This window comes from Lotus japonicus, chromosome 5 (assembly GCF_012489685.1).
Source record: "Lotus japonicus ecotype B-129 chromosome 5, LjGifu_v1.2".
NCBI classification, from domain to species: Eukaryota; Viridiplantae; Streptophyta; class Magnoliopsida; order Fabales; family Fabaceae; genus Lotus; species Lotus japonicus.
In genome coordinates, this window is record NC_080045.1 from 54,579,261 (window position 1) to 54,650,125 (window position 70,865).

The window sequence follows — 70,865 nt, forward strand, 5'->3', positions numbered from 1 at the left end:
TGGTACGCTTCCTGGATAGAGGTGTTGGTGAGGAGCAGGGCATCATCAGCAAAGAACAAGTGAGTTATAGCAGGTGCTGTAGGGGCTAATTTTAGGCCAGTGAGTTTCTGCTCCCTTTGTGCATCTAGGAGCATGTTTGATAGGACATCCATAGCAAGTACAAAGAGGTAGGGGGATAGGGGATCCCCCTGCCTTAGTCCTCGTTGGGGGAGCAGTTTCTGGCTTATGAATCCGTTGATTTTGTATCTGTAGGAAGTCCCCGTTACTAGAGTCATGATCAGGGTAACCCATCGAGCATTGAATCCGTAAGCTAAGAGGGATTTTTCCAGAAAATTCCAGTCCAGCCTATCGTAGGCTTTACTCATATCTAGTTTGATAGCTAGATGATCTCAGTGCTCCTTCTTCTTGCTTTTCAGGGCATGGAAAACTCCATGGGCAACCACGATGTTGTCCTGGATTAACCTTCCTCCAATGAAGGCGCTCTGGTTCTGAGAGATGATGCTGTCCAGGTCTCCTTTCAATCTTTGCACCATAATCTTGCTGATAACTTTGTAGACAAAGTTACAGCAACTAATTGGGCGATACTGAGTCACACAGTCAGGGATAGGAACCTTTGCCACCAATGTTACCAAGGTCTCATTCAAGTCAGGAGGCAACATACAGTTAGTAAAGAAAAGTTTAATAGCAGCACATACCTCGGGTTTTATAGTTTCCCAGTTGTTTTGGAAGAAGAGGCCATTAAGCCCATCAGGCCCAGGGGTTTTAAGGCTCCTTAGGTTTTGCATCGCCCTTGTAATCTCTTCCTCACTTACTTCTTCACAAAGTTTTGAATTGAGTTCATCAGTTACTACTAACTTGGGGACTGTCGCCAAACACTCGTCTAGATGAGAGGTGGGAGTGGATGCAAAGATCCCTTGGAAGTGTTCTGTAACAGCTTGCATGACCTCTTGTTGCCCTTCTACCCAATGTCCAGCCTCATTCTTGAGTCTCCACATACGGTTTCTCTCTCTTCTCTGTATAGTGATCAAATGGAGCTCCACATAACAAACATGTTCTTAGTATGGTCTGGTTGGTTTTGGAACTAGGAAGGAATCAAAGCCCAACAGATTTAACAGTCAATGAAGTAAAGAGCCCAGCCCATAAAGACAAGGCCTGTTCCTCAATAGAGTTTGAAATGTCCCACAAAGTCACAAACTTTGTCTTGTTTTGTCGAGGCAAAACCCACAGTTGCTGACATCCGTTGGATGATGGAGAAAAAACCAGATCTAGCAACCAGTTAGGAGCGCGGTTCAGTTCAATTTTGAAAACAAACAAACATACACTCAGCTCCACACACCACACTCACACTGTGTAGTAAATCGACCGTTGAGGAGAAGAAGAAGAAGAAACAATGAGAATGAGACGCCATGGATGGCAACGTCCTCTTCACCCTTTACAGTATGTGGGCATTGCAATCTACACTTTCCTCGTGGTTTGTTTCTACACTTTCCTCGGACTCTTCCTCGGAAACCGAACCGCCGAGATAACACTCACCCTCGTATTCTCCTTCGTGGTAATAAATAATCTACACTCTACTACATAACTTTGATTTTTCTATTCTTCATAACTTTCTTGTTGTTGATTTTGACTTCAATGTTCTGCACAGGCAATTTCTGTTATGTTTCTGTTTGTGAGGTGCACTGCGATTGATCCAACAGACAGAACTAGCTTCAGGAAGAAGAAGAAGAAAGGAAAAACCAATGCGGTTTTGAAGCTGAACTATGGGTTTGTTCTGGGTCAGATTGTGATTAGGTTTTTCAGGAGGGTGGAGAGGAAGCTGCTTAGGACGTTTATTAAGAGGAAGTATCTTGATCCCTTGAACACAAGCTCCCAGATTGAGCCTCTGCTGCCTTTCCCACTAGTTATGAAAGATGATGATCATGCTCTTGTCCCTAATCTTAATGAGGATGATATCTCATTTTGCCCACTTTGTGATTTCGAGGTTCGAATAGTTGGAATGATTGATCTATTGAGTTGAAATCAGTTTATACTACTTATATTAGTTGAGAAGCTAGCTGTGTTGAGTGTTGTTACAATGACTAGAGATATGGCTAAACAAGTTCTTATAAATGGAAGTGTGTAATCGGAGTCGAATTAGGGCCCCGTTTGGAAGAGCTTATTTGAGCTTATCTGATAGCATAAGCGCTTATGTCAGTGTTTGGGAGAGCTTATGAAAATAGCTTATGGCCAACCATAAGCTGTTTTGAGCTCATACATGGCTTATTTTCAATTTATTTCAATAGTTTTTTTTAAAATAGCTTATGAATAAGCGCTTATGTCATAAGCGGCTTATGCACTTATGTCATAAGCGCTTATGACCATAAGCGCTTAATTAAGCTGTTTTCCCAAACGGGTCCTAGGTCTAACATGAATGAATTCTAAGAAACTGCAAGTTAATCCAAACTGGAAGTGTGTGATGTAGCATGCAGTTAAATCAAACTATTGTGCGTTTGTGTGAATCAGGTGAAAAAGCATAGTAAGCACTGCAGGACCTGCAATCGCTGCGTGGAAGGGTTTGATCACCATTGCAGGGTTAGCATTTGTCAGGCTGTTCTTTTTTGGTTGTGAAATTTGTAAATTCTTTCTGATATTTTGATTGTTATTGAGGTATAATTGCTTTTCATTGTTTTAACAGTGGTTGAATAACTGTGTGGGGAAAAGGAACTACACGACGTTCTTTCTTCTGATGATTTTCGTCCTGTTAATGGTCAGTACTCAATGGTGTTGATAGACTCTAAACAAAAGAGTTTCAAATAGGTTTAGCTGAACTGAATCATTTCCAATTTTGTCTGTTACATGCACAGCTTATCATTGAAGGAGGGGCTGCAATTGCTATATTTGTCAGGTGCTTTGCAGATAAAAGAGGAATAGAAAAAGAGCTTCAGAGGAAGCTTTTTGTGAAGTTTCCAAGAGAAGTTCTTGCTACCATATGTGTAATAGTTACCATAACTGTTTCTGGACATTGCCGTATTTTGGTCGACATTTGAATTTTAGGTTTCAACAGCATTTCTGATTTACTTTGAATTTCCTGGATTGCTACAGGTATTGCTTCTCTTATTTACAGCTTATGGCTCAGCTGCACTGGGGCAGCTTTTCTTCTTTCACGTGGTCCTGATAAGAAAGGTGGCTTTCCTTCTTGCTTTGAAAATATCAACTATCATAATGCTTTAGTCTTAGGACAGATGCATACCTTAATAATTTACCAAAGAGTTTGAAAGACAAGTGCAGGTTTTCATGATCAATTTCCCAATTCAGTCAATCTGTGTTAATTTTTGTACTGAAATGTTTGTTGCTATTAAGACTGCGTTTAGATAAACAGCTTTAACGCTTAATTAATAAGAATTTATCATATAAACATCAATTGACAAGTTTATTGAAAAACAGAAGAACTTGTATGTAAATATAAGTGTTCATTAATAAGCTAATCTGAGAAACTAACAAAAAATTTCAAAAGAGCTTATAAACATGTCAGAAGCTATTTTCTTAAGCTTAACTAACACATGCTTAAGTGCTTATGTGGTCCAAACGCACCCTAAATCATAGTATTTATTATTTATGCAGGGGATGAGGACCTATGACTATATTTTGGCGATGAGAGAAGTGGATCAATCCATGGAATTGGAATCAATTGATGATTCTGATTTCTCATCAGATGAAAGCATTGATTTTGACTCACCTGAGAAGCCAACCCTGATGTCAAGGTTTCTATGCAAAGGACAGAGTGAAAACCAGGTAGGAATTAGATAGACTGCATCATGCTTATTTTGCCATAATTCTAACTCAAACCTCACAGAGCAGTTTGTTTTGAGTTTCAGAGCTCACCTAGGTTGTCTATCAGGATTGACAATGAAACCGAATCCATCAAGACAAAGAAGTTTCATGTCAGCATTAACCCATGGAAACTCTTGAAGTTTACCAGAGATAAAGCCCTAATGGCAGCTGAGAAAGCCAGGGATAGGCTTCTGAAAGAAAAGCAGACTGGAGAACATAATTCATTGAGACCTCTTCCACTCGAGACAAAATTTGGTCCTTTGATGAATGCAGATAAAAACATGGGCAATGAGGGTTATGGCTCAACACCTTTTATAGCAAAAGGAAAACTTTCTGTATCGCCAGTAAGCTTTTCAAGCCCAAGGAGGAGATTCTCTGCTGGCTCACCAAATGTGTTCTCTAGCAGCATGATGGTGTCTCCACAACACAAATATAGAAGCAGTTTTGACTTGAAGTTAACAGGTGTATCCAGGGAGCTTGAAACACATATTTCAGGGCAGGTTCTTTGTTCAGTTATCAGCAAAGATGGAAGTGAACCATCCCCAAGATAGGCATATTGTATTTTAGAAGTTGAGGTTCTCAACCTTAGAGAAAGATTTGTTTATATGTCCATTTTCTGTGTAACATTGACTCCTTATAATTTTATACATGGGATGGTTAATCTATAAGTGTAACATGGTTTTCTGTTTAATTTAATCATGGGGTTGTTCCAGCCAAAGTGGCTCATTCGATCTGTTAATTTTCATGTGAAGGCAATGCAATCATGTTACTTTTCCGGTTATCCAATATACATGGGGTTGTTCCAGCCAATGTGGCTCATTCGATATGTTAATTTTCATATAAAGGCAATGCAATAGTTTCCATGTGTTATAAAAGCAAAGTTATTTTCAACAAAGGTTTTTTGTATTGATCATATTCTGAATGCCCTCTACTGTGTAAGAATATGTTAGTAACATTTGTAACATAAAGGAAAAATATTAGAGTAACCATATCTTCTTAGCTTTATCAACAGCCAAAGACATTCTTTTCCTTGTATTTCTTTTGAATAAACATTATTTTCATTTTTCTTTTCCAAAACCATGTGTAGCTAGAAAAGAAAGAGATGAAATCATTACATTCACATTTCAGATAAATCACTCAATTATTCGTTATTGCACACGTTACAAGAAAATCATCTCAGTATCATTCTGCAGACGGACAACAACAGATCAGCAACATCATTTAACTTCTTCTGTCAGGTAAAACTTTTCCTGCTGAAAAAAACTCACCAATCCAATTTCAGCTACAAGTGAACTTTGGCAGCATATGTCATAATTTACCAAGACCGCAACCAAGCACCTCTGCTTCTATCACTTGAACTCTTTAGCTGGTTTGGCAGCTTGTAACAGTCTGACCAATGCTCAGGGAATATTCTCTCTTTGAGAGGTTCACAAACTTCCGGCGAAACCAAGTCTGAGTATCCTTTAACGTCAGAGCAGTTCCATGGAACTTTTGAGCTCACATTAAGGCTAATGTTGGATAGACAGATATTGACAAAGTCATAACCTTTTATGCCCTGTATAAGGCCGGCGCGTTTGACATTTTCCCCTATCACATCCTTGATAGTAATTCTTTCAATTAGAGGTAGGGCGTCCGGGTCATAAGCTTCATCTGGATGTTCTCCATATAAACCAGTGAACCTGATAGCAATATCTATATTAGCCAAGGTCATGTTAGAGATATAGACATTTCTAACATAACCACCCCTGCCAGGAGAAGTCTTAATTCTGATTGCGCTGCGCGAATCAAAAATATAAATATCTTCTGCATGGACTTCTGACACACCTCCAGACATCTCACTTCCGATAGCGATTCCTGCACTCGTAGTTTTCCCAACGAGCCTGCGGATGACGATGTTTGTACTAGGTCGACCAAATGAAATGCCATATTGATCCCATCCACTTTTGATGGAAATCAGGTCATCACCGGTGCTTATATAACAGTCTTCAATGCATACATCGTCCGAAGAATCTGGACATAATTGAAAGGTATATATGAAAAGCTGATGAGTCTGGAAAGAAAATTAGCAAGGACAATGACACATGTTTTAAGTCCCAACTAGCATAGAATACATTGCTCCACATATGTAAAAATTCTGTCTTATTTTGGTCCATAAGAAACTTTCACTTTTAAACAATGAATGACAAGAACTTGATACCACACCAAAACTGGGTTAAACATTGGGTTCCTGAAAATTAAATCTTGAAAATTCGTGCACTGTCACGCGAGGGTATGATTTTCAACACTAAGGGAGAAAAGTCACCTGGATCAATCCCATCAGTATTTGGTGAACTAAGAGGAGCAAGGATGGTGACATTCTGAACTGTAACATGGCTGTTCATCGAGAAAAACAGTCTCAAATCTCCCCCTAATCATGGAAGCTTCACTATTGCACAGTTTTAACATGCTAATGAAAGCGCATGAACTTTAGCAAATAAGGAAGAAAATAAAAACACTCAATCCTTCTGGAAGGGAACAAACCTGCAATATACAGGATGAATAGTCCAAAATGGTGAATTCAAGAAGGTTAAGTTTGAAATGAGAACCTCCGTTGAATTCATCAACTCAACCAGATGAGGACGTGTATAATCCAATGTTTTATTCTCAAATTTGCTCCACCAGATACTCCCTTGACCATCTATAGTTCCATTATTACCTGCATTGGGACACTAATGGCATCAATATATTGAAATATGTCTATAGAAGATTATTTTCCATTGGATATCACAAACCTGTTATAATGACATCAGTCAAATTGCGTCCGTAAATGAGGCTTCTATGCCTTCCACCCGGCAACTCCCTTCCACGACCATATGATGGTAGGGGATCCACAACTGGCCAATCATCAGAGTTCTGTAACAAGCACAGTATGGTATTTTTTTCACACACTACAGATCATAATTTAGAGACCACAAGGTCTGAACAGATTAAACTACCAATTTGTTTGAATTAAGCTAGTGAACAAAATACAAACATAAGTTATATCCATTACTTAAGGTCAAAATTAGAGTCAAAACTCAAAAATAGTCCTTGCATGGTAAATTGACAAATATAGCTCAGAAAGTTTGCACATATTAATTACTAGTTAACTGTAATACACTGCTTTATTGACTAATATGCATAACAAACATATAGGAACATTATATCCATGCTAAAAGTGACATTCTAATATGTAATAACTAATAGCATGTTTGAAATCACGTTTAAACCTTCCAGAATAACTTCTACCCCCTTCCAACGTGAAAATGTATTGTGTATTTAAACATGCACTAAATTGCAGACAAACCGGGGAACAACCACATTTTGCAGCTATATTAAACTTTCTATTCCTGGCATTTAACCATATTATTTACAAATAGCAGCTTACCGTTGATCCAAGAATTACAGCATCCTTGTCTAACCACAAAGTGAGGTGGCTGATTAGATCAAAACTTCCGGTTAACCACCGGCCAGCTGGGACAAAAAGCTTGGCTCCACCTTTGTCTGAAAAGGAATTGAGATAGAAGATGGCATTCTGAAATGCCTTGGTATTGAGAGTGATCCCATCGCCAACTGCTCCAAATTCTGTAATACTAACACTATGCGGCCGAACTTCCTTCAAGTTTATCTGATTGCAGCTTGAGCTGCTCCACACTGTCCATGGGCAACAACTGAACAATGCAAGTACCAGAAACACATCCAGCAGCTGCATGAAAAACATGTCAGCATCAGTTAAAAACATTGAGGCGGTTCTAATTTTTTATAAAGCCATGAACACTTGAACAGCAGTTCATTTGCTACTTCAACTGCAAAAAGGGCAGGATCTTAAGGAATACACAGAGACATTTAGCAACTTAAAGAGCATCAGAACTATGAAATTACAGAACTATAATTATAATCAACCGAATAAAATAGGTCAACTAGATGAGTTAAAAATCTACTCAGCAGACAGTAACACAAGATAAATTACACTAAGGTAGACAGGGGAGGATCCAATCCAATCAATGCTTTTCTTGATCTGTGTAAAATCTTTTGAATTTAGATCTTACAGCACCCATTACTAAGCTTGAAAGTGAAAACAAAGATAGGTAGTAACATTTAATCAAACACAAACAAACTCACAGTTGAAGTTGAAAGTCTCTTCATATGAATGAGATCCAGTCTTGAGAGCAGAGGGCAGAGCTTGTGATGAATAACAAAATGGAAATGGTCCTTGTGGTGAATGAAAAATACCCAGAAACAATAGACAGAGAAAAAGAGAAGAAGGGTAGTTTTGATTTATTGATCAAAATATGATACTACTGATTGGAGGGTCGTTGAGAAAAGGGTCAGAGAGAGAGAGAGAAAGAGAGAGTCAAGTTAAAATCATTGACAGAGACTGTGTATGCCCCTTAAAAATTAAGCAGTAGGACCCTCTCTCGTTCTGAGTTTGTCTTACACCATCGTGGGAAACAGAGAAAACCCAGAAAGAGAAACAATGATTTTGAACTACAACAAGGTGATCAGCATCATCAGCAGCAGCAGGGGATCATGATCATGATAATCACCGTTGCGTTGGTGGTGACTGGTGAAGCAATGACGCGCTGACTTCCAAGAATTACAACACATGGAGTGAGTGAGTGAGTGAGTGAGTGATTGTGTGAGACAGATAATGACAGTTTGAGTATGTCTAAGTTTTTAAGGTAAAGAAGGTTTTTTCACCGAATTTAGGCTTGCATGGCGCACCACTTCTGCTGTCTTTTGTTTCTGTGTGTTCTTGGGACAACCTACTTACTTCCTTTTCCTAAAATAACCAAATCCTATATAGATTTTAGGCTTTTAGGTGAACACCTTGATTAAGGGCTTGTTGGGAGTACATAGTTTTTACTTTTTAGTTTTACATTTCAAAATTTATAAAAACTAAAATTAATAAATTCAGTTTTAGTTTTTCGTGCTTTTCAGTCTTAAAAAATTATTGTCAATTTAAAATAAAGATAGCTCAAGTGGTAGGAGCTGGGGGACATATGAGTTGGGTAGGGGAGGTCTAGGGATCGAATCCTGGCGGACGCAATTTATCTTTCCAATGTACAAAAAAAAAAATTAGTCATCTCCGTTAACATACATCTTTGTTTCATAGCAGTAATGGAATGTGGTGTGGTGGCATGGTGGATGATAGTGGTGGGTGTGGCGATGGTGATAGATGACGATGGTGATGGTTGTGGCGCTAGTGGTGGTAGTGACTGTGGCAGAGGGTGGTGTAGTGATGACAAAGGTGGTAGCGGTAGTGGCGAAGGTTGGTGGTGTTAGTGGCGATGAATTACATGTTCTTGAAATTAAAAATCATAATCACAAAATTATATTTTTATGATTTTAAACATTTAATTATTTTTTTAAAATTAAGTTAAAAAATATTTCAGTTACATTTTTACCGAACACAATATTTTTTTCAAATTTACATTTAAAGATAAAAAAAAACTCACAACCACCTTGAAAGAACCCTTAACTTAATTTTTTTTAGGTTAACATTCTATTTTACTTTTTTTTTAAATGACATTCTAATGATTTATGGTACATAAAAAAATGGAAAAAACTACAAGACTAACACCTCTCTAGCCAAGATGAGAGTATTCTGCTAAGACGGAGCCTTAAGATGGGTAAAGAAACACTGAAGGCTAGCTTCAATTCCAGCAAGGCAATATGCTGCTTCAATCTGCTGCTTCATTTGAATATCTAGAGATGTGTAAAAGAGTAACGCTCCCATCATGATTCAAAAGAAGCCGAAGGTCAAGGAAGGAAGTCAGAAGCTAAATCATGAAATTACTCTAAAAGGAAAATATTTTCTCTTCTAATCTCTTGTTATCTTATTACACCCGCCCATAACTAGCTGGTAAAAAACAGCGATTAATTATGTAAGTTTTTTTAATAAACATGATAAATATTTGGATTGGACCGAAATGAGGTTCGTTATTTATTAGCCCCCTGAAAAAAAAGGAAAAAAATGAGGTTCGTCGTTTATATCCAGTACTGTCCCCATTCCAAGATGATGATGATAACTGATAATAAATGAAACTTGATCAGTAGTCCGTAGTTCATGAATCATGAGGACCCCTCTCACCAGCTACTGTCACAGCTTTCTGCTTCATTGATATGAAGATATAATATATATAGAAACAAGCTTAACCCCCACCCCAACAAAAAGTCAGTTTTTTACTAGAAGATATTTGATCGATAATTGATATAGAGAAAGAAAATGACGACTCAAAAACAAACTATCATTATTCTACAAATAATTTAGACATGTATTCAGATACAATATAATACAAAGGCTTAATTGCACTTTTGCTCCCTGATCTTTCACCTTTGTGCGATTTACCTCTCTCATCTTTAAAATGAGCGAATTCCCTCCCTCTTCTATTAATATGTGTGATTTAGGCCCTTCCGTTAGTTAGCCGTCCAATTGCTAACGGTGGTTGCTATTTTCACCCCCCTTTTACTAACCACACCCCCTTATCAGAAATAAAAATAAAAAAATAAATTAAATAAATTAAATAAAATTAATAGAAAATAAAAAAAAACTATAAATTAAAAAAAACTGAAAAAATATTTTTATAAAAATCAAAGAAAAAATAATAAAATAAATGAAATAAGTTAAATACAATTAATAGAAAATGAAAAAATATTTTTATAAAATCAAAGAAAAAACTGAATTTTTTTTTATAAAAATCAAAGAAAAAAATGTTTTTATAAAGTCAAAGAAAATAACATATTTTTTTAATTGAAGATAGAAATTTAAAAATAAAATAAAAGAAGAATTTGTTTCTATTTGCACCACCTACACTAAATTAAAAATAATATTCTTTTATTTTATTTTTAAATTTCTATCTTCAATTAAAAAAAATAATTTATTTTCTTTGAATTTATAAAAACATTTTTTCTTTGATTTTTATAAAAATATTTTTTTCAGCTTTTTTTTTTATTTTATATAAATGTTTTTTCATTTTCTATTATTTGTATTTAACTTATTTCATTTATTTTATTATTTTTTCTTTGATTTTTATAAAAATATTTTTTTCCAGTTTTTTTTTATTTTCTATTAATTGTATTTAATTTATTTAATTTATTTCATTTATTTTTTTATTTTTTAGCTTAATTGCACTTTTGCCCCCTGATCTTTCACCTTTGTGCAATTTACCTCCTTTTTTTATTTTTATTTTTATTTTTATTTCTGATATGGGGGTGTGGTTAGTAAAAGGGAGGGTGAAAATAGCAACCGCCGTTAGTAATTGGACGGCTAACTAACGGAAGGGCCTAAATCGCACATATTAATAGAAGAGGGAGGAAATTCGCTCATTTTAAAGATGAGGGAGGTAAATCGCACAAAGGTGAAAGATCAGGGAGCAAAAGTGCAATTAAGCCTAATACAAACTTAAGACAGTGATATGCATATATTTGCAGTGTCATTATATTAAATGAATTTGGATCTCATTGTATATCTTTGAATTGAAGTTGAATCTTACGATTCACCACGATTACCTATTACATTTCTAAGTTGCGTCTATAGTAGTACATTTTAGTCTGGTCCGGTTGCATAACTTGGCGAAGTGTCCAAGATTAGAAATTCATAGTCATTTAGATTCTGATATATTTTTGTGCTGTTTGAGTTAAATGACCATTGTGAAAGTTAGAGTTAAATAACTCATCATCCAATTACATTTGAGATAAGTGAGTTGGAATTTCTATATTTTATTTATTAATTTATTTCTAACTCATTTATCTCTAATATGATTGGATGACGGATTATTTAACTCAAACTTTCACATGGGTCATTTAGACAATCCCTCTAATTAGATGTACAATTATATTTGAACCTCATAAAATTTCTTACGTGATGGTCTCGTATTAAAGTTGAAGGTGCCTATTTATTTATATATACAACTTCTAAGGTAATAAATTGTATACATTTTTCTCAAAAAGTTAAATACATAATTAAGTTATGGTGATAATAATGACTAGCTAGCTTACTTGACTGCTAGTGTAGCGGTTGATGATGAAGGCCAGGAGTAACATTTGTGAGTTTTCTTTTGGGGATACTTAAGAGTTAAGACCATGTTTTTTTTTTTGAAAGGCAAGAGTTAAGACCATGTATTAGGTTTTAATTAGACAAAAGTCTCTGGTCGCTAAGGATGATCAAAGGGGAACAGAAACATTTCAGCGTGACATTTTGCACTCCATTAGGACCGTTTTATTATGATTAGATATATAAAACAAAGATCAGGTACTGATCAGGGATCCCAACAAGTAATTAACAAAAGAATGCATGCATAACCCAAGAAGAGCACACTATATAGAGTACTCAGTTAGATCCAAGGCCTTTTGTAATTCTCCATATTTTTATTATTTCATCATTTTCTTACTCTCAAGCTCACTGCTAGCTGCCTTAAAAAAAGAAAAACTCATTGCTAGTTTGCTGGACCCATGGTACAGTTTGACAAGTTGATTAATGAGGGAATACTTGCTTGCTATTTTTAAGTACATGTTTAGATATTAGTTTAGTTAATTTGAAATTGCTTTTATTCATATTCATAAGAAAAGTTTTTATTTTTTATAGCATTGCGTCAAGATTTTCTTGTTCTTCAGAAAAAGGCCAAAGAGCAAAGGGAAAAGTTACACAATGATTAATATATAAGGCCAAAGATCATCCTGTTCTTCCTAATGCATGCAGGGCTAATCTTAACGGCAATGGCGAGAAAAATACCAACTCCGTGGTCAATTATCATGCTTAACGGTATGAATTAGTTTGGCATTATTAGCCTATAGCTTGATGCCTAAGTTGCAATATTTATTAATTTGTCATAATGAATGTGGGGTAGTTAGACTTGTCACATGGCTACCTATGCTTTGGAAGATATGCATGAGTTTTGCCATTTTGCCCTCTTGTACCAATTTCAGGTATTTTTCCTGCTATAGTCAATTACTATGATATATATGAATATATATAATATCAGATTTCAGATAAAAGAAAATGTAGATGCCATAATATTATTTATTTTTAGATGGGCCATGCTATTTCCCACCTCAAGCCCACATACAGAAATTCATGGGCCGCTAAAGACATCACAAAACCCTGACCCGCGCGCTATTAAATCTAATATTTCGCTTGAAGCTTTCTGAATTCTGAATCATCGAACGTCCAACTTTATCAATTGCTACAATTTGTAGAATCAATTCTAGTTTAATTAAGGGCGTCTAATCAGAGGATGCCAAGTAGAAGTAGTGCTAAAGCTCCAAAGAAGCAGGGAAACAACTCAAACACAGGAGGAACTGCTTCTCTAGAAAATAAGTATGCATTGTAAATAGTTTCTGGCTTTTATTCATTCTTCTGTTATTAATGTTGTTGTTTTCTTATCATAACATCATTGGTTACTTATCTGCAGTTCCTATGAAGGAGAACGCCTAACCCATCTGCTCCAATCAATCCGCAGGTAAAATACATGTTGCTTACTTTTTTTAATTAAACTTCCAACATGATTTGCTCTATAATATTGTTGTATGAAACTGAGATGAAGGCCTGAGTCAAAATTTAACAGTTTAGAGTGAACCAGGCTTGTTAATAGGGCGCTATAGCCTACAGTGTAGCGCATTGAGGTCGCTATAGCGCCGCAATAGCACTCGAAATAACGTTTTTTGGGCTTGCCGCTATCCGCCATTAACAACCCTGGAGTGAACTACTGAACTGCCTTATGAAAACAACTGTTAGTTACATAGTTAGTTTTGTAGTTAAGCTGGTTTGTTAGATTTCTTAGTATTATGTTAGTGCACACTATCTATGTATAACTTGTTGCTTTGTATCTGAAAACTTCAATTGATGAATGATAGTTAATTTTTCCCTTTATTTTACTGGTTCATTCTCTCTCAAGTCATCTTCTCAATATTTGTGTTTAATTGTGGAAGTAATCAATAGTACTGCAATTTCTCACCTTATCTTATAAATGATCATTCTAATGATTAGGGAGACTGAATTGGCAAGACGTTTAGATGGATGTTCGTTGCCAGAAAAGATTTGGTTAAAGGTTTGACTTCGACTTGGTTTTGGGAACTATGTAACATGTTGATGAGTTTAGTGGAAAGCTTATATAGTCATGTGACCTTTCTGTGGCTCCTTGCAGCAACAATTTTCTATTGGAGTCAATGATGTAACCCGTGTACTTGAGCGCATGGAACCGTGTGCTGAGTTGGAAAGTTCAGCAGAACTCATCCCTTTGATCAGAAGCAATCATAAAGCACCTTCTGTTAAACTTCAGGTTGATTTCTTCTATTCTGCTATGTAGAACATATAAATCTCTGGTTAATAATGTACATAGTACCTGCACGGCTGCACCTATTGTTATTAGTTTTGAACTTCTATGCAAATCATCCAACTTTGCTCCAAAAAAACTAAATTAAATCCTCCAATTTGCTATTTGTCTGATGCTTTAACCTTTACATGATGCGGCAAATAGCCAAATACTAGTAGGTAGGCATTTTGTTCTTGCTGATCCCTGCAAATAATAGTAGTTGACTGTGCATATGGCGGCCTTATTGTTTTCTCTCACATTGCTCAAACACGATTTATTTTCTTTGTAATAAATAGACAAGTTTTGTACTTTTGTTATTACTTGGTAGAAGTAGTATATGCCTATATGGCTCTTTTTGGTGTTAGGTTGTGCTTTGTTTTATATAGTCCAAGAGATACATTATTTACATTTTCTGTTATGCAGGCTGTGCTTGTTGCTTCTGACTGTAACCCACGATGGCTAACAAAGCATCTACAAAGTTTGGCTTCATCAAGGAGTGTGCCCCTGATATTTATTAGAGATAATAAAGAAGGTTCTTTGAGATTAGGTGAACTTGTCAAATTGAAAACTGCAGTTGCTATTGGAATTAAGGTGAGGTCCCAGCCTCGCACTAGATTTATAATTTTCTATTATGTTTGGTTCTGTTCTTTTTAGGAAAATTAATCGTTTCTTTTAAAAGTTCTCTCAATTAATTAATAAAAGTCATGGTTTCTGATAAATAGGTTATTCAAACATGTAGTAAAGTGTCCCTCACTTTAGAAGACAAAGTAAATCTCCAAAAACGTTGAATGAGAAATCTTCTTTTAAGATTGTGATCATATACTTGATACAAATCATTTGGAGTAACTACAAATAGCCTCCATCGATCAAGTTGCATGGGTAATGGATTTCTCCAAAATTTCATTATTACAATCAACTCCCTTATTCAATCTTTATTCAGTCTTACAATGGAGATTCCTTATTGTAAGAAAATCATACTTAAGAACATTTTACACCATTTCAAAGTTTTATAATGCAATGACAGTAACTAATAGTAAGAGAACCTGTTGCCTTGTTGGAAATAAACAAGGAGTCCATGTTATTTGACCATGCCTCGGGATGTCTATATAATATTGGCTTACTTTGGGTTTTTCTATTTTTGGGTTTTTCTTTTTTTCTTAGATTTTAGCTTACTAAGTTATTCATAATCTTTCAATGAATGCAGGTTAAAGGAAGCGTGATCAATAAAACTGTTGAGGATATTATTCAAGCTGATGCCTGATGGGGCCAAGTTCAGAACCCTGACATAAATGGGGAGAAAGTGTAGATCTAATTTAATCACTTAGTTTAGGTCGATATCCTATTCTTGGCGACGGATTGTAATGGTGTAGTTCTTTAATTTTCAAACTAGGAAGAACAAATGGGGAGAAAGTGTTCTGATTATTCTGATTGACTGAAACTGAATGGATATAAAGCTATGCATAGAGCCATACATGTTCTCTGCTACTGTTTCATACTTCTGATTACAAATAACTGACTAGCAAAAGTAACAAACATGTAAAGGAGCCTCTTGCATCTTGTATAGGCATGTCCACTAAGAGTTTTTTGAGACAAAGCAATATATCGTGTGAATGAGTTCGTCTTGGAGAATTTCACGTGAACACATACAACATTTTCCGTTTCTTTTCTGCCTCCATACATTTCATTTACTGTTAGATTTAGTTTGTATCAGTTTGTTTTATTTACACATGAAAAATGTCAAAAACTGCATTTCCACAAAAGCAAAGGTCAGTGAACTACTTTTACAACCAAAGGACAAATCGTTTTATATGAAGAAAACAGCTCCAATGAATAACAAATGTGAATTTAGCTCTTGATCCATAATTCGTGGCTTATTAGATTAGAGTGAAAACAACAACTACATCCCATCGCATTCTTCTGAGCATGTGTCTGGTGTTAGTTTTATACTCACTTTATTCTTGAATAATACCAGTTACTACAAAAACCACTTTGAATTTGTCTCTGTTTTTATAGGCACGCAGACCGGAAGATCTCAGTTGTCCTGGACTGGACAAGTACGTAGAGATCTTCGTGGGACCGGGGAGGACACTTCAATGGTGTTGCCAATTTTGACACAATAAGTACAAACCTTTTTGGTTTAATACATTAGAAGGCCCCTGTAATTGTAAAGAGAATCAAATCCAGGGCCTATAAAATTTTTGCATCAAATTGGGTCACTAAAAAAAAAAAATTAATTCAATTAAGGTCAAAGTATGTCAGACTTCAATTTTATCCCAGTCATCAATTCCACGTGGCTTTTATAATTTTTTTTAATTAAAAAAAATTATTTTTAATTCCAACTCAAATATTTAATCAGAAAAAAAATTTAAAAACTTAATAAAACATTTTCACCCCCTAATAATCTAACTAATAAACTAATCTAATAATCTAACCTAATCTAATCTAATAATCATTATAACCAAAACCTAATTAAAACATTTTCACCCCAAAAATTAAAAAATGTTTCAAACAAAAATTAAAAAATGAATTAAAAAGCCAAATTCAACCACCCACCGTCCACGATTTATCATCACCCATCGTTGAAACTTAAAATTGTTCTTCAATAATTCAAATCAAATCTTAAAATTCATTTAACGCATGCTGATTTGGTTCTAGCCTTCTGTTGGAATCAAGTGTTGGAGTCAAGTCCCACATCAGAGAAGTCAAGGTGAGAGGGAGAGTTTATAAGAGATGTGACCCATAAACCTAATGCCTTAAGGTTTTGGTTAAGATGTGGTGTCCAAGATCTCTTGGTGTCTTGCTCCTCGGCCCATGGGCTCCCCTGTCTCCCCCCAACAAGTGGTATCAGAGCCGATGGTTCGTGGGACCATGACGGCTCCTTGTGTCGAAAGTCTTCCTAGCAGTGTGGCTAGGCGATGGGTTCCGTTGACAGCGAACGGCGGTGCAAGGTGGATAGCTTCCGCAGACGGGAGGACCATGAGTGATGTGGTTGAGGGACTCACACTTGAGGGGGAGATTGTTGGAATCAAGTGTTGGAGTCAAGTCCCACATCGGAGAAGTCAAGGTGAGAGGGAGAGTTTATAAGAGATGTGACCCATAAACTTAATGCCTTAAGGTTTTGGGTTAAGATGTGGTGTCCAAGATCTCTTGGTGTCTTGCTCCTCGGCCCATGAGCTCCCCGGTGCTTTAAAAGCCAAATTAAAATCAAATTATTTCTGGTCTCCTGGGTTGAAAAAGATGAGTTCTTCATCTGGTTGTGCAACCAAAAACCGTTCCTCTTCTTCCCTTCACCATCCTCACCACCTCGGAGCTGGCAAACCCACCATGATCCGCCCGTAGGCGTCCCTCACCCACAACTGCGGTTTTGCAACTGCAGCACCTGGAAAAAAAACCACAACCCCCACAGCTACCCCAATGAGCCACCAGTAGCCCCATGAATTAACCTTTCTACTTCAAACCTAAACCTCCCAAATACACCCATAACAGTAACCATCCAGATCTGCAAATCTCAGATCCACCATCCTAGATTGAAACCCAACAACTCCAGCACCTGCAAACCCATAAAATAACCAGAAGAAACCCAGAAAAACCAACAACGGAACACACGGAACCAGATGCATTCCCTGGATCTATGCGTGGGGGGGACGAGAGGACAGGTTTAAGAACAAGAAATTGACAAGATTTGTGTGTTTTAGGGATAAGTGTCATTCTGGAGTGAAGGAGAAGAAGATCTATTGATGGTGGATGCACAACAATCGCGCAAGCCCTCTCGGTGAAACGGTGAGACAAATATGGAGGAACGAGTAGAGAGGTGGTGGTCGGTGGGGTAGGGAGGAGAAGATCTGTGGTGGGTGGTGACAAAGGGCCATGGTGGAGAGGATGTGCATAAGAGAGTGGTGAAAATAATGATTTTATTTTTTAGAAGAAAAGGAAAATATTTTATTTTGTATTTAAAAAAATCAATTTTTTTTATTTAAAATCAAATCAATCAGGTTTATTTTATTTTTTTAATTAAAAAAAATTATAAAAGCCACGTGGAATTGATGACTGAGATAAAATTGAAGGCTGGCACACTTTGGCCTTAATTGAATTTAAAAAAAAATTCTAGGAACCCAATTTGATGCAAAATTTTTCTAGGCCCTGGATTTGATTCCCTTTACAATTACAGGGGTCTTCTGATGTATTAAGCCTAATTTCCCCTCTGATGCTAAAAATACCGAGGATTCTAAGAAGGATCAAACTGGATTTGAGAACCATTATTGATGATTGCAGCATTAGAGTCTGACTTGTTAGTGGGACCTTGGGCCATGAGATAGGTGCCCAACAAAGCTCATCTTGGAGCTCTGATACCATCAAATTAGAAATAACAAATGAAGGGAGCTTTATTGGATTATTTTGATTGATTGAAACTGAATGGATACAAAGCTATATATAGGGCCATGCTCACTGCTACTGCTTATTTCCTATTATACAAGTAAGTAGTAACTGACTAGCATAAGTAACTAGCGTGTAAAGTTAGTTAAGGAAAGGCTTAATCCAGTTTTTGGTCCCCATCCTTTGTCATAAATATGGCTTTAGTCCCTCGCCGGAGCAAAGGTGGGGCTAGGTCCCCAGTTTTTGGCAAAATAGTTGGCTTGGGTCCTTCCGGCCGGTTGGGTCAACGCCGGAGCTCCGCCGGCTGACGTGGCCGGTGCCACGTCAATTAATGAGCACAGCTGGATTTTTTTTCTTTTTTTCATTAAATTTAAATAAAATTAAAACTTACTAATTAACTTATTAAATAATTTTTTTTTAATCATCTCCTTTGTTCTTCCTCTTCATGTTCATCATCATCTTCTTCTTGTTCTTCTTCCCATAAATTAAAAACATTTAACCCAAAATCACAAAATCCTTTCCCCATCATCAATCAAACCCAACTCAGAAAGAATCCTAAACTCAAGAAAAATTCTCAAACCCACAAAATATCCATTTGCAGAAGAACTTGTTGCAGTGCAAGGCGTGCAACTAGGTCTCATCAAAACATATATCGCATTTCCTGCAACCAGACCTTTTCACCATTGCTTCAGCAAGCAAACAAAATTCAAAAATGGTAATGAAAGTAAAAAAGTATAGAAATCCGTATAGCAAAATGAGGCAAGAAACAGTGAATTTGTACAACAACATTGCTGTGGTTAAATTAAAAAAGGCCACAAGACAAGGAAATCTCAGTGCAAGAGACAAAAAGAAAAAAAGAAGAAATCGATTGTTCAGTGAGCAGGCCAGAAAATTGAAATACCCAGAAGACAAGACCATTTCCTTGTAGGCAGAATAACACTACCTTTCCCCAGCCAAATCTCAAACCCGTTTTCGTTCTTGCTACAACCACTCTCTAATCTCCATCTTTTTCCCTCTCTCGTTGTATTCATCTCCCCAGCCAAATCCACGGCACCCAATGAAACCTCCAATCAACTTAGCTCCTTTTCCACACCACAAACGAAACCAACCAACACCCATCTCGTCTTTCCCTCCATTTCACAAAGAACAAGTGATTTCTGCCATAAAATCCAACTGAAAAATTGCTTCATGTTAACCCACAAATGAAATTGGACCCAGAAACAATCAACTCAAAGAACACACCTTTTGTTCAAGGCTTTCGTTGAACCACCACCAGATCCGAAACCTCGGAGACCAACAAATCCAAATCTAGATTTGGAATTGATCGGCTCAGTCCCTTTCCATTTCCCTCACTCGAGTTTGCAAAAACCCAGATTTCACTGAGATGAGAGGGTGGGATGACGAGAGGGAGGGAGAGGGGGTTGGGGTTCATGAGTTTGGGGTGGGGGTGGGTTGATGATTACTGGGTTTTGTGGGAAAGATTATCAAAATGATAATGAATTTTCTTTGGAGAAGATGAACATTCATTGGGTTTTCTGGAATTGGAAGATGAGCATCATGAATTAAAAAAAGAAAAACTCAATTGGAATAAGTCCCTGCCAGTTTTGATTAGTTAATTAGTAAGTTTTAATTTTATTTAAATTTAATGAAAAAAAGAAAAAAAAATCCAGCTGGGCTCATTAATTGACGCACGTCAGCCGGCGGAGCTCCGGCGTTGACCCAACCGGCCGGAAGGACCTAAGCCAACTATTTTGCCAAAAACTGGGGACCTAGCCCCACCTTTGCTCCGGCGAGGGACTAAAGCCATATTTATGACAAAGGATGGGGACCAAAAACTGGATTAAGCCGTTAAGGAAACTAACTACTAGAATCAACCAGGAGGTTAACAAAAAAAAAAATGCATCTTCTTTTTTCTTCTTTGGGATGTGGGGATAAAAATGGTGTACTTCTTTTACAACTGGCTACCTGCTACATTTCTTTTACAGTTTGAGCATCAAACTTATATTTTACATTAAATTATACATGCAGGGAGGATCTGATCCCGTTAAGCCTTTCGAGTTGTTCTTTCTCGTTCAAAAAGTTGGGATTCCGGTTATATACTTGAAGGCTCAACAGTGCCAATTGGTTCTGAGTTGGTATTGGCTTGATTGCGTGCGTTACGTTTTCCTGATTTCGGATTCTCCGTTTTATCCTGATCCTGCTTTACCATCACAGGTTTAAACTGCCAAAAGTTCAAAGGTTATGAAAGGGAGTTATAAAGCCACCAAGAAAAAAAAAGGATAAGGAGCCTAAAAATCTAACTTGATGCAAACCTGATATATAGAATAAATAACATTTCTTCTTATTTGTGCCATCATTTCCAAGAAAAGGTTGTAGCCCTCAAGCTTGTATTCAATGAGTGGATCCCGCTGTGCATATCCTCGTAAACCCACAGCTTGTTGAACAAATTTTAGTGCTTGTAGATGCTCTTTCCACAGGCGATCAATATTGCTCAAGATCAGGAATCGCTCTGCTTCTTTCATCAATCCTGGTGCTTGTTGCTCCACAATATCCTATGGCAGCATTTATAATCATGTAAGAAAATATCAAAAGAAATAAATTGAAAAGAAAATGTGTACTGAGTGTATGAGTTGTTTAAATATGACACACAAGGTGCTATAAGTCCGAGCATTAGATTGCAAGAACAAAGTCTCTTTCTCACCAAGTGAAGTTAGTTATATGAATCATAAGATGTAATAATATTGCATCATAACAATATCTAATGACAAACTATATAGTGTTTAAAACCAAGTCCTCCATAATGGTTTGACCTATCTGTTTATTAGTCTTATTCTATTTGCCCTCCATTTGATATATTATCTATCCTCTTCAACAGGTCTTTTTCTAGTACTCTCCATACATGCCAATACTTTCTAAAGCAAAACTCAAGCATTACATTATAGTATATTTATGATTTCCTTAAAGGATTGATCTTTGACACCCAAAAACAAAAAAAAAAAAAACAAAAAAACTATAAAAGGATTACAAATATTAAGTAACAGTCTTACTGACCCTTTTTTGCTGATAGGCTTCTTTACCACGAAGCTGGAGATAGTTCTGCAATTCCCCATAATCTGAGCACTTGCTCCTCAGCAAATCAGGAGTCAGATCATTCAACAAGTAGCAATATCTGAAGAAATATCAAATATCTTCTGTCAACAAATTTGTTAAATCTAGATTAAATGACAACATGCACTGGTTTATATCAACTACAAAAAGAAAACCACATCAACAATAATCGACAACCATATCATCAGTCATGTAAAAGTCCAGATCAAATATCCAAGAGATTGCCCTAGTGTTTAAAAACGAATGATTATTAATCTGAAACCTGTACGGACTTTGGTCAGGATTTAAGAAAATACTTTTGGAGGCACCCATGAGAAGAGTTGATAAATTGGTTTAGTCCAGTGATGAGGGGTAGAAAGAGGCCAAAAGGAACATTGGAAGATTGTTAAAAACGATCTCACTGTCAATAACATTTGACAAAATTTGGTTTTTGATCGAGCACAATGGCATTGTGTGATCCATAAAGTCGACCTAACTTAGTGGGATATCCTTTTATTGTTGTTTTAACCAGGGTTGTTAATGGCGGATAGCGTAGCGTAGCGGCAAGCCCAAAAAAGGCTATTTCGAACGCTATTGTGGCGCTATAGCGGTGAATAGTGGAGTAGCAGTGAACCCCCAGGGGGCTACGCTATTGCGCGCTATTAACAAGCCTGGTTTTAACTTCCCTCAATGCACGAGATGATGTGAAGGGAGAAATCTTCAGATTGCTCGCATAAAAACTTTATCTTCCTTGATAAAAAAAAATCTCCCTTCCCATCTAACACTCCACCACACACACACCCCCCCCCCCCCCACAGAAAAAAAAAGGAAAACTAGATCAGTTTGACCCATTCAACTTTTTAATGAATGAAGAAAAATTAAATAAAGATGCAGTACATTCTTTTTTTATAGCGAATTGTTTTATTGCATTAATCACTTATATGAAATAGAAATGTTTTGATTTTTATAAATAGTCTAGTATTTATAAAGGCTTAAATACTCTCGAGGTCCCTGAAATTGTATGAAATATGAAAATAAGTCCCTGAATTTTTTTTTTCCGATTTGGGATCCCTGAGAATTTTTTTTAATCTAAAAGGGTCCCTACCCGTGTTTCAGGCTCATGTGGCTCAATTTTTACACAATCAGCATTTCCACGTGGTTTTTTATTTTCCATGTCAGATAATAATTAAATAATTATTTTAATTACAACTCAGGGACTTAATTACTCAATCCAATTTCCTTCTGGTTCTTCTTTCTCAGCAAGGAGTGAGAAAACCATCATCTTCTTCCTCCAGAACCCTAGCCACCAACCTTCTTCCTCTTCCTCCCAGCCAACCCCCACCTCCTACCTCTTCTTTTCCCAGCCACAAACCTTCACATAAAGGAGATCTGCCGCACTTGAGGAGAAGAGGCAGAGCTTCCTCCTCTTCTTCTTCTTCTTCTTCTTTCCCAACCCCAGCAAACCCAAGGGACCCTAAATCGACCTGCTACTCCAAATACCCCTTTTTCTCTTCAAACCCAGCACCACCGATCTCTTTGAGGTGAATTCAGTTTCTGAGTTTTCAGATCTGAGAAAGAAAATCTGAGTTTTGAGTAATTGGGTGTTACCCAAGTGCATGCATCTGAGTCTGGTCTCGCTTTGTTTCAGTACAGAGGAGGAGGGTTCCATACCATTCATCCATCAACAATTCCACCACCGTTTTCCTTCTATGTCGTTTCCCCACTGTAATTGCTTTGGAGCTTCCCCCATTACTTTTTTTTTAGTTTATGGGTTTTGGGGTTAAAGGATGAAGCTGTATTCATTTTCATTTTTCCGGTGATTAATTTGAAGTGTTTCTCAAAGCTTGAAGCTTCACATGTTACTCACATGTGCATTATATAGAATTATGTTACAAATTGTGTTGCTTGAATTTGTTCCTCTAGTATTTTATTGATGGACAGAGCTAGCACAGATAAGTGAAGAAAGAGGTTGGAGTTGAGGTTCTGGGTATGTTTACAAGTGATGATGGTGGAAGAGTATGAATGAGAAGATGATAAAGAAATTTGATGAAGTCTTTGATGAAGATGAAGAAATGTATTTCTGGAAGTTTGATGAAGTTGAAGATGAAAAGTCTAATTTGTTTTAAAGTAGTTTAATTAGGATTTATGAGATTTAATTAATAATTTAAAGATATAATAAGGAAATTTTTTAATTAATAATTTAGTATTATTTATTAATTACACACATGTAATAAATATATTAATTTAAAATTTCACCTAAGCATTATAAATAAAAAAGAAATCCACGTGGAAATGCTGATTGTGTAAAAATTGAGTCACATAAGCCTGAAACACGGGTAGGGACTCAATTTGATTAAAAAAATATTTTCAGGGATCCCAAATCGGAAAAATATTTTTCAGGGACTTATTTTCATACGCCATACAATTTCAGGGACCTCCAGAGTATTTAAGCCATTTATAAATGCAATTTTTTATACCAGCGAAGTTGATGGGTTCTATTGGTTGACCATTACAACATGTTACTGGTGTCCAGTAAGCAATCATAGGACAGTTATCCCACCGAACTAGTATCAGTTCAGCCAGCTTCATTAAATTCCACCCTAGTTTTCGTCAATTCATGGCAATTAAATTCAGTTGTTAGAAATATAATATAAAACCCCTCATGTCTCGTTTAGCTATGTGCATTGCCCACGCTTCAAGTGTAACGAGCTCTTGTGCAAGGGAGCATGTTAGAAATGTTATATTATCCTACTCATATGTCCTTTACCCAACAACTTATGCTTTTAGGATAGTTGGTTCATGATAAGTCCTATTTGGGTAGACATCAAGGAGACTGAAAAAAGTGACTGGTTCATAGTTGAAGAGACTGGCTGGTCCAGGTTTCAAAAGTGTCTACTTAATGAGAATATAGAGATCAAGCATGAAAGCACAATAGGAATACAATCAAGATTCTGCATATAACTAAACAGATCAAGGCATCAAGCACAGGATCAAAAGATTTCACTTACTGCTGAATTTTGGCGATCAGTTTCTCGAGATCCCAGCTGTCTTTTGTAGAATCAGAGCCAATGTTTGCCTAATTCATCACAAGCGCGCATTTTTACATTGCAAGGTAAAGCAAAGGTACAAAAAGAAGCATAATTTAAATAAGACTTACCTCTAAAATGTCATCCATCGTCAATTCAGCATATTCAATAAGAAGAGACTGAAGATTGTCAGATTCAAGGGCTCGTCTTCTCTCTGTATAAACACGATCTCTTTGGCTGTTAAGTACTTCATCAAACTCAAATAGTTGCTTCCGAATGTCAAAGAAATAGTTCTCTACTTTCCTTTGGGCTTCATCTAATGCTTTGGTCAACATCTTGGACTCAATAGGTAGGTCTTCCACTCTGAAAGCTCGCATTAAGCCCTACACATAAAAAAATATCAACCATGTTTTGGGAAATAAAATTCCAGGGGCAGCAGTAACACAACAAACACATTACCTGAATTTGGTCCCCACCAAATATCCGAAAAATATTATCTTCAAGACTTAAGAAAAAGCGTGAGCTTCCAGGGTCCCCTTGCCTGCCACTTCGACCACGCAGCTTCATGGAAAAGAATTGAGTTTCGAGTTTAAATACTTATTTGACAATAGTGTTTTTTTCAGAAGGGAAGAAGGAGTGGTAGACAGGGGTATATGATAACAGTGAGAATAATAAAAGGTAGGGAATATGTGGATGCGTAAGGCCACAAACTATTCCAGCCCCCACCCCTCCACCTTTCAACCCAGAAAGGCAATGGAGAGAAGCAAAGAAAACCTGATTATCAATTCGCCTAGATTCATGACGCTCTGTACCCACTACATGTAGTCCACCAGCTGCCACGACCTGCAACCATAATTATTGTCAAAAATGTATCAACAACAGACCAAGGAAAGTAGTGACCAAGAAACAAATTAACCTTCTTCCTCTCTTCTTCAGTGAAGACTTTATATTCCTTGCTGATTTCCAGAAATGCATTTCTCAGCTCAGCAATGACTTCATCTTGGGCAGGGCCCTACATATAAATCCATTATGACAATTTGATAAAACAGGACCAAAATAGACAAAGTGAAGTATTAAAGAAGATAAACATCACCTGTGTAAAGGTTTTAATGTAAGATAATTACACTGACTTCAAGCATTGAATACATTAAAAAAGTTCATTATCAACAAAATGTAACCTTTTCACAAGAATAAGATAGGCGCTCCTCTGCTTCAAGCTCAGTTAATGATCTCTTGCCCCAAGTTTTAACAGCTAATTCCACAGCCTTCTCAGCCAATTCAGCATTTATCTTTGATAGTTGGCATGGAAACAGCTTCTCATTCACCTGGATAACGATATATGTGGAGTTTCAAAACAGTAATTGTAAAAAGTATGGATTTAAACACAAAATCCAGAGCTAAAAAACATTTTTTCGAGTAACACAAATGTGTAGGTGCTTTTGAAATTTTGAAATAAATTCTTGGATCCAGCTTTCTTTTTTATCAGACGTCCAGACCTCGCTCCCTCTTCACCGTCCTTTCTCTATTGGCAAAAAGATTCAAATTCACAACTTAATTCTATTATATAATGTGAACTCATATTCTTCCCTCTTTCATGATTGGCAGATTTTCTCACTGGTTCAAAGCCCGAATACTTTCCTATGTATACTGTTCAGTATTATAAACTGATAATGCTGGGAGGATGCAAACATACTAGGTGGGTTAAGTAATGTCTATTAATTGATGTCCAATCCAACACTTCCAAGTTCCAAGTGAGGCACTTTTATTAACCATCGATTCATTATATCCAAGAACTGCACACCTATGCTCTTTTTTGTTTTTCAATAAGTGGAATCCTTCTCTCCTAATTACAGTGTATTTAAAGAGATGATAAGACTAAGTAGGAAGAGAAAGACAGAATCAGAAAAGGAGGCAAGTAAGATGTCATAGATATCTTTATTTACTTTCCCTTTTTAGAGACAATAAAGAATACACGAGATATTTGTTCTAAAAGGAGGTGTAGATAATATCCTATTTCTATAACACACCACACACCACAACTTTGTTTACATGAAGCAATAGTATAAGAAAAACACCATACCTTCCAAAACTTACTGGGAGGAGGTTTCTTTACTGATACAAATTCTCCTTCAGCTGGTTTAACAACTCTGCAACCATATGTTCCGAAAAAGACTGTAATGCATGTTTGATATGATGGCTTCAACAATTTGCGAGTTGCTTATATTGGAATTTTTAGTTAAATACATGACAGGGTCTAAAAAAAGGAATTAACTAAAAGACGTTTCTCCATGAAGGTTTTATAGTGACAAATGAATCCTGGAGATAGGAAGATTGTGCAAGCAAGGAACATGCATATGAAGTTACAATTTATAATAGGTTGTACCTTCTAAACAAAGACAACTCCCACACACGGACACATAATAGCAGAAAGAAATATCAGACCTAGGATATAAACATGGAAATTATGATACACTAAACCACATGCTCTGTATATGAACTTATTGTAACAACAAAACTGGTAGCTTAAGGAATAAGACTATTTATTTATTTGGGACAGTGTAGCCAATCTTGGACAGTGGCGCGTAGCGGTATAGTGCATAGCTGGATGGCCGCTACAGCTACGCTGTTTTTTTTGTATAGTTTGTATGGCAGAACTATATACATATAAAGGGTAAAAAATACTCAAAATTTATGGCAACAAAAGTCAAGGTAACCAACAACTTTAAACCTCTAATTCCTAAAGTGTTCTGTACTTAGTATTCAATAGCGCACTATAGCCTAAACCAAGCTGCTATAACGCTTATCCAGAAGAAGAAAAAAGAGCGCTATAGCGACGTGGCGGAGCGTCACAGCCTCTTGCCGCTATGGGGTGTTCATCGCGTCCCAGATGACGATTGCAGCAGGAGCGGCACGAATCACGGCCAAAATTGCAGGTAATTGCGGCAGATCACAGCGCTAAAAATAGAATGTGTAGTCCCAGGGGTGAGGATTATTTTACCCTTTATAAGGTCTTATTTTAGTCATATCTATTGTCAAATTGTCAATGTAGGACCTTAACATCTATAGTCCCCCACCCCCTCTATCTCTCACACTCACTCACTCACTCACTCACTCACTGAGGACCAGTTGAAAACCTGAAAGCTAAAGCATACTCCACTATAACTACACTGTTTCCCTTCGGCCGAATAAATTCTCTTACTTTCTTATACACAGGCCTAAACACATGACACAAGGGACACTCTCGTTGAAGCATTATTCTCTAACATGCAAGCAGCATACCTCATTAAAAACCCACTCATATCAGTATCTCTTTTTGAGCATCCTCATCTAACCTTTCCTCTAAAGGAACAAAGATAAAAGACCATTTAAATAATACACAAAAGCACATAAAAGGGAAAAATTTCTTGGAAGGGCAAAGTTTCCATAGATAAAACTTGTCAATTAAAGCTCAATAATACCTTGGCATCAGTATCTCACGAAGCTTCAACCGTGCCATAAATTCAGCATTACCACCGAGGATTATATCTGTCCCACGACCAGCCATATTGGTAGCAATTGTCACAGCCCCAAGACGACCACTCTGTGTGACAATCTCTGCCTCCCTCTCAACATTTTCGGGTTTTGCATTGAGAACCTTCAAACAATACACATTTCAATATACTTATACTAAAAAAACAAATTAAACACAAATCGGTATTAGATAAAGATTTATTCTCCTCCTTTCAAACAGAAGAGAAGTAGCTCAGTTTTAGTAGCACTTGATCTAGGTGATCTAGGTTAAGAATAGGCTATCCTTTTTAAAAAACAAAAATTATTTGAAACAGGTATCATTAAGAAAATACTGTGCTCTACTGCTCTCATATTCTATTCCCATTAGGACGAGAGACTTTACCTCATGTGGAATCCCAACTTCTTTTAATTGTTCCGACAAAGAATCACTCTGCTCAACACTGGTTGTGCCAACAAGCACTGGGCGACCAGTTTTATGCATTCTTGAGATTTCCACTACAACTGCGCGCCATTTCCCAGTAGTTGCCCTGAAAACTACGTCAGAGTCATCCTGGGAAACGAAATTGAAGACACAATAAGAAACTAGACAAACATCACATAATTTATAAATATTGTTTTATCGTGTACAAAATAAACCTATTAAAATTAACAGTAAGGCTTCCAAACTTTGCTTTTGATGGAAATAATCTACCAGCACCACCTCTTGTGGAACTATAATAAGTTACCCCATACATTGCCTTTCCCCATATAGTCACAGTAAATATATTAATCAATCTTCCCATTAAGGAACAGAACTACAGATTTCACATAGCAAAGTAATCATCATTCACTCAAGTGTTGCATATGAATGACAAGGAAGAAGAAACCTTTCTTATCATAGGTTTGTTTGTAGGCACAATTGTAACTTTAAGCTTGTAAATGCTCTCAAATTCTGTGCTTTCCGTTGCTGCAGTGCCAGTCATGCCACAAAGTTTTGGGAACTGTGAAAATGCATATATAAAAGCATCAAGTTAGCTTCTAAGGAAAATACATTATGAAATGATGATTCACTCAAACAGGTCAGATATAACATTTCCAACCTGCAGAAAAAAATTCTGGTAACTAATAGAAGCCAGTGTCACGGTTTCATTTTGAATGGGCAACCCTTCCTTTGCTTCAACGGCTTGGTGAAGTCCATCACTCCACCTTCTCCCCTAACAGTAGAAATTAAAAAGAAAATAAAAATCACTTGTGCCTTCAGATATCAACAAAATATACTTCACCAAAGTTTCATTTTTATTGCTCTCTAGGTATAAGTGGTGGTAAGTGTTTTGATATTGGCTAGACAGGCACTACAACTAGCTAAAAATGTAAGCGCCAAGGCACCACATGCTATTTAAAGATAAGGGCAGTGTTAGATATAGAACCATTCATGTGTTTTCACCTAAGCTTACAATTTTGGGCTAGTATCTTACTGTCTTTATTAACACCATTTTTTTGGGTGAAAGGTAAACTCTAGGTGTGTACTATAGACTAATATAAATAGTTTGTTCATTGAAGCTTCAACCTAAATCTAGTGAATTTCAATTAGAACCACTTGCATTATTAATAATTAAATGATTATGATTCAATTGCTGAAGAACTGCATAGAGGACCATGCATTTAGTTATAATTTAATATTATTGTCAGCCATAATCCAAAAAGATCTACCGTAATGTAAATAAACTTCCTGACGGTAAAAATGAGGACATGGAAAAGGCAAAGAATATAATTTTTAAAATAGTAAAATCCAATTCTGCCCAAGAAACTTCTATTGGTGATACCATACATATTCTCATTTGCTTTTCCAGATAAATTGTTTATGCTATAAGGTCAACTAGTCAAGTAGAGTCTCTAAATACCTGCATAACTCGACCAGTAAACTCATCGACAATTAGAACCTCTTTTCCACGAATTATGTAGTTCACGTCTCGAAGAAATAGTTCTTTCGCTTTAATTGCATTTAGGATATATGAAGCCCACTGTTCTCGTGGATCATATAAATCTTTGACAGCTAAAATATCTTCAGCATCTTCATAACCTTGTTCTGAAAGTAAAACTGTTTTTTGCTTTTCGTCCACCTGCCATGACAACATCAATAAGACTAGGATTGAAAATAAAGTATGCATCTACGCCTGTCGGCTGATATAAAACAAGTTATCACATGATGGAAATTTTAAAACCATTGACCATTCACGATGCATGGAAACAAAACTTCTATAAATATATTTACTTTTTTTGTTTTCTGTTTTTGATATCATATCTGAAAACTATCCACCACCCATCTGTTAGTCACAACTCACAAGTGAATAACAGAAGTTCATTAGCATCACCAAGCAGACCACTGAACTAGACTAGACATCAAATTTACTGTATACATTCTATATCAAGTTTCCTCTTTTTCTTTCAAAATGCAAACATTGCCTAGCAAACTTACTGTGTAATGTATTTCTCGTTCGAACGCTTCTGCTATCTTTGCAGCCTTATAATATTGATCACTGGGTTTCTCTGCTGGTCCTGATATAATGAGTGGAGTTCTAGCTTCATCGATAAGGATTGAATCTACCTCATCAATGACACAATAATTGAAACCCCTTATGACAAGCTCCTCGACACTCTGTAAATTCCGCAGTTTGGAGTTCAGTATGATATTAAAGAATAAAAGTTAACTATTTACAAAGCATATATCAAATGCACGAAATATGTAAAGGAAGAATTACTTTCCGTGGCAAGATTGTCTCTCAAGTAATCAAAACCAAGCTCACTATTAGTGACATATGTTATGTCACATAAGTAATTTTCCCTTCTTTGCTCACTTGTCATATTCTCTGCCAACAGATGCATTATCAATTAGAAGACGCAAAACATGATGCATATTAAAGAAGCTAAGTTAATAACAAGAAGAAGAACGGTAGCAACAACAAAGATTGTTCCCACTAGATGACATGGACCGGAAAATGAATACAGAGGCAGATGACAAAGAAGCAAGACAGAAGCTTCAAAAACAATTACACTCCAACTGACTAACAGAAGATGTAGAAACAGAATCCAAAAACAAAGGAGAAAAGCGAAGAAATGAAGCATGAGAGAGACATACGCTGGATGAGGCCAACCTTCAATCCAAGAAAGCGAGGAACCTGACCAACCCATTCACAATCACGGCGAGCCAGATAATCATTGACAGTAACAACATGAACTCCCTTCCCACTTAATGCGTTCAAATAAGCCGGCAAAATGGCAACCAGAGTCTTCCCTTCTCCAGTCCTCATTTCTGCTATTTCTCCCTTGTGAAGAACCATACCCCCTACAAAATCCGAAATAACAAAATTGATAAATTATCCCCACAATCACATACATATACACAGTCACACACAAAAAGGCAAGAACTAGCTACATTACAATATTTAGTATAATATATTGACGGAACAGACAATTCATGTGTGTTTGTATTTACATTCAAGTTGGCAAAAACAGATTCACTTCAATGACACGAGAGACATCGGTCGGCCAAAAGCACATTCAAATTGTCTTGGAATGTGCGCTGACAGAAATACAATCACACTTTGGATCAACAATAGAATGAAAAACTTACCTATAAGCTGGACGTCGAAGGGACGAAGGCCGAGAACCCTCTTGGAAGCTTCTCTGACAACAGCAAACGCCTCCTGCAATACACACACAGTTCCATTGGTCACAATCAGGAGCAACTTCACTTGAATCAACTCTTTACAATACAAACTTCAAAACAACAAAATTCAAAAAAATTCACACTCACAGGCAATAGAGAATCCAAAGCCTCGCCCCGCTGCGCGCGTTCTCGCAGCGCAAAGGTCTTATCCCTCAGTTCCGAATCGGACAATGCAGAAATCTCCGGCTCCAACCGATTGATGAGGTTAACAGTGGCAGCATACTGCTGCCTGGTAGCTTCTCCAGTATCGTTACCTTTGAAGATGCCGCCTAACAAACCACCGAGCGAGGCGACCGCGCCGGACCGGCGCCTCCGGCTCCGGCGTGATTTGGAAACTGACGGCGGAGGGAGGCTCCGGCGGAGAAACGAGGAAGCAGGTAGGGTTAGGGTTTTGTGGCGAGGGTGAGTGTGGGGGTTGAAAGTTGTGGAGGTGAAGGAGGAAGAGAGTGAGGACGCTGCCATAATTAGAATTGAGAAGGGGATTTGAAGAAATTGTGGATTTATTGGGGAAATGGGAAGCGACGTGTTGGTTTCATGCCCTCAGGAGGAGAAGTAACATGCAGAGGCGACGAAGTTTGTGAATTCTGCGGCGCCGGAAGTGTGTGTGATGGATAGCAGAACACCAGCAGCGACGAGCAAGGATAGGACGAGAGATAAGATAAGCTGACTCGATTGATTTATCCATTTTTTTAATGAGAAAAAGTTTGATGCATCGACGGTGTAAAGTTTTTTTACACCGTCAACCAATCAGATTTCAAGCATGTGTCACGTCAATTAATGAAATTAAATAAAATGAGAGATTTTCTCACATCCTTGAAATCTGATTGGTTGACGGTGTAAAAAAACTTTACACCGTCGGTACATAGAAATTAAACTATTTTTTAATTCATAAGTGGCTTTAATCAATTTTTGGTCCATGCATAATTTACTCACATTTTTTTCATAATCCATGCATATTCATATTGTTTCAATAATAATACACTTTTATATGATACATCTCATATGTGTGTGTTTTTAAAGATATCAACTCGTTAGAGCATCTTCAATGGGGTTGCTTAATTCAGTTGGATCACTTGAGCAACGTTACTTATTTTGGAGCATCATTGAAGCAACATGACATGACAGTTTGGTTGCTTAAATTTGTAATTTTGTCACTGAGCGTAACACTTGCGAATATTGAACTTAAGATGAGGTTTATGGTTAAAACAACCTTATAGGAGAGAGAAAGAAAGATGAATGAAGGGGGGAGGCCACGAGTCTTCACAAGAAGCATCATGTGGTGGAGGAGGAGTTGGTTCACGGTTGGAATCAATAATCGCGCAGTAGGATGCCGCCATCACAGTTACCACTCCGATCTCTCTCTTGCAGTTGCTCCAAGCTTCCCAATTTTTCTCTCACTAGAGTTTCCCGTCTCATGTGCGATTTAAGGTTTGAGAGTTTTTTTTATTTTTTGAGTTTGTGATTTGGGCATTTGAGACTGATTCAGCGAGGTTTGAGGAAAAATGACAATGGGTGATGGAAGGAAGAAGAAGAAGTGGTGGGTGGGAGAAGATTGAGGAGGAGATGGCGGTGGGTGGTGGCGGGTGGAAGTAAGAAGAGGAAGAAGATGAAGGGGAAAAAGAAGAAGAAAAAAGATGATGATGAAGAATGAATGCATGTGGTGGGTGGGAGGAGATTAAGGAAGGGATGGTGGTGGGCGAGGTGGTGCGAGGAGGAAGAGAAGGGGGAAGAGGAAGAGGGTGAAGAGGGGAGAGGAAGGGTTGAAAACAAATTAAAATAGCACGTGAGATTTAAATAGTATGATTAGGATATGAGAAATGCCACGTGAATGGTTGACCGTGTCAATTTTTTTTTTGGTACAACACGTAAAGAAAAAGAAAAGAGGACAAAGAAACTAAGGCCTCAAATGGGCAACGCCTGACGCGTCAGCAAGCAACAAAAGACTCATGCCGTCAAGAGGAGCTGCAACACACTTCAGTGCTTCATTATGGAGAGCACCATGCTTGGCCAAGAAATCAACGCAGACATTTCCTTCTCGTAACACATCGTGAAGAGCCACAGTCCAACCACGCCCCAAAAGGACTTTGATATCCCAGATCAAAGAAGCGTACAAATGACTTGCAACCGGGGTTGAGTGAACAAGCTTCACCGCTTCCAAGGAATCATACTAGCAATTGACACGTCGCCAACCTCGATCCCAAGCAATAGTAAATGCATGAAAGATAGCAAGAAATTTCAGGTGAAGAATACAGGAGTCATCAAGACAGCCATAGAAGCCACCAAGCCATTGTCCCAAATATATCCGGAAACAACCACCAAAACCGCCCCTCTGCGGGCTACCACACACACTACCATCGACATTGAGCACAACGCAATCTGACAACGCAGGAGCCCAAGTAACCAAACGCGGCGAACGCGCCGGAGCCTCAAGCAACCCAACAAAAGCGTGATCAAATCAGCCTCCATGACAACGATACTAGTGTCGATTTGGAAGAGGGATAGAGGAGTACCTTCCATACACACGACGTTCCGGGCACGCCAAATCCACCACAGTGTGGCAATAGCAGAGGAGCTCGACCCCATGAGGCCATGCAGCCACGTCTCGACCTCGATGGCACAAAACAGAGGGCTTCTGGTGTCAAATCCACGATGCTGCCAAATGGTTCGTGCTTGGGTACAATCGCGGAGGCTTTGCATGGCTGTCTTAGGGCCATTGTTACAGATAATGCAATTACCAGAGGCTGCCATTCCACGATGAAACCGAAGATCATTGGTAGGGAGAGCATTGTGCACAACAAGCCAGACAAGAAGATTACACTTGAGAGGCATCAAATCCAATTCCAACTAGCAGTGTTGTGGGCCAGAGTTTCACCATCAGCTACTCGATTCTCTAAGATCCAAGCATACCTCAATGGTGTGGAATACACACCAGAGATATTCCCCTTCCATCTGTATCCATCCTGAACCCTCTCATTAATACGCCCAACAACATCATTCACATGAGACACTTGTGAAGGAGGGAGAGAAGACTACAACCGGTCCACACGCCAAGTTCCTCCATCCCATACATCTCTAATACGCAGAGAAATATCATAGTAGTGGACAAACAAAACGGTTTGGCACAAAGGAAGCTGATCACACCAAGTAACATACCAAAATGACGAGTTTCAATGTCATTCATTTTCTTTTCTTGGCACTCAATTTTCACCGCACTTATGTGTGTGAGAACCAATTACACACCATACATATTTTTCATACATCGAAAAAATAAATTACACCCCAAAAAACCATACTTATAAATGCAAAACATACATGATATATGGCGCACATTAAAAATTCAAAGGAGAAAGAGATGAATATCTAAATAATTGACCATCCAAAATAAAATAAAAAATTACATTAGCTTTCCTCTTGGGAAAAAAAAAAACATTAGATCTATTTTTCTTTTTGAGGAATCTATTGGGCTTGCAAAAGATTTTTGTACGGTGTTCCAATTTGATATCTCACGACTAGTAAAAACATCCTTCATTGACAACAAAAAAACATTCTTCTTCTTATTCTATCTCCTCTTATTTTATGCAAATCAAAGATTCTTCCCCAAAACTCATTTCGCTTCAGTTGTTCACTGCTACTGTTGCCACTCACAGTCACAGACATTCCTCAAAACCCTAACATCCCAACCCAACCCAACCATGAACCACCACGACGACCCTCGAAACGGTGCCGACGAGCCCAACCACCGCCACCCCAAAAAACCACGGCTGCCCCAGCCCATCTCAGAACCCGAGATCCGGGAGGAATTCTCCCACCACCAACCAAACGTCGCGCGGATCAACAACGGCAGCTTCGGCAGCTGCCCCCGCTCCGTCCTCACCGCCCAGAACGCCTGGCAGCTCCGCTTCCTCCAGCAACCCGATGACTTCTTCTTCAACACCCTCCGCAACGGGATCCTCGCCTCACGCACCGTCGTCAAGGACCTCATCAACGCCGACGACGTCAATGACGTCTCACTAGTCGACAACGCCACCACCGCCGCCGCCATTGTCCTCCAGCAGATCGGCCGCCTCTTCGAACGCGGCACCTTCCGCCAAAACGACACCGTCATCATGTTCCATTGCGCCTACCTAGCTGTCAAGAAATCCATCGAAGCCTACGTCATTCCCGCCGGTGGCTCCGTCGTTGAGGTTCAGCTTCCGTTTCCGGTTCGCTCCGACGAAGAAATTGTTGCTGAGTTCAAGAAGGGGATTGAAAGAGGTAAAATCAATGGTGGTAGGGTTAGGTTAGCGATAATTGATCATATAACTTCGATGCCTTCCGTTGTTCTACCTGTTCGCGAGTTGATTAGGGTTTGCAGGGAGCAAGGTGTGGACCAGGTTTTCGTCGACGGTGCTCACGCCATTGGGAGCTTGCGAGTTGATGTTAAGGACATTGGGGCGGATTTCTATGTGAGCAATTTGTACAAGTGGTTTTTCTCGCCACCTGCGGTGGCTTTTCTTTACTGTAAAGGGAAATCAAGTGATGTGCATCACCCTGTGGTTTCGCAGGAGTATGGGAAGGGGTTACCGGTGGAGAGTGCGTGGTTGGGAATGCGGGACTATAGCCCCCAGCTTGTGGTGCCGTCGATTTTGGAGTTTGTGAATCGATTTGAAGGTGGAATTGAAGGGATTATGAGGAGGAACCATGATGGGGTTGTTAAGATGGGGACTATGTTGGCTGAGTCTTGGGGAACGAATCTCGGGTCGCCTCCTGAAATGTGTGCCAGCATGATAATGGTGGGTTTGCCTTCCAGGCTGTGTGTGTTGAGTGATGATGATGCATCAAGGTTAAGGTCGTACCTCAGGGTCTATCATGCTATTGAAGTTCCCATTTACTATCAGGCTTTGAGAGATGCTGAGAGGGATCCCAGGGACAAGGATGGGATTATAACTGGATATGTTCGGATATCGTATCAAGTTTATAACAAGGATGACGATTATCATAGGCTTAAGAATGCAATTAATCAGCTTTTGGAGGATAGAAAAATTTGCAGTGACCTTGTTCAGGAGTGATAGAAAAAAGGGAGAAAGAAAATGAGGTATAGCTTTCCCTCACCCCTGGCCTGCTTTTGATTATGAATTAGATTTAGCTTCCGGGCCACATTTTACGAGTGTGCCCATATTGTTGTTGTTCTGCTTCTGCATCCTATAGATTTTGTAAAATACAATAAGTGTAGACAGAATTTCTATGGAATCCTTGAAAATTGAAGGAGCATTTCTACTCTTAGTTGCATGGCAATCTAACTTAGTAATACTCTCAATGATGTTTATTATAATTGATTGTCCTTATAATCAGTGGCGGAGCTAGGGGGACTCACTGTTGCCATGCCCCCTCCCCCAAGGTTTTTCAATTGAGGGTTCATATATCATATATGTGAGCTGTAGAAACCATTGTAGTCATGCCATATTCTTTGATCTTGACCCCCCTGGACTCACATTCCTGCTTTATAATGCAGAAGAAGGGTTTATGAGTATACTTGCTTGAGATTTGATAATAAGAATAGAATTGTCACAATAGTCATAGTGTGATTGATTGGGTGATCTGTGTTGAATGTATTTCATGCTTCAAGTCTGAACCTCTAAAATTAAGCTACAACTTCTCTAGTACATGTGATATTTATCCTTCATCATTTGATTTTCAATCTTGATAATTTATTGGCTAATTTTAGATCTCAAAATTGCCTTTTTTTTCCACTTCTTTTTATGTATCTTCTTAACTTCTTTTAGAAGCCTATGCCACCATGGTTACAGATTATGGTCAACTTACATAACATAAGAATAATTCTTTGGAGTGGCAAGTTTACAGAAGTAATAATCTCAATTTGTTGCCTAAGAGAACTTTTAGCTCTTTTAGTGTCAGATTGTCTTTGTTAGGGAATTCTAAAAGATTTCCAATCGTTGTCATTCCTCAACACTGGTGCTTTTTAAGGTGTTTTTTACACTATGCTTGGTTTAGGATAATATTAATTAAGCTTTTGGCATCTATTTGGTGTAAAGCACATAGCCTTTTTATTTGTAGTTTTACTAACAGATTTCAGAGAATTGGCACTTTTACTACATTGAAATATTGAATTTCTCTTTTTCTTGATTGTTTTCTGTCACGTTTTTGGTTTAGAGGGATTCCATATCATCCCTTCTTGTAATATTTCCTCCTTGTCTTTATAAATTTCTTTTGATGATTTGGTCCGATGATCTCTTTTCTCTAACATCTATTTGCCATCTTCAACGTGTGGGATCCTTATTTAGGTAGTTTTTCAGCACTTGCATTGCACCTACTGAGATGGCAAAGCCACTGCTGTAAGCTGGTGCAATGACTGAGCTGCAGATTTTATTTAATTGCATTGAGCGTTGTTCAAACTTAAGCAATATATGTGGAAAAAGAAAGAATACATCAGCATTCTTCTGTTTTCTCAATTGGATCCAACTGTTTCATTGTTACTTGGTACCCAATCTTTGGCAACTGGTCTATGTTCATTTTAGATTCACTCCCATTTTATTCTGCGTCACTCCCATTTTGGGCTGGATAGGTGTAATAATTTGGGCATTGTCGTTCAATACAATTTCGCCTTAGTTACTCCTGCTTTTCTTTTTGGTGAATAGTTACTCCTGCTTTCCTAATCCGTTTATGCAAAATGGGTCATTTTTTTGTCAATAGTGAATAGGCCAGTTCAGAACAGGCCCAAAAGATAGAATACCCTCCCTGATGTACTTCTTGCGCCCATCATTGAAAGCAACTACTATCTCCATCTCGTGCATCTCCGTTTTTGCCATTCTATCGAATTCTTTTTCTTGAATATGGGTTGAGCATGAAACTACCGTTTTTGTTTTTTAAATTAGCTTCCGGAATGTAAAATTCACAAGCAGCGTCTGTATTTGCTCCGGAGATTTATATTTGGCACATTATTTTGAGGTAACTTACGGGTTTGTCTCGCAAAGCTGAACAGTGGTAAACACCCGAGACACCAACTCCACGCTGGGTAAGTGAACCAGTTAGTAAAGATATGGTTACAGATGTGGACTCAACATGTTAGCGGCGAGAATGTAAAAATTGAAACAACGGGACATGTTTGTATAAACATTTCAAATATTTTAACTCGAACCTCTAAACCTTTCAAATATTTTAACGCATCCCCTCCTTAAAGTTAGGCCTAACACACAAGACTTTCGAATTGTCTAATCAGAAGGAAGGAGAAAACCCCTGTCGAGAACTCTTCGTGAGACGAAATGCCTAATATCTTGGATGAAGCAATTTTCAAACCCATAGAGAGGTCAAACCTGGAAAGAAGAAGAAGGGTCAAAGCCTAACATGAGCAGAACCTAGAAGATGAACTCTTAAGACCCTAAGAAGATATCATGAGAATAAGGTCGACTTCCCTATCAGATTCCTTTCATTAACGACTCAAAACCTAAGTCTCATTCGATCCCAAAAGTTCACGACAATAGAAGAAGAGACAACCACCACCACCAGCTACTAGCCTACAAGTGGAGTAACCCACAAGGTAATGACACTAAAGTTCATAACTCGGAGTTGGACATTTGGACATTCCAAGCAATCTAATGTCTAGGATACTCAAACTGGGGGCAATTGTTACATAATAGAATAATCGGCCAGTAGTTTGACTTAATTTTTAAAGGTCCCACGCATTGTGAAAATGAGAATTCCTAATTAAGTCTCTTTAGAGATATACTGAGTGTTCCTTTATATAAGACCCCTTACTAAATTTTAGAAAATTAACATGTATTTCTCTTTTTCATATATACCCTTGCCTTTATTATACTTTTCAAATTTCAATTTTTTATTACCACTAGTAATTAGTTCTCTTCAACACTACTCAATATATTATTTAAGAGTAAATATGAAAGATCGTATTAACATTTTAAGACATATATTAATACTAGTACGATAACCCGTGCGCTGCACAGAATTTTATGTTAGAATTTTGTAATAAATAAATTAGTTTTCATATATATGTAATTTTTAAATTATACATAAGTCAATCATGTAATAATATATGAAGAGAAAAATAGAATAAATAAATGAAATTGTGTTGTACACCTCAAACATTTCCAAAAACTTCATTAAACACTACATTTATAGTACTGGTCTGTTGTTTGCCTGACTCATCTAGTATTCAAAGTTTAAGACTTTTTCTTGAGCGTACTCTAGAGAGAGCTACATATAACTGACCATGAGTGAAGACGGGTCTCAGAAAGAAGAGCCCAACCTGAGATAGTGTTTGCCGTTGACTTTTGTTTATGATCATCGCAAAGCATACTGCAATTGAAAACTGTCTTCTTCTGAATTTAATTGGAAATTTGGATCAGAAGGAACCAAGTCCATTATTAAAATGTGCACTTTGTCATTAGCATTGGTTCCAGTGATAACAGTTGCACCAATATAACGTTCACCAAGTTCATCAACAATTAATCTGGTTCCATTGCATAAACCTGCTGCTTGGTCTATATTTCTCAAAAGCATGATTGAAATACCAACTTTTAATAATAGTTTGTGGTTTGACATTCCTAAACTTTTAGTGTCGTTAAAAAATTATGTGGTAAACCACTCACCTCGGATTTCAGAATGCTCATAAGATCGCAAGGCAGAGTTGGAGCTCATATATTCACGTTCTGGTGCAACTATCAAGCCAAGCATGTAAGTGTTTATCATTTCAACAGCCTCCAGTGTAGGAGTTAATATTACTCTATCTTCAAAGAATTGCGGGTCTTTCATTCTGTGCGGAAGGTCAAGATATGTACATTTAATCTATTCCATTATTGAGTCAAGACGAATTGGGATGAGCTCATCTGACATATCTAGTTTTATACTCGTGCATTGGAGATATTCTATAGTTTTATTTACATAAATATTTTGAAAAATTAAAAAAATACATTGAAATTATATCAAAATTATTTTTGACATGAAAATATATCTTATCGTAAAAGTTTTTAACAATGTAATTTAAACTTAATAATTATATATATATATATATATATATACATTGAATTTTTTTCTAATCCTCATATAACATAATTTTACTACTACATTTTCATTATATCATAATTATGAAAAAATAAATTTTAATAGTTTTAATATGAATAGATTTTCATGTAAAATGTTTCTTCTGTGAGATATTTTCATCCTGCAATTTGTACAAAAATAAAAGAAAACTATATTTACATGAAATTATATTTCAAAGCAGTGAGATTTTCTTAAAATTTACATTTCTAGTATTTTCATGTAAAATTTACTTCTAAAATTATTTTACAATAATGAAAAAGGTATTGGAATGATATTAACGATTTTTCTAATATGCGCGTTCATACTTATTCTATATTTACTCTTAAAACTATCTGAAAAATTATAAAGAATGTACATAAACTATAAGAAATTTTTTTTATGTTAGTTTTATCATGAAAGTAATTTCATTTAAAATGTACCTCCCCGTTGGAACTTTTAACCCTGTAATTTGTACAAAAATAAGAGTACATTATATTGTTTGATGAATTTCTTTTCCTACTTTTAGTTAATGAAAGTGATACACTGGTGCTTTTAGTTTCACTTTTAGAATTTCTTAAACTCATGTTAGTCCAAATTTATTATTTTTCCTTATAGAGTTTGTTCTTAATACTAACTAAAGTGTTCCCTTATCTTGGGGTTACAAATAGAATCTTTAACAAATATGACGGTGAAGTAGTTAAGTTGATATTTTCAAAATTAAATTTCAATTAATGTTATGATTATTCAATTTAATTGATTCTTTCTTTATTTCTCTCTTGTTCTAGTTCTTTGATTGAGACTTTAATGCCATTACGATTTCCCATAAAACAAAATTTAATTTGAAAATTTCTTGACATAAAAAGCAATAAAATTTCTTTCTATTCTATAGTACATTAGCACAAATAATAAGTTTCCTCAAATCGCAAAAAACATGCAACATAAGCATGTTTGTAGTGGAAAAACAAATTTGATTTGAAAAGCTCAAGTTCTTCATTAGAATTAGCTCGATATGGTGTCAAAATCACTCTCTTTATAAATTGTCTAATGTCAAGGTACTTTAATAAAAAAAGAGCAAAACTCGAGAGTCAATGACATGTGCTTAACATGTTAGTTTTAACATCACAATATTTTCATTAAAATTTTCCTTTCCACCATGTCTTTGTACTCTAAAAAATATTGAAATTATATTAAACATACAAAATGTGAAACATCGTTTGATACATCAATTATAATCATAATAGAAAAGAATCATCCCAAACCCATTTTCATTTAAACAACTTGAGGAAGAATTTCTAATCAATCTATTTTCCAGCAAATTTGGAACTGAAATACTTCGAAACCCAAAAACACCATCAGGAGCAGCTCCTACTAAATAGACACCACCTTGTTTCCTAAAACAATTGTACTCTCCAAAATTAACTATCTTCAACACAAATTCTCAGGGTCTGATAGAGAAGTGATCTTACATCTTCCAAAGAAATATCTTTTAAATATATTTTCAGAATCAATCATTTGAAATCTGAACAAAATAACAGCTCTTTGTACAAAAGTTACATATATGAATTCTACAGTGAAAAGCACAAAGTAAACACGGGCAGTCACACCCTCTCTCCATTTCTCAATAACTCAAATGGGGGCCTCATTTTATTATATTGTTACTTCTTCAAGCACATACTGGTATGTACCTACTAATGTCAGTTTCTTATGAAATTATATTAGTAAAATATTTCACTTATCAAATATTGTTACCTTTCTATATTGCACATCAGTGAGGGTAACTTGTGATGAAATAAGAAAAAGCAAAGGAAGTGACAGTGTATATGTTCCACTCCAATATGTTCAATGTCAATAGTTTCACATTTCAAATCACTTGGATATGAACTCTTATGAATAAAGTTCATGCTCCATCAACTACCCCTAAAATTTGAGAATAGAAGTAGAAAAATATTCAATATAGAAGACCAAAATTATATGAATGAAGTGCTTTGGTCACTATCTTGTGCAATTCTGCATCAGGTTGTGAAGAGAGCTTGATAAGTGACAACATAGACTAAAGTATGAAACTGATACACAATATTTTTTTTAAATTTACATTTTAAAATTCTAGAATAATTTTTAAAAGCTTATCCCGTATAGCTTTTGTTTGACAATAATATAACCACTTTATTAGCTTTCTTTGTATCCAATCAACCTTCTCTCTCTCTCTCTCTCTCTCTCTCTCTATGCTCCTGCCTGCTGCCCATTTCCTTCTTTCAGCTTCTTGTTGCGTATGTCCAATGGCACCTTGATTCTTTGAGGTTCCGATTTCATATTAGCCTAATTTAACCAACCAACACACACATGGACCAAAATATAAAACAGACACAAAAGTAGCTTCAAACTAATACATTAATCAAACAGTGCCAACTAAATTAAGTTTTCAACCAAAATAGACCTGCCTCCCGCCATCCCAGCCATGTATGCATGATCTCGTGAGATGTGATCATTCCAGATCCATACTTTCAGTAAAAAACCTGTAAATAAAAATACATTAACGCATATTACTTGAGAGTCTATTATTATATAGAGGAACTACAACCAATCCCTTGGCTTGATTTGTTTCTGACATGTCATCCATGATATTGGAGCAATTCTATATGCCACCTCATCAATGTCATAAGAACCCATAATTCTTCACATACTGCATTCTCTTACCCATTGAAAATTTGAGGACATTCCAAGCAATCTAATGTCTAGGATACTCAAACTGGGGGCAATTGTTACATAATAGAATAATCGGCCAGTAGTTTGACTTAATTTTTAAAGGTCCCACGCATTGTGAAAATGAGAATTCCTAATTAAGTCACTTTAGAGATATACTGAGTGTTCCTTTATATAAGACCCCTTACTAAATTTTAGAAAATTAACATGTATTTCTCTTTTTCATATATACCCTTGCCTTTATTATACTTTTCGAATTTCAATTTTTTATTACCACTAGTAATTAGTTCTCTTCAACACTACTCAATATATTATTTAAGAGTAAATATGAAAGATCGTATTAACATTTTAAGACATATATTAATAAATCTCATTACATATTTTCTTAATTAGTTATTTGAAAATTGTCTTATAATTATGATCGGAGGTTTTTTTTTTGATAGGCAATAAAAATATATTGAATAGAAGTACAAGGGGTACTTCAACCCAATACAAAGAAGAAAACAAAAACAGCAAGAAGAATATGTACAAGACACAGAGCCTAATAGTGACAACTCTACCCACCCACAACCTTCTTGAGAAAAGACATTATAAAAGGGGCCTCATTAAAACCTTATTAGGATAAAACCCCCTTGGGAAAACCTAGTAAGGAAAAAGAGTACCCAATTTATAATGAAAAAGGAAATCCCAAGAAAGTTTACAAGAAGATATGAAACCCCGACCCAGTGTCAAAAAATCCTTCCAGCAACTTGAGCTCCAATCAGAGAAAGAACTAGAAGGCCCGCAATTCCCATTGAAATAAAAAAACCGAAGCCCAACGGACCACTCCTTCCAAATGTGCCAATAAAATGGTAACCAAATATTCCACCATTATCAATTCAGAGATCATATGCGTTACAAAAGTAGCAGCTTTCCTTCAAATTGCTGCATAGTACCACCGAATATTCAATCCCAACAACTATATAGTTCCAGAGCTTATACCAAAAAATACTATCACACCCTCACAATAATCCAGCAGTCCCACGAATTCCTTTTACCCAGGCTCACTTCTGCATCATAAGTGAACCAGCAGCAAACAAAATGCAAAAGGCTATCTACCACTGAGGTTATACTTGACTTATACAGGAATACAGATTCATCACCCATTCCACCATTGCACATTGAAATTCTTTCACCTCTGAAGAGATCCAGATCCATGCTTTCCACTGAATCACATCCAATAAATTGTCCCAGTCAGGAGCCTCGTGGGAAAAAACCAATCTGTTCCTGGAACACCAAATTGTCCACACAATTGCACCCCAAATCGCCCACCACACACGTTGCTGTTTTCGGATCCAATTACCATGAATAAACTGGAGGAAATGCGCCTTACTATCATTAGGCAAAGCTGTACAATAACCCAACCATTTCAAACACGAATACCATACAGACGAAGTCTTCCTACAAGAGAAGAAAAGATGCTCTACAGATTCTTCATAATCAGAACAGAAGGGACATAGTGAATCTGGGGTGTTTAATTGTATTCCTCTTCTAGACAAATTTTGCTTGGTCTGCACACGTCCCCAATGTAGTTTCCAGATGAAGGTCTTTACATTAGAAGGAACATAGGCCACCCAAATATTCATAAACTCATTCAGCTGCTGCTGATTTGAATCCCCCCTGAGTAGTGAGTAAGCCGATTTAACCGAGAAACCCTCACAGATGTTGTCCTTCCATAACCATTTGTCAACAGTATTCTCCTTTAATTGGACCTGACGAATAATACTCAACAGCTCAGCCACCCAAACTCTTTCCCACTCCCTTAAATCTCTTCTCCAATTTAACTCCCAACTCCACACACCATCGTGCCACGAACCCATATTGCCTAGGACCTGTTGTTGCTGAGAAGAAAGCTGGAAAAGTCTTGTGAATTTCGTGGCCAACGAATCACAGCCAATCCATGTATCCTGCCAAAACCGTGTGTGAGCCCCATCACCAATCTTGCGACTTATAGCATTACTAAACCAGTTACCGTTTGGACTTTCAAAACACAGTTTCAAGATATCCTTCCACCATGGTGAGGCATTACGATACTGAGAGGAAGCAAGCACACCGTTGTTCACTTTATACTTAGAGGTGATAATGCGAGCCCATAGACCACGTTCACCACGGCATAGCCTCCAACGCCATTTACTAAGGAGTGCTGTATTGAACATTCCCCAGTTTTTAACTCCAAGGCCACCAAGCCGCTTGGGTTTACAAACTGTATCCCAGCTGATCCAAGCAATCGTCCTTTTATTTTCATCCAAACCGCCCCAAAGGAAGTTCCTCATGATGTTGGTGCAATCTTTTTCCACTCCTGCCGGCATCTTAAAAAATGACAGATAGAAGAGAGGAATAGAGGACAAAGTGCTTTTAATCAAACATAGTCTCCCCCCAAAAGATAAAGACCGTCGTCTCCAATTTGATAGTCTAGCACGTAGCTTGCTTAAGATTGGTTCCCAAAAATCCAGCCGTCGTGGGTTGCCACCCACCTGAATCCCCAAGTAAAGAAAGGGTAGTCGCATCTATAAACACTACAAAGGGAGAAGCTTAAGCTTACTGTTCACTTTGAGTGTTTGTTTCGGTGTATGCTGGTCCATGACAAGGGGGTATGTTGTGTCCTTTTGTGGAATTTTTTAAGGGAAATATCAATGTGCTTTGACTTTTTGTAATAGATGTCGGTTCAAAAAATACTTTATAGGACCCAGAACTGAGTTGTTCAAGAACTATGGAAGGAAAATCTTTTTTCTACGCAAGAAATTGTCAGAGTGCAAATTGGATGATAAAATCTATTAAAAATCAGTGTATCTGAATATATAATATATATATATATATATTTAGTTACTTAAATTATTTAAATAGACGTATGATTAGTAAATTTAAAAATAATTATTTCTATGTATTTGAAAAAAAATGTAATAGAAAATAATTAATTAAAAAAGGTCAAACTAGAAATAAATAATATGCGGAGATATTATTGCAGTAGGTTGGGCAGATTAGGTTTGAATGGTTTATTTTGTAACATGTATTGCTTATCTCTCGCAACTGTGTTCGACGGCTCCAACTCGCTAAGGTCATGAAGATTGATTAACGTTTAGAATTATGGATGATTTAAATGTTTGAATCGTTTTATTGGTTGATTGAGGGTATTGATTTGAGGTTCCTTCTTTAATTTGTGTTATTTGGGTTGAATTTGTCGATAGATTGGTTTTGAAGATTATGTTAGTTTTAATGAAATTTTGTTGGTATAAAAGAGTAAATCAATTTTTTATGTTGGGTGTGATGTCAGAGTCAGAGGCTGAATTGCTTTTTCTGCTTGAACGGTGTTTGAGAATGCTTTTAGGTTCTTTTGATTTGTAGCTTCAGTTTTGGTGCGTATCTGATGCAGTGAAATTTAAAGATTTTATGTTTATGTGTGTGTGTTTTACTTTATTGGAATATCATGTACTTTGAAAAACTTTTGGTGCGTAGGATTTTTTTACTGGTACAGACTGTTTTGATGCCTATATAAGCTTCTTGAATTGTCATTGTGTATGTTGACAAGTACAAATACATTAAGAAGAATTTCTTCCCAAGTTTTTGATATGTCTTCTGCTTCTTCATTTGATTCTGTGTTGTCTCTTTGTCCTCCAAACCATAATTGGAGAATCAAAGTTAGGGTGGTTCGTATGTGGATTGCTGATTCTTATGTTGGAGACAAACAACCTGTGGCAAGGGAGCTCATATTGGTGGATGAATGTGTGAGTATAAATTGAATTAAAGCTGTGTTATTTTGTTTGGGTGTGAAAAATATTTGATGGGGTTTTGTGTTTGTCTTTGCAGGGTGGAAAGATTCAAGCTACCATAAGGAAGTTGTTGTTTAGGAAGTGGGCTGAGTTAGTAGTTGAAGGAAATGTGTATGTGATCACTTTCTTTCATATGATTCCAAATGTTGGTTCTTATCGCCCCACTGAACATGGTTTTAGGATTTTATTTAATTGCAAGACCAATATGACTCCTTGTGAAAGTAGTATCATACCAAGGTGGGGTTTCTCATTTAAGGATAGTGAGAAATTGAATGGGAATGGTGTGCAGCCAGAGTATTTAGTAGGTAAACATTTTTTTTTATGTCGAATATGTGATTGTTTGTCTAATGTTTCAACAAATGATGTAAATCTTTTTGTGTAGATGTTCTCGGATTGGTCACTTCAGTCTCTGATCTGAGGACCTATGTAAAAGAAGGAATTTCCACTAGGATGATGTTGCTAGAGATCAGTGATGAGAAGTATGTGAATGTTGTTCAAATTTGATGGTTTTATGTAGCAATTTAGATAAATTGATGAGCTAACAATTTTGTGTGATTTAAATAGGGGAAAAGTTGATTGTGCTGTCTTTGGGGAATATGCTGATTCTGTTTCTGAATACTTTTCTGCCAATAGAAATGAAAAACCTATTGTTGTTTTTCAGCTTGCTAAGTTGAAAACCTTTCGAGGTTTGAATTACAATTACACGAGTTATTACATTTTACTTTTTATCTGTTTTGTTGTAGTTTCAATTTGTCAATTATTTCTTCCTATGTTGTGTTAAGTTGTAACTTTGTTTTTTAGGCAAAAGTGTTGTGCAAAATGTCATGAAAGCTTCTAGGATTATCTTTAATCCTGCTATTGCTGAAGCCATCTCATTCATGGATAGGTATGCAAACTGTATTTTTTTTTTATATTACTTTGGTTCATGATAGTATGTGTAATGAATTGTTTTCTCTTCAAGGATTGCTATAATTGATTTCAAAATCAATGAACCTGTTGGGCTCATCTACACTCCTAAGCCTGCTGTCCCTGTGTTTGAAGATTTTGTCAGCAACAATCCGAAGAAGACAATTGCTGAGTTGAATGAAAGTATTGAGGTATTTATTGTGTGTCATTGGTGTTTGCAGAATGTTTTATAATCTGTTATTGGGTTAGGGATTTGTGTTGTTTTTGATAGTCCATTTTCTGTAGGATGGAATTTCCATTGTGCTAGGAAAGGTTGTTAGTTTATTGCAAGATGACCAATGGTGGTACTTTGCTTGCAAGTGCCACAAAGGGGTTGCTTATGATGATGGCTTATACTATTGTGGTGCATGTATGAAACATGTTATTGATGTTATCCCAAGGTTTGGTTTTCAATAAGATATATTGCATCTTTTACTGTTTGTAGTCAAGGTTTTAATATATTTTTATGTGGTTGTTTTAGGTATAAGATCAAGATTGAAGTTAGTGATGGTACTGGTTCTGCAAGCTTTGTTTTGTTTGACTTTGATGCTCAGCATCTCTTAATGAAGTCATGCAAGGAGCTGTTGGCATATGTGAAGGTATTATATCATTGGTTTAGTGTTGGTAGTATGTGGCTACATTTTCAGGGTGTTGGTTATCATGTGTATGACAAGAATGCTATTGAAGTTTTACTGGTCATTAATTGAATATTTTATTGCTATTGATAATAGGATCCAAAGTCTGCGGAGTTTCCTTCAATGATAGAAGATATATTGGTTGGTAGAGAAATGCTGTTTAAAGTTGAGAAGAAGTCAAACACTGTTTTTCAATATGATGATTCTTATCGCATTAAGAGGGTTTGTGATGAAGCTGCTGTGATGGAGGCCTACAAATCAGATGCTAATGCTGTGGTGCCTAATGTGGTATATTGTTAGTTGTTTTGTTTCTATCTGCAATAAGTTTAATTTTTATATAATGGATGAAATTAAGAAAATTGCAATGTGATGGGTTTAATTGGTTGTAGGTTGAATGTTTTAATGCTGCCCCTGTGGTGAATCTATCTGAGGAAAAGGATTTGTCCCAGTGTCCTGTTCAGTCATCTGAAATTTCGACACCGGAGGTTTTGACTCCTTCACTTGCTGCAGGTCCATCTTATGTTGGATGCTCTGGGAATTTGTTCAAGAGGAAGGTTGGGGATGATGTGGCCAAAGTTTGTGAACTTTCCAAACTTAAGTTGAAGCAAGTTAAAATGGAGAAAGAGTAGTGAATTGTGATCAAGATACACCACTGGCATATTGTGTTAGACTTTAAGTAATCATGTATTTATGGAGTCTTTTAAGAATTGAATAAGTGGTGGTATTTGAGTTGTTGGTCTGTTGTTGTAAATGTTGAAACACCTTAGGTGTTTTGATGTAGTTTGTTGTCGTTGGATTGATGTGTTTTCTACAGTTTGAACTATGTGATTATTATTATGTTGATTGTAAACAATGTTATGTTATCTTCAATATTAAGTGGTGTATTATTTGTGGAGAAATATTGTTATTTTTTATATGGATTTATCATCAGTGAGTTATGGTTATATGTGTTGTGCAGTGAGGTACTTTGTTAGGCAATTATCAGGTTGGGCTCCTTTAATGAATTATTTTATATGTTTAATATTTATTGTTTAACTACTATGTTAAATACTTATAACAACAGGTTGTGTTTGGTTGAGTTATTAAAACTATTTGTTAAACACTTAAAATTAGAGTGTGATTAGTTTGTGTTTTCAGGGGTAAAAGTTGTTTGGTAACCGAAGGTTTTTTTTTTCTGGTTTTCTTTAAATCCAATAGAGGTAAATGTTATGAAAGACTCTCTATATCCTGATGCATTTGTTGGATTTTATATTAGAAATGTGAGATTATAAAACATTGTATTGGAAATTCTGATATGTATGCCAGTATTTGTATTTAAAGTCAAATCGGATTTGTTGTTTATTTAAAGAATTTAAGGATTAAGAACTTAGATCTTAATTATGTAGTGGTTTTCACAATATGAGTATACATATATATATTAGTTGAATAAGAGTTAAATTTTTATGTTTGTAGTGTTTATGTTTTGGTATTATATCATATAATTGAATTATGATATTTTTTGTGAAATTTTGTTGATACTATTAGGTTAAAAAATACTAATTTCTGTGAAATAAAAAAAATTAGTTATTCAGTCTAGAAGTGTAAAAATTATATGGTAACTATATTGTTATTTTTTTTTTTTTATAAAAGTCAGCGAAGATGCTGTTGAATTATTTTGTAATTTATAGGAATATCATAACAAACTTTAAAAGGTTAGAGTGGTTAAGATTTGAAGGAAATCATTCAGGAGGAAATTTCAAATTTCGTGGGGAAATATTTTTTAAGTTTTATAATGTTGATTTTTTTTAACTTTTTATGTTGAAGTTAGTTTAAATTTTTTAAGTGGAAGTTAATATATATTATTTAAACTGTGCTGCTTAGAAATTAATTGGATGGTTTAGTATTTAAAAAAATAAATGATAAAAAATAAAAAATCAAATCACGCGTTTAGGTATTTGGGTGTTGTTGGGGAAACCTTTGTTTTCACTCTGTTTGTGTTGAAGGGTAAGATTTTATCGTGTTGCTTATTGTTTGGAATTTGTTGAGTGGATTCAAGTCTTTTCTTGCTATGATGAAGAAATTCGATGGGGTTCAATGTGGATTGCAATAGAAAGGTTATTCTGGTATTAGAAACGTTGGACTTGTGGAATGTTTCGAATTGGAAAGCTACAGGTAAGGGTTTTAATCCTTTTTAAGTAGAGACTGGGTGGATGTTTTTGTATAATGTTGTATTTGATTGAGGTTATTTTTTAGTTTGTACTTTATATTGATAAGGTTTTGTTCAGTTTCTAAGAAAACTGTAGCTGTCTTCCAAATTTGAGTTATGCCAAAAATTACCCTTTTGTTATTGCATAAAATAAAATTAGCCTTTTGTGAAGTGGATGTGCAATGTTTATAAAAGTATGGAGGTACTTTAAGAGATCAGGCAAAGTATATATGATAAGTTTCCTGTTTTGTAAAAGTGAATCAGTACCTTTGTAGAAGTTATAAGACCACAGTTTGCTATTTTTTGAAACCACTAATGAGTCAGAGTTTTGTGAGCTATAAAAGGTTCATTTTGAGGACTTATTGGTTTTTAATTGCTCTACTCTTAACTAAATGGATAGAATTTCTGATATCTGCCCTCCAAGTGTTAGATGGTGTATCAGAGTGAGAGTGATGCGTAGATGGACTCTACCAGTTATCCAGATGAAACAAGAAGTTTGTTCATTGCATATGGTATTCATGGATCAACAAGTAAGAATTTCGACATTAGAATTATGATCAACATGTATATGTATAATTTGTGTAATGTGGTGATATTTATGTATATACTTTGAAAAATTCTTAGAGTGTGTAACATGATTTTTTGTATTTATGCAGGGTAGCAAAATTGAAGTCTCATTGAGTAAGGCTATGTATCGCAAATGGGCTGAAAAATTTGTTGAGGGGAATGTATATGAGATATGCTTTTTTAATGTTCTTCCTGTGAAGGGTTGTTATCGTGCTACTAACCATCCTTATAGGATTCTTTTTAGCAAGAAAACCTCTGTTGTTCAATGTGAGTGTGATTTTATTCCAAAGTTGGGGCTATGTTTGAAATCATCTGAACAAGTTACTGCCTTGAATTGTGATCCTGATTTCTTAATTGGTAATTATATTTTTTTGGTCTTTTTTCATTTTCTTAAAAGCATGGACCTATGGGGTGGTATTTCAATCTTAATATGTTTGCCTAATTATATTAGTTTACTGTTTCATCTTTGATGTTTTTTCCTACAGATATGGTTGGATTATTAACCGCGGTGTCTCCTGTTAGGGTGTGTCATCAAAGAGGGGTGTCTGTGGAGATGATGATAGTGGAATTGCTGGATATGAGGTAATTGGTTTTGTCATGAGCTTCAGTTTTTAGTTTTATTTGTTTATGTTGCTTTCAGTTTCAAGAAATTTTTGATGTCATTTGAGTTTATGTTTTCATGCAGAGGTAAACTTCCATTTGTTTTGCTTGGGGATTCTGTTCAGTGTGTTTTGGAATTTTTGTTGTTGCATGGCAATCAGAAGCCTGTTGTAGTTGTTGAGTATGCAAAGATTAATGGATTTGAAGGTATAGTAATATTGGTGGTATCAATTGTCATATTGTAGTGTTAGTGGGTAATTAAAAAATATTTGATGATTTTTTAGGAGAGAACTTACTGCAGATAGTAGTACCTGTTTCAAAGATATATATGAATCCAGATGTGCAGGAGGCAAAATCCTTCATGAGTTGGTACTGTGTTATATGTGATACTTTTTAATTTTATGGAAAATACATGAGGTGCTTTTTTTGATTTAGTATTTTGAGTTCAGGGTGTGTGGTAACGTGCTTGATTTTGGTGGACCTATCCGGGAGATAAGTAAAGAAGATGATTGTTACCGGATGTTTAATGACTTGGTTATTAGGTATCCTAATAAGGTAAACTGTTTGAAAACTCATGTGTACTTACAGTTATTAAAATGAGTTCCTTTTATATTTGAAAATAACATTGATTTAATAATGGTTGTATAGGAAGGTCAGTATGTTGATTGTGCATCTTTTAGGGAGTATCCATTGTTACTAAGTGAAGTCAATGAATTTGAAGATGAGGTTGCCTGTAAGGATTCAAACCCAGAAAGGAAATTGTGGGAATTTGGTTTTTGTCAGAATATGGATTCTCATTGTGTTTCTCTCTTTTGGCGGAAGACTTTTTTTGTGAGTTGATCTACACCAATGTAATATTATAGTGGAATTGTGTTTGTATATTGTTGACATAATGTGTTTGTTCTTTCTTATTGTCTTTGGTAGGGATCAAGCTTGCAATTTGCTGAATTTGAAGAAGAGTTTGATGATGTTGAAGATTTTATTTTGTATCTTGATTCCCAAAGGGATTCCTCTAGATTTGATGGATTATCCAGTTCTAAGGATGAGAATAAATCAAAAAGGCTGAAGGGATTTGATGGCTTTGAAGGGTTTTCAATTAGGGAATGTAGTGACTGCAAAGTTTAGTATTTTGGGGTGTATTTTTGTGACCATGTTTATTATTTGTATGAAATTTGAATGATTAGTATGTGGCTGTGTGTTTTTATGTATTTGGTATAACATGGTTATCATTGGGGATTTAAGGTCAGGTTGTATTGTAAAATTGTTGTTTTATTAATGAGTAGTGTTACTTTTTGGTATCATTTAAGATATTCATAAGTTGGTCTTACTTCCATTGAATTATTGTCTATTTTTTCTTTCACATAATTAGACGGACAATGCTCTATGGTGGAAGAATTTTAATATATATAATTAATTATATGTGGGTGTTCATACAATTTTTGTGTTAAATAGATGTAAATGAAATAGTAGAACATATTTAAAATTGAAGTGAAATCAATGATTTATGACTTTTATTTTGTTTGAGTTTATAGATCGTCAGTATATGTTTTTTAATATAATATCACAAAGAGAAAAAATATGATAAACTAATAATTTTAGAGGTTTCGATTCTCTATATTCATCAGAAGTCCAAATTTTTTAAGAAAAATAATGTTGTTAAACTAAAAGATTCAATTTATCCCATTGTTCATTTTTTATGATATTAATTAGAATCTTTTTCCTATTGTTATGTAGAAGATAAAAGAAACCACTGGATAATTAGTTTCTTTTGTGTAAAATAAAATACTTAAAGCGATATATATGTGATTAAAATAATTTTAGCTTAACAAATTTAGTTTTGAGTTTCAGAACAAGTATTTTGGTTGTTGCATAATTTTTTTTTTTTATAAAAGCAGGTAACAAGTCATTAAGAAATTATCAATTTCAGATTTAATTTGAATTTCTTATATCAACTTTTTTTGTATCTCTAAGTTTATTAAGGTTTATAAATTATACTTTAGTAAAAAATGAAGAAGGCATGTGCGAAAAAATTGTTAAATGTATTAATATTTTTTGGGTCGCAATTTATGTAGTTTTTTTAATATAAATGTAGATATTTTATTAAAATGTAGTATCTAATATTTGTGTTTTGGGTTTAGTTTTCAAGAAGAAATGAAGGTAATCTAATTTGGCTAACTTAGGTTTGTGTGTGTTTTGTAAAAGGAGTTTGGGATTAGGTTTAGTTGTATTATCTGGTTAGGCTGGTGAGTGACACTTATATACAACGTGTTTCACTAGGAGTTGTCAAGAGAAGCTGTCGGTGGTTTTAGAAGCGGTTTGTGGTTCCAGAGGTTTGCAGAAATATCTTTTCTGTTTCGATAAAGATGGAAGATTTTGTTAATGGTTCCATCTTCTATTTTTGTATGTGTGTGTCAGGTGAGGGCCACTTTAGCCTGTCTTTTGTTGTCATTTGGAGTTAACTATGATTAGATATGTTTATGGATATCCAATGGATTTTGTGTTTTCTTTTAAGTTGTGGAAACAAGTAGAATGATTTGGAAGGACAATCTTTGCTTTTTATCTACCAATCAGAGAGGAGTTGAACTGATGCATGTCTGTTAGAAGATTTATTTTATAAGTAGGAGTAAATATAAGTGTAGTTTTTTTGTTAGATGGTGACTAGAAACTGTTGGCATGCAAATTCATTTTGGGTTTAGTTAATCTTACATGTCTGCTAACTACAGGTTACACTAACTAAGCATGTTATTTGTTATATGTATTTATTCTGGTGTGAATATCTGTCAAGCACTGCAACGCACGGTAACTGTTTGTTAAAATGTGTGAGCAGCCAAAAAAAAGTTCACCACTTACTTTTGGATATTAATCATCCATACATTTCAAAATTTAGATAGCCCGCCTAATTTTCCCTATAAAAGGTACTTCCATGTAAGTTTTATTGTTAGTGTTGAGTGGCTTATTTTTTTGTTCATCCTAATTTAAAAGAATTCCGTTTGTGTTTAATCATGGATGATTGTGTTTCAATGGGTGTTGTCAGATCTTTATGTCCACCATCTCAAATTTGGAGGGTAGTTGTTAGAGTTATTCGTCTTTGGGTTACCTATTCTAAGAATGGTTCTGAAGAACCAAAAACTGTTGAAATGGTGTTGATGGACCATTATGTAAGTGAACAAGAATCAGTTTATTCTAAAATGTTTGGGGTGTATGGTTATATGTATTTGGAATGGGTTTTTTAAATTTATGATAGGTTTCTTGTGTTTTACGTTTGTATGCTGAAAAAATAGTTGGAGTAGGTTGTAACAGATGTAAAAATGATGAAACAAATGTTGGTGACTAAAGTTTGTTTTGATGAGAAACAAATTTAGTGAAGATTTCATGCATGCTGTGTTTTATGTCTTTCAAGTGTTGAACTTGAATATCTATACATCTTTTGAAGTCGTGGGAACATTTGGGGTACATGAATAGTTGATGAAATTTAAATTTTTTGTATAGGAAAAAAAGTGACATGTTTATTTTGGTATTTTTCTTACTATATTGAATTAGAAGTTATGTTCTTTTTGTTAATTTTTTTAGGGTGGCAAGATCCAGTGTTCATTAAGAAAGGAGATGTTTGTGAAGTGGGGTGATAAGTTTGTTGAAGGAAATGTTTATAAGATAACATTTGGGCGTTTAATTCCAAATATGGGAGCTTATCGTGCTACTGACCATCCCTATAAGATGTTTCTAATTGAGAAATCAAGTGTGGTATCGTGTGAAATATCTAAAATTTCAAGGTGGGGTTTATCACTCAAGAATTCTGAAGAAGTTAGAAGGATTGGTTGTCAATCTGATTACCTTCTTGGTATGTGTATTGGATTCTTTTAGTCCATTTTGTTTATAGTGTTGAGCTTTAATATCTGTTTTCAGCTCACAACCTGATTTTTTCTGGATTATTTATTAGTCTAATTAATTGTGGTATGTATTTTAGATTTCATCGGGTTATTGACTAACATCATTGAAGAAAGGACATGTGTGAAGAAAGGAAAAATGTCAAAAATGATGATAATAGAACTTTGTGATGACAAGTAATAATTTATCCCTTAGTCTTATCATTTATGTTAAATTTTTTATGTTCATGTTTTGTTAGTTATTGATTTCATTTGTATATTAATTTGTGAATGTTTTTTAACAGGGGAAAAGTTGAATGTGTGCTGTTTGACGACCATGCAAAATTTGTCACTGATTATGTTTCTTTACATTCCAATGAGGAATCTATCTTGGTGTTTCAACTTGCTAAAGTCAAAAAATTTAGAGGTATTGAAATGTAGTTCATTTATTAATAAGTGATATGTATGAACTGGTGTATATGATTGTGGAGAAAATTCTGTAAGTGTGAATATAAGTACTAATGTGAGTGTATACTTTGTAGGTCAAAGTGTCCTACAAGGTGTGGTTGGAGCTTCTAGACTGAGTTTCAATGCCCAAATTCCAGAGGTTCTTTCATTTTTGAATGGGTAGGCCATATTTTGAGTTGCTTATTCCTGGATTTCTTATAAATTGTTTCTATCTGATATGTTCTTGTGTGTAATTGTAGTATTGCATTGCATGGTTTCTCTGATGATGATCCAAATGAATTTAATGTCAATGAAGATGGGATTTCAATGGTTGATGATTTTATCAATAATTATCCTAGGAAGACTATTAAGTCATTGATTGAGACCAAAGAGGTGATTGTTCTACTTAAAATATTTTGATGTCTAAAAAAAGTTCAGGTTAATACATGTAATGAATTTATGAACTTAATGACCTAGAATTTATTACTGTTGTATGAAGTTTTATATTTTTTTTTGCAGGATGGAGATTTCATAATTAAGGCAAAGATTGTTAAAATTTTACAAGAAGATGGTTGGTGGTTCTTGGCATGCTTGTGTGATCGTGCTGTCATTATTGAGGACGATTTTTATTATTGTAGTGCATGTTTCTGCCGAGTGAACTATGTGTGTGCTAGGTCGGTTGCTTACTAATGTACCTATGTGATTTATGCAAAGTATATTTTATTTATAAATTTTATGATTGTACTCTTTGAATCAACTGTATTTTCTTTTGTTTTTAGGTTCAGGATTAAGGTACAAATATTTGATGGTTGTGATTCGATTGACATCGTCATGCCTGATCCAGTTGTTGAAAATCTGCTTAGTAAATCATGTAGGGATGTGCTGAATGAGATTGTGGTAAGAACTTTAGCGGTTTTAACTTATGATATTTACAAGTATGCTAAGTTCACATTTGTAATGTAAATTAGGGATTTTATTAAATATCTGAATTCTGCAATGTGTAGGATCCAAACAAGTCTGAGGTGTGTCCTTTGATTGAGCCAGGCTTGGTTGGCATAGATATGTTGTTCAAGGTTGAAAAGAGAATGATTAACCTATTTCACTATGAAGATCCATACCATGTGAAGCGCATTTGCAATCAAGCTGAAATAATTGATCTGTTTATGTTGAATGAAGCTATGGAAACCCCAGTTTTGGTGGGTTATTTTGACATAGTTGTTTCATTTTATAGTTAATATTACTATACAAATATTGTAGTTTATGCTGATATAATGAATTCCCTGTTTTTAGGCTAAGTTTCCTGGATCTTTTTCTGCTGTGAGTGTTGAGGACTATGATTTTGATATGGACTTTCTACTGAGTCCTGTGGATTTTCTACCAGCAGTGGAGAAGCCAAAAAGAGTATTTAGTGTAACTGAGTATGGCAGTTGTTCTAAGTCTTATAAGAGAAAGTTGGAAGAAGAATTCGATGAGCAAATGGATAATCATCGTGATAAGGGGCAAGAGTGGATGTGTGGAGGGGTTTAGAACTTTGTAGGTTCCTATTGTATTAGGAATGATTTCATGTGTTAATTTGTTAAAAGTATGGGTATGTCTTTTTGTAAACCATACAAATGTTTATTTGCTATAGTACATGCTTAAAGATCTGAAGCATTATTAGGTGGGTTGTAGCTTCTTAAGTTTTGTCGTATCTTATTTCCAATGATGTAATTTTGTAATGCTGATGTGCTAAATTACCTCCTTGGTAATTGTAAGATACATTGACCTATGTTTAAATTATGAATGAAGGAATATTAATGTTTACTTGTGTTGATTCTGTTATGTTTTATTACGATTCTGTGTATTCAAAATATTGTGAAAATACTGCACTCATTTGGTAATAATTATGTGGCCGCAGAAGTTTATTCATTTTGGTAAAATGGCAGCAAACTTGTGGAGTGTGTATCCAGTTTGTTGTACCTTATTGGAGGGTGGTATAATAAGTTATAGTTAAGCAATTGATGGTTACTTTAAGTAATGTTGATTCAATACTTTTTAGGAGGTATAACAGAATGGTGAGTTTGTAAATAAAGTGTTAGGCTATAATATTTCAAGCTTTTAAGCATGAGTGATACTTTTTGACATTGAAAATTAGTGTAATATGCAATAGGTAGGACAGGTGTGAAATGAAAGTTAAAGTCACATAAAGTTAAATATCAGAACAATGGTCTTTTGAGTACAGTTAGAGTTGTGATTTAAGGGTAGAGTCTATTTATAGTTATAAATGACTTCATTTGTATGCATTCGTGTAGTTCTGTTCCTTTGCTCCCCTTCTCTGTGTCCCAATATTGCTGAGATCTAGATGACTTGAATCAAAATTGTTTTGACTTTGAAGGTACTTGGCAAACTGGTTAAGTGTAGTAGTGAAAATATGAATGCTGATAAGGGTGTGGCTGAAGGCTTTAAAGGAGTCAAACGGGGCCGTGGAGGTGAAATCATATGTTTTCTTCCCATATCATTTGGATTGTATTATAGGTTTTAATTTTGTGATTATAAACTTGATGGATATTTGTGTGCTATATATCTATAGGTTATGAAGAGGATCATCGTTCTAAAGTTGAGGAGATGAGTAAGAGAGTTAAAACAAATTTTATTTCAAGACCTCGCAGCTCTATGGTCAAAGGTAGTGTGATAAACAGGTGGTGGGATCCAAATAAGTCTTCTTTGAGCATGTCTTCATTTGATGGTGCATGTTCGTCAGATTACATGATGCTTGGTATGTATATTGAATTGATTTCTTTCAAAGTAATATTTAATATATATGGTCTAAGTCGTGAGATTGAGGTTCATGAAGTGTTTGGTGAAATGCATTAAAATTATCTATGGGTTAAGGAATTCAGATTCTTATTGATTTTTTTATTATATGTAAGCTATCTGAGAAATATATAAGAATTAAAATTGATTTCAATTGTATACAGATTAAAACAGGATGGATCTTCATATTTTATAATTTAGAAGCATCGAGTATAGAAATATTATTTTGGCGTTTACTAACTGTTAATAATATAAATTTAGAGTGTCCTAAACCTTAATTTGTCCCATGTTTACTAATAAAAAAAAATTAGAATGTCCTAGAAAGAGAGTCCGTAATTTTAGTTTGATCAAAAACATATTTAAGTGATTTTTCTTTCATTTATAAGACATGAAAAAGTGATCAAATTTTGATATTGTAGATGAAATGGGATCACAAGTTAGTAGTAAGTCTAATGATGATGAGGAATCATCAAGTGAAGAAGAAGATGAGTTGCCTTATGAAGTCACTTCCAACGAGTTTGAAGGTAATCATAGTTCATTAACTTTATTCTTGTGTTTCATTGGTTTGATATTAATTTTTTTTATATGGGTAGAATATGCTGATATTGGGGACATGAAGTATAGTTGCCAATATTGTGGCGCTTTGCATTGGTTTGCTGAAAGAACTGGAAATACCAAAATAACTAATCCAACAAAGTTTATGACATGTTGTCTAAAAGGAAAGGTATTAATTCCATTCCTTCAGAAGGCACCGGCACTATTATGGGAGTTAGTAATGGGCCATGATGTGCGAAGCCGCAATTTCATAGAAAACATCAGGTCCTATAATAGTGTATTCTCCTTTACCTCTTTTGGTGGCAAAATAGAAACTGGTCTTAATAATGGAGGTGGGCCGCCACAATTTGTGATCAGTGGACAAAACTATCATCGAATTGGTAGTCTATTACCAAAGATTGGAGAAAACCCCAAATTTGCGCAACTTTATATATATGATACCCAAAATGAAATTCAAAATAGGAGTCGGCATTTCAGGTACATTTGCAAAATCTTTATTTAATTTTAATGTGTAATTTTTAAACTAATGAATTAAATATTTTGAAGTTAATTATTTTTTATTGTTATTATGTAGAAATGTAGATAAAAATGGTGGGTTAAATGAGTCTTTGATCAAAGATTTGGGGGATATGTTTGATAAGTCAAATGTCTTGGTTCATTCATTTCGGATGGCTCGAGACTTTATTAGCCAAAATCCAAGTTGCAAAGTCTCTTTGAGATTGTTTCGAGATCGACCAAAGGATCCTAGGGTATATAATTTACCAACTGTTGATGAAGTAGCTGCGCTTATTGTGGGTGATTTTGATTCAACTGATTGTGGCCGCGATATTGTAGTTAGTGGTGTTGATGGAATTCTTAAACGAATTCATGAGACACATCCATCATTTTTACCATTACAATATCCTTTGCTTTTCCCTTATGGAGAAGATGGATATAAAGAAGACATTAAATTTCGTGATGATGGAGATAGGCGTGTATTTAAAAAGAGAGTGCGAGTTTCTTTGCGAGAATTTATTGCTTTCAGATTACATGAAAGAGTTTTTGAGGATTCAATGATCTTATGTTGTAGAAGGTTGTTTCAACAATTCTTGGTCGATTCATATTCAATGATTGAGGCACAAAGGTTATCATATATTAAAGCTAATCAGAAGACTATTCGTCGGGATTTTTTATCGGGGTTAGAAGAAGCAGTTAATCGTGGAGATCTTGATCCGAAATCTATTGGTACTAGAATTGTTTTGCCTTCTTCATTCACAGGTGGTAGGAGATACATGTTCAACAATTGTCAAGATGCAATGGCTATTTGCAAATTTTATGGTTATCCAGATTTGTTCATTACTGTTACTTGCAATCCTAAGTGGCCTGAAATACAAAGACATGTTTCTAAAAGAGGGTTGAATGCATATGATCGCCCTGACATAATTTGTAGGGTTTTTCGGGTGAAGCTTGACCAATTAGTGGCTGACTTAAAGAAAGGAATATATTTTGGCAAAGTGAGCGCTGGTATGTGTAATGTTTATTTTTTATTTTGTTGATTATTTAGTATCTAATTGGTCATTTAAAATTGATATGAAATTTATTATCTGTTTTGGATGATGTATAGGTATGTATACTATTGAGTTCCAGAAAAGGGGTTTACCGCATGCTCATATTCTTCTTTGGTTAGCCCCAGGGTCAAAGCTGAATACTCCCGAAATGATTGATTCTTTCATATCAGCTGAGTTACCTGATCCCATTGCATTTCCAAAATTATTTGATGTTGTGTCTACATATATGCTTCATGGTCCATGTGGTATTAGTCATAAGAAGTCTCCTTGTATGGTTAATGGTCGTTGTTCTAAGTATTTTCCGAAAAAATATGTCCAGAAGACATCATTTGATTTGGATGGGTACCCTGTCTATCGCAGAAGAAATACTGGTGTGTCTTATGAAAGAAGAGGGGTCCACTTAGATAATGGCTATGTTGTGCCTTATAATGCCAAATTGTTAATGAAATATCAGGCTCACATAAATATTGAATATTGCAACAAATCTAATTGCATTAAGTACTTATTTAAGTATATCAATAAGGGTGTTGATCGTGTGACAATGTCGATGAGTAATAAAGTTGATGAAGATGAAAAGGAGGTTGAAGTTGATGAGATTCAACAATATTATGATTGTCGATACTTATCACCTTGTGAATCTGCATGGAGATCATTGTCTTTTGATATTCATCACCATTGGCCTCCAGTTCAAAGATTGACATTTCATTTGCCAAAACAACAAGTCGTTATATATGGTGATGAAGAGCCTCTTGATATAGTGGTTAATCGGAAGAAAAATGAAGAAACTATGTTTACTGCTTGGATGGTTGCTAATAGAAGGTATGAACAAGGTAGACATTTAACATATGCCCAATATCCTAAATTCTACGTATATGATTCTAAGCAGAAAGAATGGAGACCAAGGAAAAGAAGATTTTCCATTGGAAGGATGAACTTTATACCCATTGGATGTGGTGAACTACATTATATGCGAATTCTTTTGAACTTGCAATGTGGATGCCAAAGTTATACTGACTTGCGAACTACTGATGGTGTTGTCCATTTATCATTTCAAGAAGCTTGCTTAGCACTTGGGTTGCTAGAAAATGATAAAGAGTTCGTAGATGGCTTAATTGATTGTTCAGAATTGTCATCTGGGAGATCTGCAAGGTTCCTTTTTATGGTTTTACTATTATCTAATTCCATGGTCAAACCTGGAGAGGTGTTTGATCAAACTTGGCGGCTTTTAGCTGATGGAATTTTATATGAAAAAAGAAAGTTAATGCTTAAACCAGGTATATTTTATTTTTTCAATTTAAATGTGGAGTCGAATTTTATAATATGATTAAAATATCATAATTTAAATATATGGATCTTATAACTAATAAACTTTGTTAATCATTTTGTTAGATTTGCTTATGGATGATGCTACATTAAGAACAAATTGTTTGATAGAACTTCAAAAAATGTTAGCTAGCAATGGAAAAAGCTTAAAAGATTATCCAACAATGCCATTTCCTATTTCTGGAGAAGTTCCAGAGTATGAGAACATCCTTTTATTTAATGAGTTAAGATATGATGTTGGTGAGATGGTTAAGAAGCATGGTGATCATGTTTGTAGGCTGAATAAAGAACAAAAATTGGTATATGATGAGGTTGTCAATGCAGTGGATAATTCTTCTGGTGGATTTTATTTTATTTATGGATCCGGTGGGACTGGTAAGACATTTCTTTGGAAAACTTTGACCTACAAGTTTCGTGGAGATCGAAAAGTTGTTTTAAATGTTGCTTCAAGTGGTATAGCATCTTTATTGCTTCCAGGTGGTAGAACTGCTCATTCCTTATTTGGAATTCCTTTGGTGCTAAATGAGGATTCATGTTGTAATATTAGAAAAGGGAGCAACAAAGCTGAACTTTTGAGGCATACCAGTATAATAATTTGGGATGAAGCTCCAATGGTAAATAAGTGGGCATTTGAGGGATTGGATAGAACTTTACGTGATATAATGGTTGTGAATAATCCAGAATATAGTAATAAGCCTTTTGGTGGGAAAGTTGTTGTGCTTGGTGGTGACTTTCGACAAACTTTACCTATAGTCCCTAAAGCAAGTCGTGAGGAAATTGTTATGGCAACAATTAATTCCTCTAGGTTATGGAAGTTTTGTAAAGTCCTAAAATTAACCAAGAATATGCGGCTAGGTGAGCTTGGTTCTGGGATTGATATAGAAGCAAGAAAGAAATTCAGCAAATGGGTACTTGATGTAGGAGATGGCAACTTGGGTGATTATAATGACGGAGAATGTAATATGGAAATTCCAAAAGATTTGCTACTTGAAGTTAAGGGGGATGCTATTGCAAGTATTGTAAATTCTACTTATCCTGATTTTGAATCCAGAGCTTTAGATGATAAGTACTTTACTGATAAGGCCATTCTTGCCCCAACTTTGGAGATTGTTGACACTGTGAATCAATATGTGTTATCTCGATTGCCTGGCAAAGAAAAAGTTTATCTTAGTTCTGATAGTGTTGTCAAAGTTGATGAAGATGTTAATATTGATGCAAATTGGATAACTATAGAGTTCTTAAATAGTATCAAGGGATCTGGCCTTCCTGACCACAAGTTATGTTTGAAAGTTGGAGTTCCTATTATGTTGATGAGAAACATTGATGTTGCTCGTGGTTTGTGCAATGGGACTAGGCTAATTGTTAAGAAACTACGTCCAAACTTAATCTATGGAAAAGTTTTGAATGGTAATAATCCTGGATCAGAGGCTTATATTCCACGTATGAGTATTGTCCCTTCAGATAGTGGCTTACATGTGAAAATTCAAAGGCGGCAATTTCCTGTTTGTGTTTGTTTTGCAATGACTATCAACAAAAGTCAAGGGCAAACTCTAAGTAAAGTTGGAGTTTTTTTACCAAAACCTGTATTCTCACATGGTCAGTTATATGTTGCAGTTTCACGTGTGAAAAGCAGAGAAGGATTAAAGATTTATATTGAAGAACAAAGTGAATCAGCGGTTGAAGTTACAAAAAATGTTGTTTATAAAGAAGTCTTCAAAAATCTAGGATAAATATTATATTTTATGTGTAATGTAAGCTGATCATGGTGTTCTGAGTGGTTTCTTTCTTAAATGATTTACAATGATGTTTTATAGACAATTGTTGATATTTTTGTTTTACACTTTTCAATGATGTTTTATATCTGAATAATTTAAACCACTTGAGACATTTTATTTTTATGTATTTTTTTTTACATCCATTTTATTATTATGTTTAGTAGTAAACAAAGTATAGTCTTTCATTTTTGTTTCTAATCAGATATTGACAGTGTTATAATATTTAAATCATTGATAAAAATTATAATAATCCATCATAAAATTATCATTTAATAATAAACTATTAGAATATATAAATTAATATCAAAGTAGTCTATATTTGATATCTCTTGAAATTTTGATAAACGATAAAATTGTAAATGATTTATGCTTATATTAAGTTGTTCAATATAATTAAAATTAGCCACCGTGCATCGCACGGGTCACTATCTAGTACGCTTACAATTCAGAATAGAGGATAATATTTGTAGTTCTCTTTCTTCCACTGCAATGCCTAACAAACTGCTTTTAGAAAAATTTACCTTTAGGCCAGAAGCTAGTTCAAAACAGTGTAAGATGCATTTCAGAGTGAATGCATTCTTCCTAGAAGCTTCACCAATAAACAAGGTGTCGTCAGCAAACTGTAATATAGAAATCTCCTCATCCACCAAGTCATCAAACACATAGCCTCTGAACTTATTATGAACCACTGCCTGTTTCAATAAACCGTTAAGTCCCTCTGCAATAATCAAAAATAGGAAAGGTGCAATTGGATCACCTTGGCGAATGCCTTTACCCATGCAAAATTCCTCACTTGGACTCCCGTTGATCAAGACCGACATCCTGGCAGATTCAATGCACCCCTTAATCCAGGAAATCCATTTACCGTTGAAGTTCATTCGCTTCATCATGTAATAAAGAAACTCCCACCTGACCGAGTCGTAGGCCTTTTCAAAATCGACTTTGAAAGCCATCGAGCTTTTCTTCCTCGCCTTCGCCTCATGGGCCCATTCATTTGCAACTAACACACTATCTAACAAACCTCTCCCCGCAATAAACGCACTTTGAGCATCATCAATGACTGTAGGCAGCACATTTTTAATGCGATTAGCCAACACTTTCGATACTACTTTGTAAGCACAACCAATCAGTGAAATTGGTCTAAAATCGGCTAATTCACTGGGGCAGTCCTTCTTCGGAATCAGAGTTAAGAAGGAAGAATTACCACCTTTTACCCAGCGGCCATTAATATGAAATTCATCCATAAGTCGTTGAAAATCTGCAGCAAACAGGTGCCAAAAGGACTTTATAAGCTTAAAATTCATCCCATCTGGTCCAAGGCTTTTGTCGCTTCCGCATTCCCACACAGCTTCCTTGACTTCTGCAGGGTCAAATTTATCTGTAAGCTTCATGCTAGCTTCCACGCTAATCTGTCTAAAGGGAACACCATCCAGGGAAGGTGCTGGATCATTTAGTTTGCCAAATTTCCTCTCGAAATAATCTTTGGCGCCTCTCTTTACAGAAACAGGGTCCTCAACCCACAAACCATTTAGATGTAACCCTACCAACCTGTTTGATTGTCGACGCCAATTAACAAAAGAATGGAAGAATTTGGTATTTAAATCACCTTCTTGAAGCCACCTACATCGGGATTTCTGATGTAAAATCGACTCTCTGAATTTCGCTGCTCTCCATAAGTCGCCTTGAAGTTCTCTTCTCTGTTGTAATTCCTGGGCCGATAATCCAACATTCCCCAATTTCTGATCAAGCTCTTCCAAATTCGCAGAGATCTCCCTGAATTTCCGGTTGATATCGCTGAATTCTTCTTTATTCCAGACTTTCAATTTTTCTTTGAGCAGTTTAAGTTTTTCTTTCAAAACAAATCCCCCAGAACCTTGGACTTGGAATCCTTGCCATTCCTTTTCAACAAAAGCCTTGAAACCTGGATCAGAGAACCAACAGTTCATCACACGGAAGGGTCTCGGCCCCCAATTCACATCAGTGCTTCGAAACATAACAGGGCAGTGATCTGACAAGCTTCTAGCCATAACAGTTTGAACACCATGAGGCCAACAAGAGCACCAGTCACTAGATAGCAGGAATCTATCTAATCTGCTTGCTGCCTGTCCGTTGGGTCGGAACCAAGTGTATTTTTTACCCACAGCAGGAGGTTCAATTAGTGATAAGTTGGAGAGGAATGCCTTGAAATCAGCCATATCGCTCCTGCCATATAAAGAATTTGTGATTCCCATTCTTTCCTCTGATCTTGCAACAACATTAAAATCGCCTGCAATGCAAAAGCACGAAATACCAGTGTTAGTAATATACTCCTCCAAATCCTCCCAGAGCTTCTGTTTTCCCCTCAATGTGCAGGGTGCGTAGACATTGATAATTGCAGAGCTATGGGTTTGTTGTTCCCATATTCCACGCATGGCAAGGAAGCCATCACCTTCTATACTATCCTGTAGAATAAATTTCCCTTTCTGCCAGATACATATTAAGCCACCGGACCGATTTGAGCTTGCCTTGAAAACCCAGTCACAATCTACATCTCCCCAAATAGCTCGACATAATCTCTGATCTACTACTTCTAACTTTGACTCCTGAATGAGGATCATGTCAACTCTGTCCTTTTGTACCATTTCCTTGATTGCCCGAATCTTCACACTACTCCCCAACCCCCTCACATTATAAGATAGCATAATCATTGGGATAGGTTAGCATCCCCTTCCACACCTTCCTTTTCCTGGCTGTATAACAAAGCCATGTCTCTCTTTTCTAATTCCTCTAATCTTCCCACTACTACTCCCTCATCTCCCTGAAAAGCCAACCCCAACATCTTCCCCAGATGCCAAGCTTTACTAGCTTCTGCAGCGATATCTCTAGAGCAAGGAATTCCGTCATCTTCAGCTTGCAAAGACCCAGATGAACAACTGAGAGAATGAACTACTTGCCTGACCAATTTCCGTTTGGTTGCTGCCAAAGCCAAACCATGGGATGATGTTGTTTCGCAAGCTGCCCCTTCTTTCTCGTGAAACGCCAAAATCGCCTGACATGGATGGGTTTGATTGTCGCCATTAATGAGAGGCTCGAGCGAAGCTGCAACAGGATCAGGGATTGGCAAATTTGGGGTGAAATTGCTGGTGATAGGCTCCAAGGGAGAACACTCCAGCACATTTGGGCTCGGGTCAGCAAATTGAGACCCACCAACACCCAGCCCATTTGAAGACAACCCCAAATTATCAAAAAGATCCTCTCTTGCATGGCCCACATCCAAACATACCCCTGAGTCAATTCCCATTCCAACTTGGCTTCCTGTGTCAGCAACCTGACTCCTCATGATTGAAACATTATTGTCCTCGCCGTTGCTTGACTCTATTCCCGTGCCAGACCCCACGTCAGTAAATGGATTCCAGTTTTCCATATGGTATCTTAATGGCACATCAGGATTCGAGTCAACCCCAACCTGCGCCACCAAACCGTTGGGATTCCTGCCGGCGAACCCACCACCGTCCAAATCATGGCCATCACCGCCCGATTCATCATCAATGAACTCTGAATCAACCGACTCTGCAGCTCCTCTTGCAGAACCATCATATGACCATTTGGATGATTCGTCATCATCCTCCACGTTTACATTATGATGCAACCTCCAGAAATCTGGTGCAACCGGTGTCTCTTCCACAATTCGAATGCCGTGTACCACCTTGCTAAAGTTCATATCCCAGGCCACATTTATGGATTCCAGTTTCGTTGTGACCACCTTTAATCGAGCAAATTCCACATTTGACATTGTTTCTGTTGTCTTATCCATCTCCACAAGGTCACCAATTGGTTTCAAAAGGTGTTTAAGAGATTCCATCTTCCATATATGGAGAGGGAAACCGTAACACCGAACCCAGACCAATCTTCGCTTCAACGAAATATTGCGGCTCCACGGTTGTAGGGAACTGAACATTCCATCCAACCACTCCTTGGCTTGCTGAAGAATCTCCTCCAGATTTTCCTCCTGCTCCCCTGATAATAATATTAAATCGTCCCCCATATAGCGGGATCTGATAGAGTGAACTCCTCCCACTATCAATGTCTCCGGGAGGTTTTCAATTTTAGACACATCCCGAATTTTACCAACCCAACTCTTCTTCAACCAGTCGTCAACTGTATCTTCAATCCAGAGTTGGGCGACATTGTCTTCCTTAGGAACGTGATTCTGTGAATCAATGTTTTCACCACCGGACACAGCGTCCGCGTAAGATTTCTTCCCCTCCTTAATGTTCCTGAGCACCGTCTTCTGACTCTGAATCGGTGTCTTCCTCGGTCTTGAGATGTTCTGCTTATTCCGGTTCTGGTGTTTTGTCTCAGGGTCCATCAATTGCTTTACAAACCGCGGAGGATTGACATGGAGCTTGGTGCTACCAATGAAAATCTGATCTAGACGGCGGCTCAGTCCCATAGGATCCTCTACGTCGTAAAATCTTACGAATCCGAAGCGTCTTCCTACCTTGTCGCGTTTGTTAGGGATAAAGACCTCCTGCACCTCTCCCCACATGAAAACCTCCCACATATTCCTTGCCTTGAAATTGTCCGGGAAATTTGAAAAGAAGAAAGACGTTACATTAGAACGTTCCCATCTCCTTGCTGCACCGTGCCATCCTTCCTGCGCTCCCCAGCTTCCACCTCCATGTCCACGGTTCTTCCTATTCTCCACCCTTGTCCAACCATCTTATTAACACTTTCAAATTAAATTAAATTAAATTTTAAATAATAAAATGAGTCAACTATATATTAAGTACAACGTGATTTGATTCATTTGAATGTCTCACTCCAGTATTATTTTCTAAATGGCTTTTGTAATTTTAATTTGGATGTGGTAAAAGTTAAATGTTTGTTTAAGAATGCGTCTTTTGGGAATTAAATTCTTGATTTAAATATTTAAACAATTATTTTTAACTACCACAATCGACACCACTCATTGAATTCTCAATCGAGTATTTATGTATCAAGAGACAGCACGTCGGGTTATTACTAATTGTCTAAGCATCTGAAACTCAAGCAAATGCGTTAATAACGCAACAAATACTCGCTTTATAAAGACAAAAAAGAAAAAGAAAAGAAAATCCACATACTTTTGCTTTGGGTAATCTTCTGCTATCTTTCTTTTCATTTTTTTATTATTTCTTTAGACATACAGCAAACTTCTGGTCTAATAATGAACTTGAAAGCCAGGTTGCATGCACGACTCGTTTGCATTATCTACCCTTTGATATTAAGTTACTACTACTTAATTAGAGCAATTAATTGATTAGTTAGATTCTGCATAAAATGTCGTTATCTTCTAGAATTCAACTGATTAGTAGTAGTACTAAGTATTGTTATTATATGACGTGCCGTTGAACTGAATTTGTCACATAAACTAATCTCTTTAATTTCAATTCTTTCAATGAGAACATGTTTAGTGAGCAGCATGCATTGAGTATGTGGCTACCTACACGACATCTGGGTTTGGTGGGTATATAAGTTTCCATCTTTTGAGTTATAATAATAATGCAATTTCGTCACGCATGACGTTTCCAACTTGAATTGTCGTTCTTTATCGTGATCATGGGAAGACAATCAAGACATCATTGAGAACAAGCAAGCTTTAGTCAAATGACATGTATTATATGAGAGAGAATAATTTGAAGATGTTATGAATGATCAACATTAAAGGTGATTTAAAAGTCACTTAAATTATGATGTTAAATTGACTCTGAAAAATAAAGAAGCAAATGAAGTGAGTTCTTATCTATGCCTCACATCGAGCAACTTTGGTATTATGGTGATTATGTTCAATTACAAGAAATTCTTTTACCTTTTATAGGGGAAAAATGTAATATTTAATCCTTAATCTTAAATCTCCTTAAGGTCTGGGGTTAAAACAAAAATGCTTCAAACTTACTTAAGATATTTAAAAATTGTGAGATGCTCAAGAGGTCAGTCCGTTATACTTATGAGATGTCTATAGAACGTAGAAGTCAATAATCAGATGGAGGATTGTGTGATTTTAAACCATAAGTCCATAAGATAAAGTGTGTCTTCATTAAGCACTCACTATAACACCATCTCACCTGCCTAGTCCGCTTAATTGGGTCGCCGCAGCCCGCCTCCTCATACTCTGCTCGCCATCTTCTTATGAGTTTTTATTTATTTATTACTTATAAATTTTAAAGGAAGTATTAATTATATATCATCAATTATACTCTGAACTTAAAATAATTTCGAGTGAAAA

General features: G+C 36.0%; 6 protein-coding genes across 6 annotated transcripts; 4 read left to right on the forward strand and 2 right to left on the reverse strand.

The window, feature by feature from the left end:
- The first annotated feature begins 1,221 nt into the window (after positions 1-1,221).
- Positions 1,222-4,501, forward strand: LOC130716779 (protein S-acyltransferase 18). Its single transcript, XM_057566787.1, has 8 exons — positions 1,222-1,552; positions 1,646-1,981; positions 2,503-2,571; positions 2,675-2,746; positions 2,844-2,972; positions 3,082-3,162; positions 3,601-3,771; positions 3,855-4,501. Exons 1-8 carry the CDS (start codon positions 1,391-1,393, stop codon positions 4,359-4,361), a joined length of 1,527 nt encoding a protein of 508 aa, XP_057422770.1. The 5' UTR covers positions 1,222-1,390; the 3' UTR covers positions 4,362-4,501.
- Positions 4,502-4,787: 286 nt separating this feature from the next.
- Positions 4,788-8,573, reverse strand: LOC130716780 (probable polygalacturonase). The gene is made up of 6 exons (XM_057566788.1): positions 7,951-8,573; positions 7,217-7,534; positions 6,582-6,702; positions 6,331-6,505; positions 6,113-6,183; positions 4,788-5,820 (listed from the first exon to the last, which is right to left on the reverse strand). The coding sequence occupies exons 1-6, from the start codon at positions 7,972-7,974 to the stop codon at positions 5,126-5,128; spliced, it is 1,404 nt and encodes a 467-aa protein (XP_057422771.1). The 5' UTR covers positions 7,975-8,573; the 3' UTR covers positions 4,788-5,125.
- Positions 8,574-12,962: 4,389 nt separating this feature from the next.
- LOC130716784 (uncharacterized) lies at positions 12,963-15,610 on the forward strand. Its single transcript, XM_057566793.1, has 6 exons — positions 12,963-13,147; positions 13,242-13,289; positions 13,817-13,877; positions 13,974-14,108; positions 14,565-14,732; positions 15,346-15,610. Exons 1-6 carry the CDS (start codon positions 13,065-13,067, stop codon positions 15,400-15,402), a joined length of 552 nt encoding a protein of 183 aa, XP_057422776.1. The 5' UTR covers positions 12,963-13,064; the 3' UTR covers positions 15,403-15,610.
- A 4,792-nt stretch (positions 15,611-20,402) lies between these two features.
- Positions 20,403-32,491, reverse strand: LOC130716773 (protein translocase subunit SecA, chloroplastic). The gene is made up of 20 exons (XM_057566781.1): positions 31,932-32,491; positions 31,749-31,821; positions 31,254-31,460; positions 30,881-30,984; positions 30,594-30,773; positions 30,019-30,237; positions 29,218-29,331; positions 29,005-29,118; positions 28,521-28,688; positions 28,087-28,262; positions 26,709-26,775; positions 25,807-25,953; positions 25,545-25,640; positions 25,403-25,471; positions 25,088-25,189; positions 24,760-25,011; positions 24,611-24,678; positions 21,567-21,684; positions 20,828-21,067; positions 20,403-20,736 (listed from the first exon to the last, which is right to left on the reverse strand). Exons 1-20 carry the CDS (start codon positions 32,304-32,306, stop codon positions 20,608-20,610), a joined length of 3,018 nt encoding a protein of 1,005 aa, XP_057422764.1. The 5' UTR covers positions 32,307-32,491; the 3' UTR covers positions 20,403-20,607.
- Positions 32,492-35,409: 2,918 nt separating this feature from the next.
- LOC130716781 (L-cysteine desulfhydrase) lies at positions 35,410-37,106 on the forward strand. The gene has a single exon (XM_057566789.1). The coding sequence runs from the start codon at positions 35,537-35,539 to the stop codon at positions 36,890-36,892; it is 1,356 nt and encodes a 451-aa protein (XP_057422772.1). The 5' UTR covers positions 35,410-35,536; the 3' UTR covers positions 36,893-37,106.
- Positions 37,107-46,595: 9,489 nt separating this feature from the next.
- LOC130720092 (replication protein A 70 kDa DNA-binding subunit C-like) lies at positions 46,596-49,862 on the forward strand. Its single transcript, XM_057570695.1, has 10 exons — positions 46,596-47,338; positions 47,421-47,688; positions 47,766-47,862; positions 47,948-48,069; positions 48,185-48,269; positions 48,345-48,480; positions 48,575-48,729; positions 48,810-48,927; positions 49,060-49,251; positions 49,353-49,862. The coding sequence occupies exons 1-10, from the start codon at positions 47,132-47,134 to the stop codon at positions 49,590-49,592; spliced, it is 1,620 nt and encodes a 539-aa protein (XP_057426678.1). The 5' UTR covers positions 46,596-47,131; the 3' UTR covers positions 49,593-49,862.
- The last annotated feature ends 21,003 nt before the right edge of the window (positions 49,863-70,865 follow it).

What these genes read in the sequence shown, in the direction of transcription:
- LOC130716780 (XM_057566788.1), bottom strand. Translation starts at nt 7,974, where the DNA reads ATGAAGAGACTTTCAACTTCAACT. An exon ending in AGAGACTTTCAACTTCAACT is followed by an intron (nt 7,535 to 7,950) that starts GTGAGTTTGTTT and finishes TTTTTCATGCAG; the next exon opens with CTGCTGGATGTGTTTCTGGT. An exon ending in TACTGATGGGATTGATCCAG is followed by an intron (nt 5,821 to 6,112) that starts GTGACTTTTCTC and finishes AATTATGTCCAG; the next exon opens with ATTCTTCGGACGATGTATGC.
- LOC130716779 (XM_057566787.1), top strand. Translation starts at nt 1,391, where the DNA reads ATGAGAATGAGACGCCATGGATGGCAACGTCCTCTTCACCCTTTACAG. An exon ending in ACGTGGTCCTGATAAGAAAG is followed by an intron (nt 3,163 to 3,600) that starts GTGGCTTTCCTT and finishes TTATTTATGCAG; the next exon opens with GGGATGAGGACCTATGACTA. An exon ending in AAGGACAGAGTGAAAACCAG is followed by an intron (nt 3,772 to 3,854) that starts GTAGGAATTAGA and finishes TTTGAGTTTCAG; the next exon opens with AGCTCACCTAGGTTGTCTAT.
- LOC130716781 (XM_057566789.1), top strand. Translation starts at nt 35,537, where the DNA reads ATGAACCACCACGACGACCCTCGAAACGGTGCCGACGAGCCCAACCAC.
- LOC130720092 (XM_057570695.1), top strand. Translation starts at nt 47,132, where the DNA reads ATGTTGACAAGTACAAATACATTAAGAAGAATTTCTTCCCAAGTTTTT. An exon ending in TCATATTGGTGGATGAATGT is followed by an intron (nt 47,339 to 47,420) that starts GTGAGTATAAAT and finishes TTGTCTTTGCAG; the next exon opens with GGTGGAAAGATTCAAGCTAC. An exon ending in GCCATCTCATTCATGGATAG is followed by an intron (nt 48,270 to 48,344) that starts GTATGCAAACTG and finishes TTTCTCTTCAAG; the next exon opens with GATTGCTATAATTGATTTCA.
- LOC130716784 (XM_057566793.1), top strand. Translation starts at nt 13,065, where the DNA reads ATGCCAAGTAGAAGTAGTGCTAAAGCTCCAAAGAAGCAGGGAAACAAC. An exon ending in CAGAAAAGATTTGGTTAAAG is followed by an intron (nt 13,878 to 13,973) that starts GTTTGACTTCGA and finishes GGCTCCTTGCAG; the next exon opens with CAACAATTTTCTATTGGAGT. An exon ending in CACCTTCTGTTAAACTTCAG is followed by an intron (nt 14,109 to 14,564) that starts GTTGATTTCTTC and finishes TCTGTTATGCAG; the next exon opens with GCTGTGCTTGTTGCTTCTGA.
- LOC130716773 (XM_057566781.1), bottom strand. Translation starts at nt 32,306, where the DNA reads ATGGCAGCGTCCTCACTCTCTTCCTCCTTCACCTCCACAACTTTCAAC. An exon ending in AAGTTGGGATTCCACATGAG is followed by an intron (nt 28,263 to 28,520) that starts GTAAAGTCTCTC and finishes TATTGTTTGAAG; the next exon opens with GTTCTCAATGCAAAACCCGA. An exon ending in CTCCCAGTAAGTTTTGGAAG is followed by an intron (nt 25,954 to 26,708) that starts GTATGGTGTTTT and finishes ATCGTTATCCAG; the next exon opens with GTGAATGAGAAGCTGTTTCC.